The sequence below is a fragment of the Gouania willdenowi genome, chromosome 7, assembly GCF_900634775.1.
Source record: "Gouania willdenowi chromosome 7, fGouWil2.1, whole genome shotgun sequence".
NCBI lineage: Eukaryota > Metazoa > Chordata > Actinopteri > Blenniiformes > Gobiesocidae > Gouania > Gouania willdenowi.
Window position 1 is genome coordinate 28204507 of NC_041050.1, and position 60948 is coordinate 28265454.

The 60948-nt window shown below is 37.2% G+C and overlaps 3 protein-coding genes across 4 annotated transcripts; 2 read left to right on the forward strand and 1 right to left on the reverse strand.

Annotated features, from left to right (window-relative positions):
* The first annotated feature begins 16816 nt into the window (after positions 1-16816).
* Positions 16817-18846, forward strand: LOC114467324 (uncharacterized). The gene is made up of 3 exons (XM_028453517.1): positions 16817-17426; positions 17511-17585; positions 17666-18846. The coding sequence occupies exons 1-3, from the start codon at positions 17123-17125 to the stop codon at positions 17944-17946; spliced, it is 660 nt and encodes a 219-aa protein (XP_028309318.1). The 5' UTR covers positions 16817-17122; the 3' UTR covers positions 17947-18846.
* A 777-nt stretch (positions 18847-19623) lies between these two features.
* On the forward strand, positions 19624-28205 carry znf740b (zinc finger protein 740b). 2 transcript variants are annotated; one of them, XM_028453846.1, is made up of 7 exons: positions 19624-19729; positions 21523-21685; positions 21807-22025; positions 23742-23876; positions 23955-24087; positions 24185-24303; positions 25032-28205. In XM_028453846.1, the coding sequence occupies exons 2-7, from the start codon at positions 21638-21640 to the stop codon at positions 25167-25169; spliced, it is 792 nt and encodes a 263-aa protein (XP_028309647.1). In that variant the 5' UTR covers positions 19624-19729; positions 21523-21637; the 3' UTR covers positions 25170-28205. The 2 variants fall into 2 exon arrangements, with proteins under 2 accessions (XP_028309647.1, XP_028309648.1); XM_028453847.1 differs by lacking the exon at positions 21523-21685 and having other exon boundaries at positions 19631-19729.
* A 20121-nt stretch (positions 28206-48326) lies between these two features.
* Positions 48327-55862, reverse strand: copz1 (COPI coat complex subunit zeta 1). The gene is made up of 9 exons (XM_028452944.1): positions 55739-55862; positions 54945-55013; positions 53300-53381; positions 53116-53207; positions 52498-52553; positions 52058-52135; positions 51910-51961; positions 51793-51831; positions 48327-48691 (listed from the first exon to the last, which is right to left on the reverse strand). Exons 1-9 carry the CDS (start codon positions 55754-55756, stop codon positions 48644-48646), a joined length of 534 nt encoding a protein of 177 aa, XP_028308745.1. The 5' UTR covers positions 55757-55862; the 3' UTR covers positions 48327-48643.
* Between the last annotated feature and the right edge of the window lie 5086 nt (positions 55863-60948).

The following is a 60948-nucleotide window of genomic DNA, read 5'->3' on the forward strand; positions in this document are numbered from 1 at the left end:
CATCTGCTGGATATCCAAAATCTTGAATTGCGTTCTGATTGGCTGGCCCAAAACGCCGTCAAAACAAGGTCACAATTCATCTGTGTATTTGGATTTGTTCTCACACGCACACATGCACAATCAATTTTGCCAACAAAAATGTCTTTTTCAAATACAAATAATTTTTTTTCACACAAAATCTTTATGACCCTAATTTGATCCCATAATAATGACAGGTGTCATGTCATAACAATGACAGCGTAATGTCAGCCTTTATGTACAAAACTTCAAATAAAGTGTTACCGAAGAGAGAAAGAAGCAAATAGCCTGTAAAAGCAAACAAAGATTAGCTTCATATGACTTCAGTTACTCTCTGGTAGACAGAACAAGCAAACACTATCTTCTACACTTTAGCTGAAGAGCATGGTGCCTGTGTAAAGGAGCATGGCGGGGCTGACCATTTTCTCCTCTTCATATTTTATATTTTTCTAACTTCATTAGAGAAATATAAAATGGCAGGCCATTAGGCCAAATGCATTCGCCAACCTCTTATTGAGAGATGCTTTTAGAGCAATCTAATTCAGCGCAAAGTGTATGACTCTGCAATGCCTAATGTACACACACCTGCGTGCACACACACACACACACACACACACTACCGAAGATGCATGTTTCCCAGTAGCTCAGCGAGCTAAAGCTGTAGGAGGTGGAAATGGGTGGCAATGTTTTTCCAAAGTGATGAAGTGGCACCTCAAACGTGGCTGTCCGCCCAACCAGGCCCCCTGCATTAAACATCAAAGAAAGTCTCTGAGAAAACAAGACAGCTTCAAGAATAGCAAAACACACACAGCACACACCTGTACAAGCTGAAGCTGACGTGTACATGTTTGCTTCCATTGCACTAGTTTCTCTTCTGTGCTGTTGAATATCCAGTATGAGAGAAAGCGTTGGGTTATTAGAGTTGATCCGAGTGCCATTTAACAAGCGTGTCCTGCTGATTTTCTTTCATTTGTGCTTTTTACTCCTTTCATACATCTTTCAATAGTTCCCTCACCACAGAAAGCAATTTCTCTCATCTCACTCACTGCTTACCTGAGAATGTTTTTTTTTTACATCGTATATTTTGTCTGCCCTGTCCAACAAACACGCACGCACACACAAACAGGATATTCGCTACAGATTTTCGCATGCATCTACAGATATTCGCTTGCATTTTTTTGTCAGGTATACAAGCCTGTTGCTAATGGCCTAAAGAACAGCTCCACTATGACGCTAAAGCCAAGTCTTTAAACCAATAAAGTTATACAGTATTACACCGGATTTCCACTGGATGCTGCATAATCCGCAGTCCGTCAATTCCCACCGTCTCCCTCTGTGATGTGAAACTGTTGCGGCAAGGGCTCAATAATTAACCCTTATAGCAAGTTGTAGTTAATATAAAGAGAACCACAAAGTCATACTAATAGTTCATTGGTCCTTCGAGAGGAGTAGAAAGAAATCAACTCAATCCTGCCATGTTGATCTGCTGCTTTTGTAGAGAGTATGTGATTCATCCATGCATATGTCCAGGGTGTACCCCCGCCTAGAGCATGAAGAAAGCTGGATAAAGGCACCAGCAGAGCCCCGTGACCCTGAAAAGGAGCGAGCGTGTTGTAAAATGGATGGAAATACGATCCGCCTTGAACACAGAGTATTTTATTTTGAAAATGTTTTATTCCATGTCTGTGCACTATACATCCTGTCCCGCAGGAGCTCATCTTTGCTGAATGTATGCGTCGTTGCTCCGGTGTCCAGCAAAAATACTCTGGCGATGAAAACATATAGTTACACATCCAGTGGAAACTGGGGGTTGGTATTCATGTTCTCCTGTGCTAGCATACATTTTCTCTGTGTACTGCTGCTTCCTCCCAAACAAAAATAAAGTATATACTGTAGGTTGATCTGAGCCTATTGCACCAATAGAGCCCTGTGACTCTGAACAGGAGTGGGCAGGTTGGAAGATGAAGGAATAATTATAAATGTGATATTTATGTTTAGCGACTAGAGTTAATGCAGCTAATGGAGGAGTGAATTATTATTATTCTTTGCTGTCTTGCGTACTTTGAGATGTGAAAAATCAGCGTATTTTCTCCGATCATTAATAGGACATTGAGCTGCACAGATTTAGGCAAGTAAATTATTTATGGGTTAATATTGGGTTTTATCGCCCACACACAACTATACACGAACTCAAGCACAGATTGGACATAGATTAACACAGATTAACAACTATTACCCGTAGGGTTTGTTCCTGTGCTCACTGTATCATCGGCTTACCTCCTTTTCCCCATGATAAGCAGCTGACATGGCAGTGTGACAATTTACTGTGCAAGCATCACTAAGCGCCGTCAGGTTCACCAGTGTCGATTCCAGTCTCTAACCCCAACCTTTAGCCATAACCTCAACTCTGACACCAGTCCAACGCTGTGTTCGCTTTAGTGTTTTAGTGCTATTGGCGTGTCCAACTGCCGTGACCGTGTCTATTAGTCTTTGCTAACCGAGCAGCAGCTTTCGGTAATGAAGACACAACACTTAGGTCCTAATAGCCTGTGGACAGAATCAAACCAAGGTCAAACGTAAAACCAAAACAACTCATGTCAATAGGTGAATAATACCAATGTAGCATTGCAGTTGGACATATCTCAGCTAACAGCAGCAAGCAAAAAAACAATGTTGAAACTTGATCCATGGGGTCATCATGAGACCACACGATGAAACAGTGTTACCCTTAGGGGTACGCAATGGCACTACAGGGGGTACTTGAGAGAGAGAGAGATAGAGAGAGAGAGAGGAAAAATAACAAAAATATTGGGTTTTATCGTGTTTATTTTTAGTTAAAAATAATAACCATACTAAATATTACCAGCAACCCACAAAACGACAACAAAAACACACAAAATACAAGAAAAATATACTAAATAATAAAAAGAACAGACAAAAAACAACAAGATGATACAAAATGACACCAAAACACACACCCACTAAGAGAGAAAAATACTTACTATTACCAGCAACACACAAAACGACAACAAAGACCCACTAACTGAGAGAAAAATACACAAGATCACAACAAAGTACACAAGAGAAACATACAAAACGACAAAAGAAACAACCAAGCGAGACCAAAAACACACACTGAGAGAGAATAATTACATTTTTTAATAATAATATCAACAACACACAACAATGGCAATAAAAACACACAAAATAAGAGAAAAATCTGCTGAATAATAAAAAGAGCAGACACACAACAACAGAATACCCAAAATGACACCAAATCACACAAAAAATACACAAAATTATGACGGAAATTATCTTGATTAGAATGTTCTAATGTTCTAGTCGGACAAAGGGAGCACTTGAACCAAAAGATAGTTTGAGAACCACCGCTTTAGAATATAGAGTCACACAGAGACTGATGTAAAACAAGCTGCTTTATTTAGGGGAGAAAAATAGAGCATGAAAAATGATTTGACTATTTGTGCATCAACCCTGGCAGCCTGTTGAATAAGGGCTCATCATGCTTCACTGAAGCTGTGCTTTGGATTGATGACACATCTGTATAAGAGCCTCTCGTTGCTGCTCACAGGTCCTTCCACAGTGAAACACTGTGTTGCATCCCTGTGTCTCATTTGTACTTATTACATCACACACACACACACACATACACACGCATACACACACCCTCTCAGCTCCTCTCAGTCTGATATTCAGGTGCACGGTAATCCGCCCTACATATTAATTACAGGCATCATTAACATTTAATAAATACTTCCCAGGTGGTCTTGCAGCTGAGTGAACTGAGAACCTTATCAAATATTAGGCCTTTAATTGGCCTTTCAATCCAATGAATGGATTTTTAATTAGCATGCAGTTATCACCCTTCTACCAACCACAGGGAAGGCCCGATCTGCACTCATAGATGTGCTGCTTTTGCTGACTGAGGCCGTAAGTCTATGGCAGTGGTTTAATTCCATTCCTGTGTCCCCTTCCCTTCTATCTTCCTCCAAGCTCGAGTCCTCTACCAGAGGCCTGGGAGCTTGAGGGTTCTGCGCAGTATCTTTGCTGTTCCTAGAACTTCCCTTTTCTGGACCGAGAAGTCTGATGTATTTCCTGGGATCTGCTGGAGCCACTCCTCCAGTTTGGGGGTCACTGCTCCGAGTGCCCCAATGACCACGGGCACCACTGATGCCTTCACCCTCCAGGTTTTCTCCAACTCTTCTCTGAGCCCCTGGTATTTCTCTAGTTTCTCGTGTTCCTTTTTCCTGATGTTGAAGTCGTTTGGTATTGCTATGTCGACCACAACGGCTTTCCTCTGCTCCTTGTCCACCACCACAATGTCTGGTTGGTTCGCCATTACCATTCTGTCCGTCTGTATCTGGAAGTCCCACAGGGTCTTGGCTCGGTCATTCTCTACCACCTTTGGAGGTGTTTCCCACTTTGACCTTGGGGTTTCCAGCCCATACTCTGCACAGATGTTCCTGTACACTATACCAGTGACTTGGTTATGGCGCTCCATGTAAGCTTTCTCTGCCAGCATCTTACACCCTGCAGCTATGTGCTGGATTGTCTCATTGGCCTCTTTGCACAGTCTACACCTGGGGTCTTGTCTGGTGTGGTAGATCTGGACCTCTATTGCTCTGGTGCTCAATATATATATATATATATAGTGAGCTTTTATGTTCCTGCCTTCTAATAACATTTTGATCCAAACCACACACGTTCCCATGTAAATGATTGCATAAAAGTCGCTTTAACAGATCATCAAGACACAGTTCTAATGATTTTCACCAGTCTCACACCTGTTCGTAATCAATTATAAAATGTGGGTATGTTTTTTAAAAATACAGCTCCTATAACACTATTCCACAGAGAATTGGTGGAATATATTCCTTGTACTTCCATTAGTCTTTTAATTTACAGAGATAGTTTTTCATGTCATTCACAAATGATGCCACTAATTAGTTCTCAGCCTTCTGCTACACACGCTTTAAACACTTATGTATCAAACACTTACAAGAAAAATACTCTTTTTTTAAGATTCTATTCAAATGTTCCCAGATGGAAAGAGTGGATTTCTTTATTTTCTTCATTCAGACACAGACGTCAAGCAATGACATACAGCCAAAAACTGTTCCGATTCATCTAAAGTATTGATGACATTTAATAATTGTTGTTATGATGATGTTATAATTCTGTGACATCATAACAAAATATCCAGCTTTGAAACAGGTCCTGAGATTTTCTTTTGATAGATAGAAAGACTATCAAATGTAAATAGTTTAAAAATATATATATATATTATTTTCAAACTGTATTAACCCTGATTATTTCTCCTTTACCTAAAAGTACATTTTTCATCTCTCTGGTCAGGACGATCATTGGGTGAAGTGAATATTTAAGGCCAACCGACTTAATGGGGTACAGAGCTACTTTTAGGGGAACTTGGGGATACTTCAGGGGTCTGTCAGAGTGTTAGAAAATATACGTATTCCAAAAGAGGTTTCATGCAAAAATGATATTTCTCTGTGGGTTTACATCAGTGGAGAATATGCTAAAATAAAAGAAACTCTGGCCTGGACATGGAGCCTTTAGTATGGTGTGAGCTCCCTCTAGAGGTTGACCCTGGGACTGTGCTATTTTGCCTGCCTTCCTTTATGACTGCATCTTTGCTACACTGATTTAGATTTGTGCACGTCTAGAGCAGTGGTTCTCAACCCCCAAAATAGGTGCCAGAAACCTGTACCTGAAGGTGGCTGAACACAGACATGAAAATTCAAGAACAGTCATGTGGAGACAGGACCATCTATAAGGGTGGATAAAGAGGAGAACATTTTGAGGCACAGCCACTAAGTCAGCAAAATGATGGTCTATTGTTCTATGAATCTGTGATAACCACATTTATTTATTTATCTGAATAATATCCACTGTTATCCAGGAATTTTATTATTATTCGCACCTTAGTATATAGTCATCTTAAAAATGTACATCCTTGTTTTAATCAGAAATAAAACCGGTTAAAAGTGACCAAAAATGGTGACTTTTTATAAAATGGGATTTTAAAAACCACAGAAATTGGTTAAAATTTGCAAATTTGAGTGGCCAAAATGGACGGTTGAGTAACGTAATTAAAAAAGTAGGGATGTTCCGATACAACTTTTTTCACTTCGATATTGCAGCCTTCCGTATCGGCCGATACCGATATTGATCCGATACGATATCAGCACTAATCATACATACTTTTATGACTTATTTTGTACTGTGGAATGTTAGAAAAGGCTTGATCAAGTGATGTTACTCAAACAGAGAACAATAGTCAGCAACAGTAGGTTACTTTGTTGGTGTGTGAACCACAGTCACCTATGGACAGAAGTGCTGGAGCGGAACATTTTATTGAAAAGCTTATATCGGTGATTTTAGATGCAGTCTGAAAAAATCCGATATTCGTTTTCTGGCTGATATTGGACCGATATCCGATATCAATATCGGATTGGGACACCCTTAGTGAAAAGTAGAACATTTTGTTAAAAGTGACAATAAATGGTTAACATATGCAACATTAGATAGTAAAATTGTCTTTAAAGTGGAAAAAATGTGCAGAAAAGGCAAAATGGGAGTAATGTAGCAAAAATGCAATAAACAGAGCAAAAATATGGCAAGAAAAAGTGATGAAAAGAGGATAAAACATAGAAAGTTTTTTGTACTTGCAGAAAAAGGGTGAAAATATGCAAAAATTGGCTGAAAATATTCCTAGTTTCTTAAAGGCCTCTGGCGACCCCCTCCCAGTGTCTCACGACCAAAAGGGGTCCTGACCCCAAAGTTGAGAACCACCTACTGTAGAGAATCCATGAATCCTGTAAACATAGAGCAATGACTGGTGGCGTCACTGAGCAGCTGACACGTCACCTTAGGGATTTTTCTGCTTTGATGATCTCACGTTACAGATGCCTCTGTGCACTGACCCCGTGTGTTGTTTTCAACTCCTCACAGTTCAAGACTTGTGTCTACATCATTCTAACCTTGCAGAGACCTTTCTACACCACACACACTTTGTTTTCCCTATTTACATCACAGCCACACAAGTATACACTCACAGCCTTACCGTCTCCTCTGCTCGGCCCTTTTTACGACTCTAATGCAGTCTGAGATTGTTTCTGATGTCAGTCTTGTTGTCTTTTTCCATTCATTATACTTAATGGGAGGAAAATATATTTGTGTTTCCCATTTTTCAGGAACTGGCTCAATAGGGAGTGCTGAGAAACACACACACAAACACATAAAAGTAAATTATTAACACTTCTATCAGTGTTAATGGACTTGTCAATTACACAACAGGCTCAATCTATAAGTCCTAACAGCCTTTCCCCATAATGAAAAAAAGCTTCATATATATTTGATCTTAGAGAATGCAGGTCACAAGACAAACTGCAATCATGTTCTAGTCTGAAATGAGCAACATTGGGTGTAAAATGTAATATCGGTGGACATCGGTATCGGTTTTTCCACCGATATTGAAAAACCAATATGTGCTGTTGTTTGAGACAAGAAAATAAAAACGAATATGGCCCTTTTCCCATTTTGTATATTGGCATATCGGTCATGCAAATAAGCTAATATCGAACATCCCTACTATAAACTACAGGTGGTTAATCAGTCCAATTTCCCAATTTGATTCTAATTGTGAATTCTTCAATTCGAATACAAATTTAATTTCGATTATTATTAATTATCTGTTTGATTTTATGTTACTGATCTCCCATTTAATATTCGTCAGCTGCTGAATAATGTGACTTCTCTTTTGAGTAAAGGGCGACCGTGGATCAGTGGTAGAGTGGGTTGCCCAATAGCCAAACGGTTGGAGGTTCAAATCCCACTCTAACCAAGTCATTGTTGTTGTGTCTTTGAGCAAGGCACTTTACCCGCATTTCCTCGTATGAATTGGTATGAGTTGTGCATGAATGTTGGTGGTGGTCAGAGGGGCCGTAGGCACGAAAGGGCATCTGTCAGTATGCCCCAGGGAAGCTGTGGCTACAATGTAGCTTACCACTACTGGAATGACTGATGTGAATGACTGGTAAATTAGTAATGGTTTCTATAGGCGCTTTCAGCCTCCTCAAAAAAAGCACTATATAAATCTAAACCATTATTAGTATTATAATAAAGTGCGTTCACACCGAACGCGACTTCAGCAACTATAGCTTAAATCGCCCGTGATGTGTCGCACTTTTAGCTTGCTTCGTCTACCCCCCGTGACGTAGGGAGAAACTCGTTGCTGATTCGATGTTGCGACACAGCGTCACTTGGAGTCACATGGAGTCACTTGAAAAGTTCAAATGTTCCAACTTTGACCGACTTCCAGCGACTCAGATGATGCGATTGAGCATCTGGAATTGCGTAAGACACGTCGCTTGAAGGGAAGTCGTTTCACTTTGCGTCATTTCCATTGATTTTGAATGTAATCTAGTCGCCAGAGTCACTGAAGTCGCTTTAGGCGTGAACGCACCTTTATGCCTTACAGCCACCTAAATATTGTATAGTGTAATTGACATATGCACGTTAGGAGGGCTCACCTGGTTTGTGTTACAATTTGAAAGGAAAGGAATCGATTCATAATTATGAAAAATAAAATTGCAATTAGTCGATTATTTTCACCTCCCCACCACTATGAACCATCTTTTTTCCCATACAAATGAGTTATAAAGTATTCATTTTAGTTTGAGGGCTAAATCCAGCTTTGTGTTGAAAAATGTGAGCTCACGTTTGGCCTCTTTTTGCCGTGCCCTCCTTGTGTCCTCCTGTTTAACTGTGTTACTCTGCTTCCCCTCTATCCTGCTGCCCCGCTGCCTTTGCTCTTTCCTCATTCACGCTGGTCATTCATATATAATGCATGTTAAACAAACAGACATGTCAGAGCCACTCAAATGCATGGCTGTCCCCGCGCTTACGCTCCATCCACCCTGTAAGGAAGGTCACGTCTCAGAGGCCTCCACATGGAGCATGGAAGAGGACTTAGACACACCCAATCTAACCTGGACTTCATGTGATTTTCATGCTATACGCCAGTGATTCTCAAACTTTTTCAGTTCAAGTACCCCCTTTGTCCCATAGAGCATAATGATCAAATGTATAAGTGTTAACACAGATTTTAAAGAATCCAATTTTGTAAATAAGTGGAATAAAGCTGTGTTTAATGCCTGGTGAATAGATTTATTTCTATAGTTTGTATAATTTCCGGTATTCTCCTACCTTGTATTTTCAGTTCATGTTTTAATCAAGGTCATTCCCATCATCATTATTAAGATTTGCATTTATAACTAAAATATTTAACTATGTAATAACTATAACTAATAATTTGATAACTATGTCATTATTTATGTCATTTGATAATTGTCCACTCTCTCTGTCTCAAGTACCCCCTGTAGTGCCATTGTGTACCCCTAGAGGTACACGTACCCCCATTTGAGAAACTCTGGTCTCGTAGACCACGTGAGTCAAATCCGCCCCTTCAGAGCATTGGCCCGCAGGAGAAAATAAAAATGTCAGAGAAAACATTCTTTATGTAAAATAAGTCAGTTGTACATGTCTCAGTCCCTCCACATTCACAAATTTCATGAAAATCCACAACATTTGCAGGGCTCAAAGTTTTCCCATGCTTATAACACATTCTGGCAGTCAAGTTTTTGCATGGACAAAACTCTGTATATTTTCTCAAATGAATTCACAAAATTTCCCAAATTAAATAACAATTAATCACAACATCTGGGAAATTATAAGTGAAGGTCTTGCAGCAAATAGGTGACACTTATTGCTTGGATATTAATGCTTCCTTATATACTTTACAAATCATTTATAATATGAAGTGCAAAATAGGGCACATTAATAATGAAATGGCTTGTGTTCCCACCTATAATCTGTATCATTTTTATTTTTACCTCAAACTGGTTTGTATGTGGCCCTTGAACTAAAAGGAGTTTGAAGCCCCTCGCCTAGACCCACTGATAACTGATAACACAATAATATTTCAAATATTGTTGGTGTTACGTGGTTGTTTCTTATGTCGTTTCTGTTGTTTTTGTGCGTTTTGTTGTGATCTTGTGTGTTTTTCTCTCATTTAGTGTGTCTTTGTTGTCGTTTTGTGTGTTGCCGGTAATTTTTTTTATGATTATATTTTTTCAACAAAAATAAAAATCACAAAACCCCATATTTTCAATGCATTCATTTGTAATTTTCTACACACTCTATCAAGTACCCCCTTTAGTGCTTTCGCGTACCCCTAGGGGTACATATACCCCTATTTGAGAAACACTGCCACAGTACAGAAATCTTAAGAATGAAGTCAGTCCAGACTCTCCAGGCTTTAAATGTATCTAACAATCAAACAAGCTGCCTGAATGACAGAAACAGTAGCATGAGGGGTTTTTGTGTCTCTTGGATCCACTAACATTTCTGTCAGCATCTTTGGATAAACACTGAGCTGCTGTCAAAACTGTACAAAGCACGGTTTGAACCATATAAATGAAGATCCAGCTTTGTTTTGTCCGTGTGGTTTAGAGCGAGAAAGACTGTCAGGCGGAGTGATTTCCCTTGTCAGGTACTTTACATGTAAATCTAATTTCACTGTTAAGGCATGGAGGGGATAAGCTGACACGCTGGCTCACTCATCAATTGTATAGATGCATAAATAAATACACACTCACACTCACACTCACACGTACACACCCACTTTGACAAAATCCCAATTTTCCAGGTGCAGAGGTCTGTAGAATAGAGGCAGAGCCACTCAAACAGAAACTGCATTATTCTCCATCAGCCGTGAGGAGAGTCATTATACCATCCAGCACTAGTATGCGCATACAAGTGTAGTTTACCACATGACAGAGAGCGTGATGGGGCTTGAAAAGAGCTAAAGTGGGAGTGGTAATGCAGCCAGGGAAGTTTATTGCAATTTTCCAGGCACAATGAGCTCCAACTATAAATGGCAGTGATACAAAGGACTGAGTATACACTTGAGTATAAGTAGTTAGACCAACAGCAAGTGCACATCCTCCAGAAACAAATGACTGCATCTCAGCAGTGGGTGCCAGTTATGTTTGGATATGTTCTCCTCTAAGGTCCATAAAATACCATGTGGTGTGTCTCACGGATCAATTTTAGGCCCTGATTTTTTTTTACCTGTATATGCTCCCTCTTGGTGATGTCATCAGGAGTCACAAAGTGAACTTTCACAGTTACTATACGCTGTGGATACTCAGCTGTATATGTCCGTGTCTCCTGATGACACCAGTCCAATGGGTGCTCTTTTTAACTGTATTTTAGATATCAAATCCTGGATCGCAGAAAACTTTCTCCAGCTCAAGTGGGACAAAACTGAAGTTTTACCTAAAGTTCAAACAGCATCTTAGATTCCCTGTACACAAGTTAAAAACCTGAGTGTTGGTTTAGACAGTGAACTCACTTTTATTCCTCATATTAAAAAATATAACAAAATTAGGTTTTTATCACTTGAAGAACATAATCAAAGTCCTTCCCATTCTCTCAGGCCAACACGGAGAGGCTAATGCATGCTTTTATCACTAGTCGAATTGACTACTGTAATACCCTGCTTTCTGGTCTTCCCAAAAAGAGTATTTTAGGTTTACAATTATTACAGAATTCAGCGGCACGTGTCCTGACAAAAACCAGGAAACAGGAAAACATTACACCAATTTTAGAATTGCTGCATTGCTTCCCATGTGTTTCGGGATTGATTTTAAGGTTCTCTTACTGGTTTTTAAATGTCTTGATGGTCTTGGGCCTCCGTATCTTTCAGAACTGCTTTCACTATATGAACCTCACCAAACCCTGAGATGAAAAATGGGAGCACTTTACCCATGTTGAAATGACATCAGGGCGCACGGTGGATTAGTGGTTAGCACGTCTGCCTCACAGCAAGAAGGTCCTGGGTTCAAGCCCTGGGGTGGACACTTGGGTCCTTTCTGTGTGGAGTTTGCATGTTCTCCCCGTGCTGCGTGGGTTTCCTCCGGGTACTCCGGCTTCCTCCCACAATCCAAAAACATGACTGTAAGGTTGATTGGAGTCTCTAAATTGCCCATAGGAGTGAATGAGAGAGTGAATGGTTGTCTGTGTCTCTGTTGCCCTGTGATGGACTGGCGCCCTGTCCAGGGTGTACCCCCGCCAAGCGCCCTATGAGAGCCGGAGATTGGCACCGGCAGACCCCCGCGACCCTGTTAAAAACGGGAATAAGCGGGTAAGAAAATGGATGGATGGAAATGACATCATTGATGAAGCAAAATCGCCCCTTTTAGTCCATTGAGTTCTAAGGGAGGTGATGCGTTCAGGACCATTTAGCAGCTTTTCAGTCAAAAAATGACAACTTGTGCTGCTTTGGGTTGCTCTAAAAATCAGTAAAAGTTAAAAAGTCAATGTAAACCTCTTTTATTTACCAAAATTTGATAAACAATATCCGTGAGCCGAAAAAAAAAATCTGTGACGCAGGGGGTGACAGTTCCAACAAGAAAAGAAGAAGAGCTCCGTGCATGTAAATACAGGCAACCAGGATCAAACTGCTGCATTTCAAACTTTACAGATTGTGACAAAATTTGAGTAATTCCAACAATATTTTTGAGGAGATCTGATCAATATACAGATTCTGGACCAGTTTCATTAACAAAATAATCCCTATATCGCTCATTATTGACTGACTTTCATCCAGATTGGATCCAGATTGCACATTTCATCGCAATAATAATAATAATAATAATTAATAATAATAATAATAATAATAATTTCATGCCATACATGTGGACCGATTGTATCGTTGTTAACGGGGATTTAAATTTCTTCCAAGCATTTAAAGTGTGAATGATCATGGTACCGTGACCAGCATCACTGATCCAGATAACTGCCAATATCTGACAAGGTGAGTGTTTGGTGCTTGGTGGAGGTTTGCACTCTCTGGGTGCTCTTATTTTCACATCATCCCAGGGGTGGATTGGCCATCTGGCATCGTCTCGGTGGGATGTGGACCCAAAGTGGGCCGGGACGGTCTGCTAGGTTGTTTATTTGTTTTTATAAAAGACTATTTCCATGATCCATCAGACAGCATAAGTGGGGGTGCAAAAATGGGTTAAAGTGGCAATAAAAAGATGGTCAAAATGCAGCAAAAATGAATGAAAAGCAGCATAAATGGGGAGGAAAGGGTAAACCAAATGTCAAAAAGTAGCAAAAATGGGTAAGAAGTGACCAAAAATGCTCCAAAAGTGGCAAAAACTTTGCAAGAACAGAGTAACAAGTGACTAAAATGGGCAAAAAGCTGTCATGAAAGGCAAAACATAGGCAAATAAAGAGGAAACAAGTGGTAAGTAATGGCAAAATGGTAGCTTAAATGAGCAAAATGTTGTAAACAATAGTGAAATGGGGCAAAAATGATGAGAAAAAAGGCAAAATCTTGGACGAAAAGGAAACAAATGGTATTTATTGGGCAAAAGGTATCATATTTGGATGAAAATAGGCACAAAAAAAGGTTAAAGAAAGGCAAAACATTAGATAAAAGTGTCAAAAAGAAATTGCAAACATGGTCAAAAAAGTTGAAAAGGAGCAAAAACGAGACAAAGGAAGTTGCAAAATGGCAAAAAAAAAAATTCATCCTCGCTTAAAGTTTGATTCTGAATATACAGTAAGTCAAACTTATGGCATCAATACATTATAGAAGTGCACAAAAGTTGGTGAGTTATGTATTTCCACTCTTATAATGCTCTTCTGTGGAGTTTTACTGATAAATAACAGAAATAAATGATGAGTCTATCCACCCACTAGGCAAAGAGAAAAGTGGATTAATTCAGACAGCTAGCGAGCGCACACAGTGAGTCACGGTGCATACTGTGTGTGGACAAAATGGGCTCCCGAGGCTGTTCCTCTAACACAAAGCAAATATCTATCCAGGAATAAGTTATTGATTCATCATTTCCCCCAAGCTCAGGCTAAACAGACATGTGACTTGGGGATCCTGATAATTGTTGTCAGGTAAACAGAAAACAGCTGAAATTCACTGTGAATCACAGTGTACATCATTCAGGTGACCTTACGGGTGCCTTTACTTAAACAGATAAAAACACATGCAACTTCTATTCTATTTAGTATTCACGCTCAACTAAAAACAATGAAATATTCATTGCTGTGTTTACAGTCTCTATTTTCCAGTCAGAACTACAACTTGTTTCTCAGTGTTTATATGAATGTTTTTGCTAGTTGTTTTGAATAAGAGCATTGAGGAAGTGCAGCCTTTTAGTCTACAGCTATACAGTTTCATAAATACACAAAGCAGAGATTGTTTGTTGATAACTTATGGAATTTCAGCTTGCTTTACACCAAAAGAGACACACATTCACACTGATGGGATTCTTGTTGCTTAGTCTGAATTGTGTCTTATGGGTTGTCTGAGTAATGTATTATAATGTTTTCATTTATTATCTTCTTTTGTTGTTCATTGTATTGATGTAGTCATCCCTGCCTCACTAATGGGACTATAAACAATTAAACATGATAGTGACCACCGAGATAGACTCACAAACTTACGTCAAAATTATTTAATTTTTTTATTTTATTAAAAAATACAATAATTACTACTGGGGCTCCGTAAATAATAAATAATTCTTCAGATTTTTCCATTAGGCTTTTGTATTAAAACAACAATATAAAACTATAACCGGTTTATTTCCTGAAATATAGCATTAGAATCCTATTGCTGTATAGGGTTTTTCAGTTTTCCATTCTATATCTATTCTTAGGTGTCACTATTTTTTTTTCTTGGAAAACGAAAAATAAATACAGACATATGGTCTTATTAGTAGCAGGTTTGTTTGTTTTTGTTTTTTTTTTGGTTTGTGTTTTTTCTTTTTAATTGGTTGTCATGGTGCCTGTCGTTTTAATTACAGGATCGTCAGACTTTGTAATGTGTGCTGCTGTCAACTTTATATACTCATTATATACAAGGATGTTTGAATCTCAATATTATCTAAGATAAGAAAGAAAGTTATAAATAAAAAATTCGGCTTTGTGTGGTAAAATGCCATGATTATAATCCATTTGCTGAGTAGAGTGACACTACACTAAAACTAAGTATGAAATAAAAATAACCATGTGATGTGTTTTAAACTTTAAAAACCAGGGATCTGCCCCAAATTTAGTATTTTTACCGCCTTTTAAATGTTCCTTTTACATACATTACCTTTGGGTCTACAATGCAGTGTGTCAGTACATCCACAAGATGGCATAAAATCCCCGTTGAAAACTCATTATGGTGCAAGTAAGCAACTATCCGCTAGGGGGCAGAAAACTAAAACAAATGGGGACTAAACACTACTTTATCTATAATGAAAAAGAGTGAAACTGAAATATCTAACACAATGAAAAACTACAGAAAATCAAGAGCATAATTGTTTTCAAGAGTAAAACATTTGCAATGGAAATTAATGTACTAAAGCAGCGTTTCTCAACTGGGGGTACATGTACCCTGAGGGGTACACGATGGCACTACGGGGGGTACTTGAGAGAGAAAGAGGAAAATTAACAAATGAAAGCATTAAAAATATGGGGTTTTATGATGTTTATTTTTAGTTTTTAAAAAAATATATATAATTATACTAGATATTAGCAGCAACTCACAAAACGACAACAAAAACTAGAAACATATACTGAATAATAAAAACAACAGACAAACTAGACAGAATGACACCAAAACCACAAACACAAAGAGAGAACAATAAACAATATTTACTACTACCAGCAACACACAAAACCACAACAAAGACACAATAAGTGAGCGAAAAATACACAATATCTCTACAAAATACACAAAAATAACAGAGGAACAACAAAACGACACCAAAAACATACACACACTGAGAGAGACTAATTTCAATAATACCAACAAGACACAAAAACACACAAAATAATTGAAATAAAATACTGAATAAATAAAAAAGAACAGACAAACAACAAAATACACAAAATGATGATAGAATATATCTTGATTAGAAGGGTAGATGAGCTGAAATTATAAAAACTATAGAAATAAATGCATTCAGGAAACACTAAATACTGTTTCATTCCACTAATTTACAAAAAGTGATTCTTTTAAGGTAAGATAAGACTTCATTGATCCTCCAATGTAGGAAATTTAGATGTTGCAGCAGCTCCAAAAAACAGGGAAACAGGAAATTTTACAGCATCAAACAATAATTAAATAAAGGAAGAGAAATATACAATATAATTAAATAATACAAGGCATAAGCACTATGCACACTTTCACTAGTGGATCACACGCATACTAGACAAACACTGTACACTTTCGCTCTATAGTTTGTTTGTTTTTCACAAAATTCTGTGCAAAATGTTCTAGTCGGACAAATGGGGTACTTGGATTCAAAAGTAAGAGAAAGAGGGTACTTGAGCTAAAAATAACAATAAATAAAATAAAAAGTTTGACAACGACTGATCTAAAGAACAATTAAACTCTGTGAATCAGACAGGCAGTGGAGCATCTAAAGGCTGCTGGGAACAGACGGAGAGGAAAAAGCACTTTAACACGTTTATAAGGAGTACAAAAGCCTGTAAAATCCCAGATATAATAACAATATTTATGTGTACAACAGAATGTGAGCAAGTGCTACTGACGCGGTTACATGGTCGTGTACAGTCGGTGGCGCTATACACCTAAAAGTTGCGTGTAGCCTCCAAAAAACAAGAAAAGAAGAAGAAAGAGGAAGAGGAGAAGCAGGAGAAAAACAAAAAACAGACGAAGAAGAAAACGCAGCGTCACAACAGGAAGAATTACAATTTGTGTAAGAGCGCGAAATGGCTGTTAAAACACACCGGTTTGTAATTACAATGATTAATTAGTGCAGTGTAGATATATTTATTTGGATAAAATTATGTTTCTGAATATTCGTGCTTTTAAAATGACATTTTTACCCAGCCAGTCGATAAAGTAAACGGGTGTTATACTGAGCATATTGTGTAGTTATTACGCCATGCAGTTTTCTGTATTTTGTTTTGCATAGAGCTCCTCCTGTCCTGCACAATATTTTTTGGGACTTTTTCAATAATGGCTGCTGAGGTCCAGCTGCTCAGAGCCCACAAAGCAAAGCTCATAGACATCCTGAGTGCTGATGCTGACTTTGTGCTGCAGCATGCAGACTCTCGCTGTCTGCTCTCCTCTCACGGCTACCAGCAGGTGAAATCATGCCGTGTTCCCAGTGAAAAGGTGACAGACCTTTTGGACCACATCATCCAAAGAGGAGCAGAGGCAACACGAGGGTTCTTGGAGCTCCTGAAAGAGGAGAGCCTGCAAGAAACCTTCCCACAGCTTTGTTTTATGAAAGACCTGCAAGTCAACTCTGTGCTTTCAGGTATTAAAAAATATAAGAGTCTTAGTCTAAATGTTAAAGCTTTTAATTTAATAAATGTTTTTTTGTTTTGTTTTTGTTTATAAGAACGTAAAAACAGTTCAACTAAAAGAATCGCAACTCCTGGATTACAGGATATTGTTCCAGCTAAAAGCAGCAAAAGTGAGCAATGCAAATGTGAGATGAGGACAGTTTTTGCACCATCACTTACTTGCATCACTGGCCTCTGTGTTGTTCTGCAGGCTCTGTCTTGGTGGGGGAAAAGCAGCTGATGTCTGTGGCTCGTACTATCGGCAGATCCTGGAAGGAGATTGGGAGGCTGGCTCTGGACATCTCATCAGTGAAGCTGGAGCAGATTGAAGAAGACCATTCCATCCACGTGGAGCGGGTCTTTGCCATGCTGCGTTACTGGCGCACCCGTCAAAGGGATAAGGCCACAGCTGCTCAGCTGCACTACCTTCTCAGTCGGGATGACTGGGCTCTGCCTCCCGAAAGCATCGACTTCCTGTTTGATTCGGACTGAGGCCTTCCTGTTCTCATTTAAAGACTATAATCTCTCAAAATGGAAATATTGTTATATCGTTCATTTGGGAGAGCAAGAGACATTTACTTCAAACAACAAAAAAAAAGGTTTTGTTATTGTAAAAAAAAAATGTTTTTAAGATATTTTTTCTACTTTTGTTACGAGTGGCGATTTGATTTGTTGACAAATTCCATCTGTGGATAGTCCTGTGGTTTATTCCCTATTTAGATAAAATTAGGTGTGTAATGAATTATTTGAGCCTGTTTTTTCTAAAGTGAGTCCTTGACTGATTGTGCAGAGTCTAATTCATACATGGCTTCATATTTTATTGTGTCTTCACAGAGATACACATGCATATTATTGACAGATGGGTGGAAATTATTGTCGAGTACACATACTAATTTTATTATATGTTTATAACTTGTTTGGATAAATTACCAATAAATTAAATCTAAATGTCTTGATTGACAATTATGGATTTCTACCCTCGCATATTTAATTAAGGGACAGTAGCAATCTAGGTTACTTTTAACCTGAATTCATGCACACTCCAGATAAAGCTTTTCTGAATGAATGATAAACCACAATGTCGCGCTAGCATCACACAATTTCTAATATTTAGAAAACAGGCACATCATTAAGTTTTTTAATTTTTATTTACCTGCTCTGCAGACTTTTTTTTTTTTACATTTCGCTACTCCTTCACAGGCTCAACACATGGACACTACTTTTTAAAATTATTATCAAATAACAAGCAAATTAACAAAAACGGATTCAAACACATTAAACAACACTATCAAGAACTAGACAGAAAATAAACTAAACCAAAATAAATTAAAGGTCACTCAGAATTTTTTATTTTTTTTCCCAATAATTTGGGAAATCTTAACAGGTTTAGAAGGCACAAACAACATTATTTACTTTGAGCAATTTAATACAAACAGAAAAAGCTTTAGTAGGATGTGTACATGTTTTGTTTTTTTCATTTGTAGCCTACATGGCTAATGACATGTATTATCATATATAATGTAGATAACAAATAAATAGACTACTCGAATAGGAGTGGGATGAAGTGGCACATTCCCACCCCCATTATTCATTCAGTTTTCAAAACTTATGTTTTGCATTTTCAACATTACATACATCAATTAATATTATATACATTCATACTTCCACAATATCTTTGATGACAATAAAAATGTTGGATCTTATCACTCTCCTTTTGCCCTATAGTTTGAAAAAATAGATTGTTTGTACATTGATTTAAATATATGAAAACTTTTGCATTCCTTGTATTCATTCACACCACACACAGACACGCAAAAAATATTTTTAAAAAAATTTATTTAAAAAATGTGGAAAAACGTGGCATTGTTTTTAAAATATCTGTATTTTGGAAAAATTAGTAGAAGAAAAAAATTGAGTTGTACAAATAAAATATTTTTTACTTTTATCCTATTTTTTATTTATTTATTTTTAATCAAACACAAGTAATGGAAAACTAAAATCCTAACATGTATAAAGTAAATGCTCAACAGTTTACTAGGCTTATTAAATACTTGAATCAATCTAAACACGAGCTCACACCGACGAAAACACGCCCTCACCATCATGGCTGCACAAGTAGGTCGATCCAGGATGGTCACGTGTTTTCTTCCCTAACCAATCCGGCGCTTTCCTGGCATGCACTTCCGGTGTTGTTTCCTGTTAGTGTTTGTAAACTGAGGGAAAAAAACTGGAAGTGCGACACGAATAAACACTCACAGGGCCTGAAAACTGAAAGGTAAGAGGTGAGGATGGCTGTAGGTTTAACCCGCGGCTCTGATGGAGCGTCTTCAGGCGGTGCTGAGGCGGAGCAGCCCGCTATCAGACTGTTACTGTGCGGGTCGCTCAGTTCTGCTATGGGATACGGTGGAAGGTTTCCACAACGTGCACTACTCTGAATAAAAAGCTGCTCCGATAGTTCATTTCACCAAAGATGTGTCGTCTTGTATTTACACATTGTAACAAAGCTTTCCACACCAAGCTGAGCTCAAAACTATTAAACCCCGACGTGTTGGTTGGTTATCCGTTGTTTTATAATGCGAGGTTGTTTTTATTGAACCCATATTGGCGCACAGCTGTGGTTGGTGATGTTTGAGAGACGAAAAAATGGGCGGCTTTTAAAGTGCACCGCAACCCATTCCCATCCACTACTACAGCCTCCTAATTCTACCAGAAAACGGATAAATGATTGGAGAAAAACAAAGTGTTACAGGATTAATGCAACAGCAGATAATGTATGTTTGTAGCTGTATCAAACATGGATAGATGGCCTGCTTCAATTACAAAAAAATAAAATGTCTTCAATAAAACATTTATTTTGTGCGATGTTAACTCCTAAAAGTGATTACTGGGTTTCAAAGTCAATTGTGCAAGCGTTCAAACAAACAGTGCAATCAAACGTTGAATGGCAGCAGGGAATAAATAAGGTAGTCGCTATCCGTACTGTTGCCGTATCAATATAACAACATTCTATCCGTACGCAGCGCCCCTATTTGGCCAGTTTAGGTCACGTGATTGGTCAGTCATTGGTCAGTTTAGGTCGCGTGACTAAGACTAAACCCAAACCCTAAAAATTGTTGCGATATTGGGTTATAACACACGTGTACTTCGGTAACAGTATAGCACATGGGGTTGTCCATACGACAACTGTACAAATAGATGCTTTCAATAAATAAATGCCACTGTGCTTAACATGATCTAGGCCTGCCAGAATTTTGAAGGAATTTGTCTGATTACTTAAAATTTTTATTAAAATGCTCTCGATGCAATACAAGCGTACAGTTTACTAGAAAAAGGCCGGTAACTTGAGTGTATATAAGCTTTGTAAGTAAAAATCTCTTAAACGAATGGCTTATTTGACCACAAAACATTTAGTTAAACAAAGCATGGAGGGGTAATATACAGCGGGGCTTAACCGACCAAATTTTCCAATTCGATTCCCATGATTTAAGTCTCGATTTGATCACAAACCGATTTTCAGATATGAATTATATATCAATTTTATTTTTAATTATTACTGATTATTGATCTTCCATTCAACCACTGCTGTAATAACCTCACAGCACTTTCATTATGTAGTGTAATTGGAAAAAAGACCCCTGAGGGCCAGCTCCGGCTTGAGGTTCCTAAGACAAACTGTAAAACCAGGGGGACAGAACGTTCTCTGTTGTCGGTCCTAAGCTGTGGAAGCTCTGCCCCTCCACGATCGAACAGCCCCCACCATGGAGTGTTTTAACTCTCGTTTTAAGACCCACTTTTATTGCCTGGCTTTTAGCACCGCGTAGTTGTGTGGTCCCCTGTGTCTTTTTATTTATTTTATTCTTATTTATTTCATTTTTTAATCAATTAATTCAATTTTTTTTACTTTCTTGTGTCGTCAATCCTAATTATTAGTGCGCTCGCTGTCTTGCCTGCACTTCATTCTGTCTGTTTCCAATCTGTCAATCCAACCTTTGGGTTTTCCTGACTGAGATGTAACGTGTTGGATGTCTGTTGGTGGTCATCCATCCCTCCATATGCCTCTACTTTCAGACGTTGACCCCTGATGATTTGGCTTTGCGTGGTTTCTGCTCTCACCTGTCATCCTGAGTGAAGCCCCCCCCCCTGTATCCCCCCAACCCCCACCCCCACACGCATTCAATCCTCGATGATGACACACCATTCCAGCAATTCCGCTCGAGACAATGTAAAGTGGGTCAGTGATAGCTCTTCATCTCCAAATCACCCTCCCTCTGTCAGCCCTCACTCCCTCCATCCCACTGGAAGCAGTGATGTGGATCAGTCGTCCTGCTCTGACTTGTGCTTTGTGTTGCCAGGCTGGATTGCTTGGGTGCGAGGCGGTGCTGTCCAGCATGGCCCTTATGCAGGCCAACAACATCCCGGGTCAGAAGAAGATGATGTCACCCCTGGGTCAGGGGCCCAGGGCCAGTCCTGAGAGTCACCACAGCCACAATCACCACGGGCACCAGGTTCTTCATGGACAAGGCCACCACAGCCACGTAGGCCATCCTTCAACCGGGAGCTGCCCTTCAGGCGTAAGAAACGGGCTGGGAGAGCCTTTTTTTATTGTGAATGCAGGAAAACAAGTTGGCAACATAGGGGGTATTTCAGGAAGCAGGTATATTCAAACTCTGAGTATGTTTGGGTTCAAATAAGGGAAACGCTGAGTTTTAGGTTCTAGAAAGCGAGGAGTATGTCACCATGGTAACATTTTCTTTAAAATGAATATACTCGCTGGTAGGTTTTGTATAAAAAACCCTGGGTTTCTACCTGGCTCCGCCCACCTGAACGCCAGTCAGTCATGGACTGTCTGTTCATTCCAAATCCGATTGATGTTGAGGCTCAAATAACTAGAGATGCTCTTTGTTGTAAGAGGTGTTTCTGTCCAAGACTGGATATTCTTTCTTTTCCAACATTGGAATGCAGAGCCTTTAGGGAAAGACAGTATGTAGAACAATCAGAAAACTTGCTCTGCTTTAAAACACCTACTGACGTATTTTTTAAAGTTCTGTGGATCACTTTTTTTTTAAATTATATGTCAATTTAAAGGAATACACATATATACCCTTCAATATGATACCGCAATTTAAAAAGTCAAATTAAAATCTAACTGGTGAGATGATGACCCAAATATGCATTACTGTTCTGAATTAGGTTTTTATTTCATTTTTAGATGCTGAAAAGTGCGCTTTTCTACTGTCAGATTGATCCTAAATGAACTTAAAAAATGTAACCAATTATTTATACATGTTTGATAGGATCTTAAGTACGGTTAAAGCTGATATTCGGAGTTTCTGAGAAACATCTCGATGTCCCGCCCTAAACAGCCTCACTTCCTCCCACTGCCTCTCCCAATCTACCAGAAGCCACGCCTCTACTTTTCTGCACGCGCATTGCGGAACATAACAAGGTCGCATCGGGTCACATTGATATAGGTCTATGGGTCAGGTAACATCCAAAATCATATTTACCTGTTTGCTGTTGTTTCCATGCACAGTTCCACATTCACTTTGATTGACAGTCTCAAAATTATGAAGTCGAAGCCTATTGGCTGGGCGCACTTGGCGATCGTTTCCATTTGTATAGGGTTCTATAGGACAAATGAGGGACTTACAGTATATACATTAATGTATATGAATTAGGGCTGCTCAACTATAGAAAAATAATAATCACGATTATTTTAGTCATAATTGAAATCATGATTATTCAAACGATTATTTGTCAACCAAAAAGTTATTTATTTTTTGTACAAAAAAACATTTTGTGCACGTGAGAAACTCAAGGTTTACATACTCAGAGTTGATTGACCCACTGTGTACCAGCTGTAATGGAACTGGATACTCAATTTATTATCATGGCTTATCTTAACTTAGAGTTTATGGATAGACTCAGTTTGTTGAACCTCTTTTCTGAAATACCCCCATGGTCTGCTGAAGCTGTGATTACACAACAAGCCAATCGTCAACCACTTGATATTGTAATTTAGAGATTTAGCTTTTTTTAAAGGCAGTTATTGGCACATCTGAACTATAAAGTGAATGAGGTGGATAACAACACATAGCAATGTAATTTTATGAGCTCCAGAGGAGTAGTTCTGCTCATAACTGCACCATAGTGGGTTACAAAGTAGATGAATAGATCACACCCTGTGTGTGATTTTTCCTAAACCAGCAAACAGTATTTAGCACAAATAATCTCTGTGATAATCGGTGAATTAGAACTCACTCAATATTTCTCCTTTTCTCCAATAGCTGATGCAAAAGGACGGAGATTATCACTCAGCGAGCATGATGGATAACAAAGACGTTCAGGCCAACCAAAATCTGCAGCCGAGAAAGAAACACAAAAAGTCGTCATCATCCCTGAAAATCAAACAAGAGGTGGAGGTAATGGTTCTCGTAGATTTGAGTCCAAATATGTTTTGGGGGGGGGGTTTTGAACTTTTGGATCTTTTATGTTGACAGCATTTACTTCAATCAGTTGATTCTGATGAAGACGACGACTCCTTGAAGATCCAAAAGAACTTCATCTGCGACTATTGCTATGGTGCTTTCCGGAGCAGCTACCATCTCAAGAGACACATTCTGACACATACGGGTAAGTGAACAGAAATTAAACCTGTATCGTTTGATATGGGCTAGTACAACAAAGCTAAAAACTGATGCTGGGTCGTTGTGCGTGTGCTGTTTTTTAGGGGAAAAGCCATTTGCTTGTGACGCGTGTGATATGAGGTTCATTCAGCGTTACCACCTGGACAGACACAAGAGGGTGCACAGTGGAGAAAAGCCCTACCAGTGTGATCGCTGTCATCAGGTTACTCAGCCATTATATCTGTGCAATGAAAACACGCTTCCTAAAGTGATTTCTTCTGTTTTTCACAAAAACTCTGTCATCACAGACTAACACAAAATCCTTTGCTTGAAAGAAAAGGCGTAAAAAGGTTGAAATTGCCGCTCAAAGGTTTGTTTTGATTTACACTCTTAACACTGAGGTTATTGACATTGTCGGAAAAGTTTTGGGCATTGCATTGTGAGAAATGCATTGAAGCGTTTTTACTTCATTTACACCATTGAAGTTCTAGTTTGTTCCTATTATTCCCTGTGATACTGTTTTGCCCCAACTTTCAGTCTGTGAAAAAACAACAGATATGTGTTGACAGTCACTTTGGAAGAGTTTTTAAAGGCCAACACAAGCTGAGTGTTATCATCTGTGATCAAAACAAACTCAAGAGTGGAAATTTCAAAAAACGTATTGCTCCTAATATAGTATCTAACCATCTTACAACAGAGAGGGGGTTCATAGTTTTTCACTGGTGATGCTATTTTTTTAAATCCAAATTTAGATATTTGTATTAGTATATTCAAAAATATATTTATTGCCTTAGACTTATCACTCCATATGCATAATTTATTCCATGCATGTAATTATAAATATTATTTGCATGGATAAATTGAGCTCTGATGTATTTCCTGCAATTACCTTAAGCTCTGATGTATTTCCTGCAATTACCTTAAAACATATCCTTCTGTGCATTTCTGCAGAACTTCTCACGGACAGACCGGCTGCTTCGACACAGACGACTCTGCACAGCTGGCATGAGCAAAGAAGAAAACCAGTACTCCCAGGACTCGACCTCCTGGAGCCCCTTACAGCCGTCCAACAACCGCCTAACAGTGTGACGTCAACCCGCAGCTCAGTGGTACCAAACACAGGAGTCAATATTAACCTCAGTTTCAGATTCACCTCCTTTTTTTTAAGTTAGGGCTACTTCTATAATACAGAGACCCCGTCACTTTGGGCAAAATGTCAGAACCCCTTGGGAAAAAGTTTGATGGCAATAATTGTAAGAATTGAACTGAAAATGCTCTTTTCAACTAAAAGGTTGTAGTATTTGTGTGTGTGTTGAAAGAGTTTGGAAAGTGTTAAATTGGAAGTGCAGCCCCTGTGATATTTTTCAAACCTTCTGATGGACTATGAACAATTTCATTATGAACAGTACACAAAGACAGTCGCCCTGACCAAAATGGATTAAGGTCGTAGAATTTCAATGTATTCAATTGTATAAAGGTTTTTAACTGGTGAATTAGGATAGCATTGATATCTACTGGTTGTTTTTCATCTTGAACTGAAGTTTCTGTCGATACACAGCAAAAGTTGGCTACAGAAACACTCAAAGTTAATCAACCGTGGCCTGTACTACGAAGCTGGGTTTGTCTATCCGGAATATCTCTGTCATCTGGTTTGATTTACCCAGAAAATCGCAACCTAGCTGCACTACAAAGCTGTTTAGTAACTCAGTAATTTTTCCCAGGGGTTTCCTGTTTGGATCAAGTGCACGTGCAAATAAGAGGCGGAGTTTGCGGCGTCTGGCCAATCACAAACATGGAGAAACGTGCAGAGCAGCGTACTTTACCATGGAGGAACGGAAAACTATTCTTAAAAAATTTGGAGATTTAGAATCTATAAACCAGGAAGGAATGCTGAAAGAAAAGTGCTGACTCTGTAAATGCGTAACTCGTAAGATTATCAATAATTAATTAGATAATAAACAGACACACTGGTCAGTTTCACTTTATAACGTCACAGATATAAAGCATTTTTAAGCGTTTAAGACCAATATAATGACACCTGCTATCGCATCAAACTCTTCGTCGATTGGATGAATGATCAGTTGACCAAAAAAACCACAAATACGTTAAGTAACTCAGTCTTTAGCTTATTGGTGCTCCTCATGATCTGCGCACCAACCATGATCTTCTATGAATGAGCAGGTCATTTCCCAAGACAACTGATTGCTCAGGAGGCGGTGCTTCTACTCTCCCTAATGTCTCATCGAGAACTTAACCTGCTCTGAGGCAGGTTACTCATTCAGCCTAAGTTACCATGGTGGTGAACCAGTGTCAAGCAGTGACAGGCTTAAAGCTGCAGTATGTAGAATTGTGAGAGTTGTATAGAAACAACCCCGCTCCACCCTCCCCTCCATGTTTTGAAATTTATCGTCTCATACTGGTATCCTCGTGAACGCGCACAACTGTGGAGCTCTTAGCGACTTTTTTCTCAATAGAGACTAGTAACAAATGTAGCAACTTTATTTTATGTTATTGTAGAGTTTTCTGATGTTTTAGAGACATGAAAGCACGTACCACTTGCTGCTGTGAGGACAGTAATAGGCTCACAGCTTCTCTTCCGCCTTTTGATCCCAGCTGCAGAGCAGACAGACAGACACTCCAAGTCCACACTGTAAATTAATTTCTCATGTTTTCTATACCTTGGATATGCTTCTCTTAGGTTTACAAGCGATTTATTGCATTTGTTCACACTCTCCCTCTGACTTGGTATGTGGGGCAGACTGCTAATGCTAACTCATGCTATTGCCTGTTCCTCCCAAGTATCTTTGAGGCTTTAGACTATTTCTTCTCCATGTCACTCTTACTTTTCCGCTTGTTTTGCCGTGTAATCGTTATGGTTTAAGCCGCGATGGGGACTTCTGCTGGAACGTCCGTCATTACACTTTTGCTATCAATGGTACGTGAGTGCAGCCAATTGTCGAGCAGCCAATTGTAACGCCCAAAACAGCTCATTGGGGCAATCTGTTTGTAGAAAGTTCTCTGATTGGCCAAAATTCTTGCATCATGCTTCTGGCTTTCTAAAGTCTAACTATAAAGCCAAGAGAAGGTCCAGAGATTCACTGTCCACTCAGAACACTTTGGATTACAATATGCTCAAATATGGTTATGTATTTTTGACCAAATGATGCCAAAATAATTGTAGATACTGCAGCTTTAATCTCTGAAATTAGCTTGATAAGAGGAAATCCATCTTTGTAGTATAGGGCCTAAATCTGAGCAGATTTCAATCAATCAATGTTTATTTATAATAAAAAAAAGTGCTTTTCATACATAGAGATGCAGCTCAAAGTGCTTTTACATAGTTAAAAATACACCCACCCCATACAAACCCCATCCACCACACACAGACACACAATTTCTGGCCTGCAGTGACTTTCACTTTCAGTGAAACCTCTGTTGTCTTTTCAATGCAGATGGTTGAAAATCTAAATACCGTCATCCACACACTTTGAGTGCTGTCGCCTGAATGTCATCAAAACATGATGCGGGGTCCTTTAAGCTTAGAGTATATCTTCAGTGAAGAATAAAAGTCCTACTGTAATAACAACATGGTTCAGACTCACGTGGTGTGTTGGTGCCTGACCTCCGGCCTGTTTGCAAACACTGGACTGATAACTTTGGGTCAGCTGTACAGCAACTTCTGTGTTGTAGCATTATGTAGATGTAAACATTTGGTAGAAGGCCTGTAGTTCAGCTGCCATCGATGGATGTGAGCAAAGTGGAGGGCCATTGCTTACCGTCTACTTTTCATGAAGTTATTAAATATCAAACTTGTATTAGGGGTAGAAATAGATATGTATGGGACCTAAACTTCTAATTAAAACCAACATTTTAGAAATATGCTGTATATACATTAGTGTGAGGGTTTTTCTATACAGCTATAAAGGTGAGGTGTATTTCCAGAGACATTTTAGGTCACCATCCAGGCTTGTTTTGGATTTTTATTTTTGCATGTTTTTGTTTGGTAGAAAAATATTTTTCATGTGAGTGCTGACAAGTTGTTTTGTCAGAAGTGGAGTTACTCAATTGTTCTGAAATGAATGGAGTTTCAGGGCCTAAAGCCACAATAAAATGTTTTGTTTTTAACAAGGCTTGTTGTTTATTACATTGCATGCAAAGGGCAAAAATATCCTGTAGGTTACTGTGATCAGGTGAAAGCCACACCCAGAATCATAGTAGTTGAATAAACAATTAATAATATTAAAACTTCAGAAAACGTATCACGTATCTCATCATTTTTGAATGTGGTATTCCATAAAACAATATACGCTGTGAAACCTCTCTCTGCTGTTGTAGCAATAAGTACAAGATGTGCCACCAGGTGGCAGTCATGAGCCAATAGCTACACTGCTTTACTGAAGATGACAAAAGGAAAATCACTGAATGAATAAATGCACAAAATGGTCACAGTTATCCAGGCGGGAATGTCCCTTCTAATACATATAAAAGAACAATGACGAGATGTATGATTTGTAACCAAATCCTGAACTTTGAGCAGGTAGTGGTATTCCACTGTGAACACACCCAAACAGGAAATATAGGTGTTCATTTATAATATTTAAAGATATATTCACACCAAAGAGGTCAATTTTTTCTTCTTTTTTTTTGCAACAATAAAAAACATTTGATAATAATAAAATGCCACGTATTTAAAGTCAAAGTGTAACTAAGCACTGAGGTTTTGGTGGTTTTGGCCATCTAGGCTGGATATAAAAAAAAAAGCCTTATTTGTGGGTGGGGCTCCTGGAGCAGTTAAGACACGCCCAGTCTATGATGCAAGATCTCTAAAGATAAATCTATGCTATGCTAACTCGCTACTCAATACACACTATACCTCTCTATTCGCAATTCTCTCAATCCAACCTACTCATCACAGAGGCAACAGGTGCTTGTTTTTATAGAAAGGCGGAGCCAACAATGGTGGTTCGTGATATCAGAAGGCCCCAAAACAACACAAACCACCATTCTCAGCCTTCGTAATAACCGGGTTTCAACCCATAGAGGGCAGTCACTCTTACATTTTTACAACAAAATTTGCCAAATTTAAGTACATTGACTAAAATGTCGCAAGTTGGAAAAGATTCAACCAACAACACTAATTTACACCCAAATATATTTGTTTTGAACATAAAGTGTTTTTTGGGTTTAGTAACTCTTTAAAGCACGTGTCATACTCAATGCCTGGGAGTGAAATCTGGCCCTTTAGGAATCCAATGTAGTCCGCAGGATAAAATATTATATATTATATTAATATTCTAATAATATTATATACTAATAGGTTATTATATTAAAAACCTATTAGTGTCTTTGAAGCCATTTTTTTGCTTTAGGGACACCTCAACATTAGTTTCCTTCTAAAAAACTACAAAAACAACACAGACAGGGCTTTTGATGGCAACATTATTATTATTATTATTATTATGCTATGTGGGTCAGAGTTGAATGGATTACTTACTGTATTTTGGCATTCCTCCAAGTCTCTCCCCCCCGTCATTCTCCAAACACGCAACTTCCTCCTCCTCCTCCCGGACATGTCGAGTGTCAGCGCTTGTCCTGTTTTTGTTTTTTTTGTTTTTTTTTATCGTTTTATCTCACCATTGCCACACTCTACACATGCTCTGGTCGAGTGTGAGCTGGTGGGAACTTCAACATCAACTCTCGTAGCGCCGAAAAACGTGGCACTCCACATTACTAAACCAATTCACATCTATAGACGTGAATGGCACTCAATGAGTTAAAAAAAAGATCGATAATCTTGCAAAATTGCCCTGAATTACACAAAGATTTGTCACAATATCAAAGAATGTTGTATTCATGTTACTCACCGCTCCAACGTGCCTGAATCTAATGAAGGGGTGATCAGCCAAGCTGTACTAACGAGCTACTCATTTCATTCAGGTGTGTCACAGCCTTCACAAACAGGTAAAACCAAACTGATTCATTCAACACATATTGTGAAAGTTAGTGTACAGATGTGAGGTGATGTCTGAAACCCTTGTTCTTCTGAGCTGAAAATATCCTCCCTTGTTATTTTTCCTGCATGAGTATTGTCTCTACAGTCGTACTCCAGGAGGTTCAGATGGTACCCTTTAGCACCTTCCTCTTTGCTATTGACCAGTTCTTTAATTACTGCATTAGGATTAGGCAGGATGAGATCAGCCTGAAGGCTGCTCGGAGTGTGCGCCCTCCCCCTGGGGAGACATCCCCACCCGCTGCAGTCTGATTTACAACACCCACAGGCCCGCTGCACTTAACAATGGACCTCCTTAAGTGAGGTAGATTGGGAGGAGATCAGAAAAGGGGAGACACTCAATCTTCAAGCATAAAGTGCTGAAATCGTCTTGGTTCAAAATCATGTCAGTAAGACCAAGTCTGATCATGGCGTGAGTCCAGAGGTAAAGTGTAGCAGTGCTGCCTCACTCCATCACAGCTCTCTTATTAGACTGATTACCACAGCTCTGCACACAGTGCCTCTCTATCAGTGGGACAGAAATAATAGATCCTTAAAACAGAAAATCTCCCACTAACACTCATTTTGAGCTAAAAGTGGATGCTGTGGTTCTGCAATCGTGTAGATCAGTGTTTCTCAAATGGAGGGTACGTGATGGCACTACAGGGGGTACTTAAGAGAGAGAGAGGGGAAAATTAACAAATTAAAGCCTTCAAAATATAGGGTTTATAATGTTTGTTTTCAGTTAAAAATGATAATCATACTAAATAATACCAGCAACTCACAAAACGACAACAAAAACACACAAAATAAGCGAAAAAAATATACTGAATAATACAAAGAACAGACAAACAACAAAATACACAAAAAATAACAGTGAAACATACAAAACGACTTAAGAAACAACTACACGACACCAAAAATGCACACAGAGAGAATAATTTAAATAATATCAACAACACACAAAATGACAACAAAAACACACAAAATAAGAGAAAAATATGCTGAATAAGAATAACAGACAAAAAACAGCAAAATACCCCAAAATAACAGTAAAACATACAAAACAACAACCAAATGAGACCAAAAGCACACACTTAGAGAGAATAATTTAAATAATATCAACAACGCACAAAAATGACAACATAAAAGAAAAAAATATATACTGACTAATAAAAAGAACCGACAAACAACAAAATACACCAAAATAACAACAGAATGACATAAGAAACAACCAAACGACACCAAAAACACACTGAGAGAATAATTTAAATAATATCAACAACACACAAAATGACAAAAAAACACATAAAATAAGAGAAAAATATACTGAATAATAATAAGAACAGACAAAAAAAATGACAAACGAATAACAAACAGACTTAAAACAACCCACACCACACGACCCAAGCTCCCCCAAACATTAAGAAAAAAACCAAAACCACACAACGCAAAACACACACTGAGGAGATTAATTTCAATAATATCAACAACCCACAAAAATGACAACGAAAACACAAAAGTAGAGAAAATAATACAAAGGTCAGTTTTGGTCCCACACCAGGAGGGAGTGACAGGAAATGATAAAAACTATAGAAATAAATCTATTCATGAGACACCAAATACAGTTTCATTCAACTTATTTACAAAATTAGATTCTTTAAAATGTGTTATCACTCATTCATACGTCATTATGCTTTATAGTTCAATAGTCAAATGTTGTATTTGGAAATAGGGGGTACTTGAATTCTGGAATAAGAGAAACGGGGGTACTTGATCCACAAAAGTTTGGGAACCACTGGTGTAGATGGTACATCGTAGGTACATTCTGCCTCCGACAATGTTCAGCAGGTCCTCTGATCAAACAAATCACAAGCTGAATGCAAAAGATGGAAACCCTCCCAACAATAGCTGCAGCTATCTCCCACTCCCCGAGGTGTGGGAGAGGCTTTTCATCCCAGGCTTTGATTAATAGAAGAATCGCTGGTTGGTTGAGAGCGACAATGTGCCCCCTTCCAGCATCCATCACGCCTGTGACAGCTCACCTCTCTGTGTTAATTAGCAGTGATATTTAAGCTGTCTGAGGTCGTTCCATGGCCGTCAGCCTAGTGCTGCTGCTCATCATTAAAATTTCAATTCATCCGTCACCCGTTACTCCCACTTTCCTCAACATCCCAGTGAACACGTCCTTAAACAGACGATCAGAGGCCAAACCGTGGGTGCAGAAAAGTTAGAGTGTCACCAAAAAGGAAGCCAGGAGTCAGTGCGTTATCTGTGAGCAGAACTCTGCATGTGAACTTTTACTCATTTTTATGCCTTTGAAACCAACGTTGTTAGCATTGATGTGAAAACATTCATTTCAGTTATGACACGAGTTCAATAAGTCATGTTAGACGGAAGAATTTGCAATGAATTGTAGGTTCCAATCTAACACGGAACTAGGGTTATGTGAACGCATTCATTTTTAATGATTACTAAATATTATAATATCCTCAAATCCTGGGGGCTATTATTCAGAAATAAATTATTCAAGCATTTATGACCAAGAGGCACCAGACAGCAAGATGAACATTAGAGCCAGACCAATATGAGATTTTTAGGGCCGATATCAAAGATTTCCAATATCCCACGTATCTGTCCATAATCGATATTGTAGCTGTTAGACGAAATAAGAAGAACATTGGTATACAATTCTCATAATAAAAGCTGAACATTGCTAAATTAAAATACATTATTGGAATTAGTAACACTGATAAATAAGAAAAGAGAAACCTGTGCAAACTGTATTTCTGGAATAAAATGTAATGTATATACAGTATATATATCCTTCAAAGATTAAGTTGTTTAAATCTCAAACAGAATAAACATGAATAAACCAAATATAACCAGTAACATGTAAACCAGTGGTTCATTGAGCACGAAAAATGGTTTTAAAAAATGTATTTTTTTGCACTCAAACACCTTTATTATTACTGTTTTAAAATATGTGTTTCCACAGTTTTGAAGACATTTTGACCTCTCTCAATAAAGATTACATTTGTTTCCCATTTTTGTTGAAATGTTATTGCGATGGTGGGTCCCTGAAATATATTTATTCTTCAAAAGGGGACGCAAAACCAAAAGCTTGGGTACCACTGCTGTAAACAATGAACTAGTGCACTTCTCCCAGTGTTGTCATTTTTGACATAATCAGCCGCACCAATTAATCTGGTTTTGATGAACATGTGTATGTAGGATGTTTAGAATTGGTGCACATACTAGTCAAAGGTAGCCGTTGTTTTTTAAATGGCATCACAATTATAGTCAGATTTTTGAATAACAGTGTATGGCATGACTCAAAATGTAAATGTACCATTGGGAGAAGGCTTTCCAGCCCCCCCGCCTCACTATAAATGTGTCATATGGGAATGTTGTGTCATGTCAAAGTGTCCCATATTTACATGTCAGATGCCTCGTTTCTAATTAGTGTAACTCAGAAAGATTAATTAGCCCCAGCACTTCATTCCCAGACCCCAGCATAGAACGCAAACAAGAGGACAAACAAAATCTTTCACCCAACACAAAGCTAACAAGGGACAAGATTGACTTTGACCTACATTTAACAATGATGTTCCCAAATCATAAATATTCATGCACCAAAATGAGCCCCCAGTGAAAACAAAGTTCCTAAAGTGATACTTGCTCAACAAACTTTGACAACTTGAATATAAGTTTAATCAAGAGACAAATAAATGTCTTGAATTAAATCAAGTTTTGAATGTAAATCGTCTCACCCTGTAAACCTGCTTATCCTGTAAAGGAAGGAGTTGCTAGAAACGACCCCAAATCTATTCAAATAACTTGTAATCTAATTAGCTAATCAGTAGTCAGATTACTTTTTCAAGGTAACTGTGGTTACACTACCCGTTGACCACATGGCTTTCGGTCTAATTTTGTGCGAACGCAAACACACAAATGAGAAAGACACACAAAATGTCTCAAAAACATCCATGATTTCAACAAAACACACAAAATCACAGAGAAATACACAAAACAGACTGACATCAGACATCATACGAAATCTCAACAAAAAGAACTTTAAATATCAACGTAAACAAATAAATTGATAAATAGACAGAATTAGTCTAAAAACACGCAAATTCACAACAAAAACATCTTGTGATGCACAAGCAAACACAAAATGACAGAAAAATACACAAAATGACTCCAAAAACATCCATAAGTTCAACAAAAATGCACAAAATCACAAAGAAATACACAAAAATGGCTCTAAAATCACACAAAATGCTCAAAACGAAGCCAAACACAAAAAATGTCAACATAAACAAACAAAATGCCAGAAAAATAGCTAAAATGAGTCCAAAAACTAGAACAAAACAACACAGAATTACTCGACAACATACAAAATGTCAACAAAAGCAACCACAGAATACTACTAATGCTCAGATTGGTTATTTATCTAAATGCTAACATGAATGTTGATCATGTTGGCCTCGGATCAAACAATCACGTATTGTTGCCCACGACTGCTTTAGCTGCCTTTAAGGTAATGAATAAAAATACTGAATACATGGATAGTAAACCAATATGTTGCTTGATATGAGACTTTGAGATTGGTCTAAAATATTTATCAATGTGATCACAGGATAAACACACAGAGGAAAAGACTTATGTTTTAACCAGAGTACAGTTTTATGAAATAATTCATGAACGGTATCATTGCAGTCCAAACAAATCCTACTTGCACACCCTTGAACAAGCAGCAGCCATGTTGAAAGAGTCTCAGCTCTGTCTGTCCCTGAATCGCTGAGATATTTGAGCCACAGACAAACAGACAGAAGTTCCTTGCTCTATAGATAAAATTTTACTTTTCTAGTTTGTTTTTTTTTTTAATCCTGGCGGAAATGGGCTTAGATTATTGTTAGCGTAATGCACCTCTTGGAAGGTTGGTTAGCATTAGCATTAGTGCCGGTTAACATTTTTTGAGATTTTTGATGTTGTAGATGTAGTATCTACTTTTTAGTACCTGTGGATGACCAGTGACACTACAGCAGTGATACAGGGTTATGAACTGACGCTACATCAAGTGACCCCTAAAAACACAACAAACTGTTTCACACTCAGTTTTGTTTTGTCCAAATTGTGTTATTTAAGATACTAGTACAGTGCCCCGTCGGAAGTATGTATTCATATGAGAGCTTAAGTAGAGTTGTCAGTTATGGCCAAACAAGTATGTGTTTGAAGGTTGGATGTACAAAGAGGTGTACACACTCTGTAGTGTTATAAAGGGGTATATTTGCAGGTGCAAAGTAAAAATAGCGTGTGCAATTTCCCTGATTTAATTCTATCTGATAAAAGACATACATTCGTACAAATAAAAGTATTTATTTAGCATTTAACATTCACACACACACACGCAGAACTTCCTTGCTTTCATAGAGCGATAGGTGTTAAATGGCGAAGAAATGTTACATTAACTCACAATAAATCATTCAAGTGTTTGCTCAAATGCATTTTAAAGATATTTGGCACTAATTTAAATATTTTTTTTCAACATTACTGTAGTAAGAAAACAGTTTGTTTGTTTGTGTATTTTGTAAAGCCAGACATGAACAATGACAGTTGTTGAATTACAAAAAAAAAAATATTTGTAATATTAATTTGCTTTCAGATGTTTATAACAGATAGAGGAGGTTTTATGTGCTTCTACTTTGGATACACGCAGAACCATAGGCTACCAGATGTAGCACACCTCTAAAGGTAAAAATGACAGACTTTTTTCAACATTGTGGAAGAGTTTTAAATACAACCATTTTGTTCTCGGCTGCTAAGTCCAAACATGTCCTCTGAAAGTGTTTTTTTTTTACCATGCATTCCCTCCCAAAATAGTTCAGTTAAGAAGCAAATGTCTAGTCATTTTGCCAGTCACAGCAGCACATCCTGAAGGACAAAAGTTCAAAACAGCCACGATCTGACTCACTGTGATAGTTTAGCCTACACAGGTATATTTATCCCAGCCGCTTCTAACACACCGCCAAACCATCCATCACAGCTGTGACTTCAGAGGGATCATGTCTCTTTAAGACGTAAAACCTGCTTTCTTTCTCTCACATGGCCCGTTGTCAGAGGGCATGCCTGTTATTCCAAGTTATCAAGTTCAAGAGAAGGTCTTTTATGGAATTATGCAATCCCACTTGACAAGACAAGTCCCGGGCTTTCTCCAGTCTCTTTATTTTCAAACAATTTTCCACATGAGCAGACAACCTCAAGTGTGAAGTGAGAGAGTAAAGAGGGAAGGATTTGATATCCAAGGGAAACGGAGCATGAATTCACTGGAGGTTGATAGACAGAGCAGGGGCAGCCATGCTATTTACCCTCAGAGATCTCCATGGGTCAAGGCTGTTACAGGGCCACATTCCCCTTCTTCTTGATCTTGTCAAGAAAGACTGTCAGGCTGATGAAGAGATAGGGTGTAGATAGATGATTGCATCGCACGAACACTGGCTCTGCAGCCAGTCAGACAGCGAAGTGACTTTGGCTGTTTATACCTGCTACTGATTGATAAAGAGAGAAGAAGAAGGATGGATGGATGGAAGGATGGATGAACACTGTTGTACCAACATAACATACAAGTGCTGTCTTGAAATGTTTTGGTTTGATGCTGTCGTTTGCTATAATTGTTCCAAACAAGGGAAAAACCAAAATGGCATTAATCAATGCTTGTCTTATCTCCATTTTTTCTTTCAGTTTGCAGTATCTGGAAGGTGGTGTCATGGGTATGTGTATAAGGTTGGTGGAAACATCTCGTTTTTTGTTTGTTTTTTAACTATCTAAAAAAAACTGCTTCTTAGTTCAAGCTGAAAAGCTGATTAAATAGTCAAATCCACTCATAAACTTGCTCTTTTTTGTATTTGATTTGATTGATTGATTTATTTGTTTGTTTTAAAAAGCAACATGTAAATATTTGAAAATATTTTTACATTCAATAAAAATATTTAGTTGTTTCATATGGAAGCCCATTTCCACCAGTAAAAAAAAACAACAAAAAACTACTAGGAATAGTAAAACTAAAAAAAAATCTTAAGTCAGAATTATGACATACTATCACATTAATTACATAATTAATATACTATCTTATTTGAGACAATATCTCATCATTATGAGATACTAAGTCATAATTAGTATCTTAACACACAGTAACACTAAGATACTGTGATACTAAGTCATAATTATGAGATACTAAATCATAATAAAACACAAAAAATAGGAATAGTAAAATAAAAAAAATTCTTAAGTCAGAATTACGAGATACTATTGCATTAATTACATACATATTATACCTGTCAACATTGAGCTGTTCTAACTTATCCTGGGTTACCATGACTATCTGTCAACAATGAGCTGTTTTGCAAAGCTTCATTTAAGACAATTTTCTGAAATAATTCATGAACAGTAACATTGCAGTGCAAACAAATCTAACGTTGCACACCCTTGAACCAAGCAGCAGCCATGTTGAAATTCTCAGCTCTGTCTGTCCCTGAATTGCTGAGATATTTGACAGACAGAGGTTCCTTGCTCTAATGATAAGATTTAACATTTCTAGTTTGTTTTTTTTTACTGGCGGAAATGGGCTTCCATTATTGTTAGCGTAATGCACCTTTTGGAATGTTGGTTAGCATTAGCATTAGTGCCTGTTAACATTTATTGAGATATTTGATGGTTGTAGATGTATCTTACTTTTTCAGAGATTCTTCTGACATTTTGCAGCCAGCGAATGTGTTGTGGATTTACTTGTTCTCCCTGAGTGTGTTTTCCTTTGTTTCTGTCACAGTTTAATATTAAGTAATTGGTTTTGTGAATCCAGACCTAGCCAGTTTAGCGGAGCTACGATGGCAGCTTTGTCCTCTCTCTTCCACTACATTTTGGTCGCAAAAACATCTTTTGATTAGTTTTTGCTCTGCCTATTTTACCGTTCTGAAAAAGCAAGGCACACATGGTACACCAACTAGCACTTCTAACCTCAAAGTCTTCAGCTCTTGTTTACTTTTATTTCTTTATGAAGAAGATACATTCAAATATAATAGGGGCATTTTCTGTAGAAAGAATCACTGATTATTTTGATGTTTCACCGTCAAAAAGGAAGTTAATCCCCATTTGTTGATTTTGGGTTGATTGAAATAATAAATACCATTGTTTGGCTTTGTTTTGGGTGTTTTTTTTTTGGGTTTTTTTTTGTCAGTTTTAACAATGACGAACAAAAACATTCACCAGATGTAAGGACTATAATATTCCGATGCCACTATCCCTTCAGGGATGAGATTTTACGTTTGCAACCTGACACCGTTTCTGTGTCCTATAAGCGAAAGAGCTGTAACTCACTTCAAAGGCAGCAGGCATCAAATCACGGAGCGCCCATAAATTCACCTGTCACATCTCGGCCAATGGGAATGCGGCGTTAAATCTCTGCTGTCAGGCTGGCGGCCAATGGAAAGACGAAGGCAGTAAATCTGTCAGGGTTGGTCTGTTAACGGTGTTGTGGGGTGGTTGGGGGAATCCACAGGGAAGGAGGGAGAAAGTGAAAAAGAGTGCATGGCAGAGGGATGGGTGGGGTGGGGGTGGGGGGGGAGGGGGTAGCACGAATGCTACTGAAAATGTTTATTCTTTACATTCTTTTGATTTACAAAGGCGTCCCCAAAACACACACACTGTGTTGATCATTTTGTGGGAATGCGAAGAATTAAAAAAAAAAATTCAGGATAAAGACAAGACTAAACATGAAAGGAGGCTGCCCCCCCCCCCTTATGAGTACAGATGGAGGTGGAAAACACCAGCAGAAACACCCATAAAGGTTTACTGGGAGCACCTCTGTGTCTGATGCTGGCTGTCTACACTGAAAATGACTGATGGCCTTCTTTAGTGCCCTTCTGCATCATCGTGCACCAAACCTGAACGTTGACTGCTTGATAATAGCAGTAACCCAGTAACCTCTGTCAGTCCTCCCATAGCAGCATCACCACACCAGTCCATCCTGAACCAGATGTCCACTCCTCCTGTAATGCAGCCAAGCCAAACAGCTACGCTTGTAAAAGGTTTTTTTTTTTGTTTTTCTTTTACAGTCATAAAAAAACACAGCTGGATCCAAATACTGGCAGCTGTGGGTATTTCCACATCCAAAAGCGTGCAATCCTTGAAAACTAATTCACTTGCCCTGCTGCAGGAAAAGAGTAAGCAGAGAGGAAAACATCAGGCAGAATATTTCCCTATTAACAATACCCTTGGTGGTGTGCTTTCATTATCCTATCAAATTTGAACATTTTCATGTCGTAAATCTTTTCGCGATTATAAAAGGGAATTTGTCCTGCTAAGGCAATGCTATTTCTTCACCAACCAAAAAAAAAAAAAAAAAAAAAAACTTTCGCTTTACAAATCCCCACAATTTCTTCACCAGCACATAACGACGTTCAATAAACTAGACGCGTTAGTGTTGACAGTTTTATCCCGCATCAACAAAAAAATTAAGCATCAGCATCACAATTTATAGTCATCTTATGTCATTACTATGAAAACTTTTTTCTTTTCTTTTTTTTTTTTTTTTTATATCTCCAGCAACAATAAATAGACATGTGAGTTATAGCCAAAGGCTGGCTTGGTGCAATGGCGGAGGTGTTGTTTTTGGATGGCTTTCCTTGAAGTGGCCATGATTCTCACATTCTATGGGAATCCATAAACAGTCCCAGCATGGGCAACTGGGCTCATAAAGCACGTCAGGCTGCCACAATGCTGCTAAAGCAAAGGGGAGGACCAAGTCCAGGCCTGAGGACTCCTCTTTTCAGCTTCAGCCAAAGGCAGCTTTTCAACACATCATTTTCAAGGCTTTGATTTTTGTAGTTTAGTTTGTTTAATCAAATTAACTATAATGGAGCAACTATAATGAAACCAGGGTTGTGGTCAATTAAAATTTTCAATTGAAATTATGTTTTTAACTATCCATGTTCAATTACAATTCAGTTATGATTATGGTTACTGATAATTTCCGAATTACAAATAAATGACTATTAGGGGAGTGGTGGCCTATTGGTTAAGGAAGCGGGCTTGTAATTGGAAAATCACTAGTTCGAGTCTCACCCTGGCCATCACTGTGGGATGTAGAGCAAGTCCCTTAACCCTAACTTATCTGCTCCCTGGACGCCACCGCTAACCCTTGGGGAAAATGGGTAAAAATGCAGAGAAGAATTTCACTACAGTGATCAATAAAGGTTACAGTATTATTTGTCCCCTGAAAGTCAGTTACAATTACATTCTCAATTACTAACGTTAAATTCTAATTTCCAACTTGTACTCATATAGCGTTGTGATGATTGTATGTGGTTTTGTATGTGTGTGTGTACAATGTTGTTTTAGCATCTTGACATTTTTGTGCATTGATTATAAAGTCTTATGTAAAAGCCCAACTATCAGTTACATTTACATTTACATATTTATATTGTTACTCTGTAAAATGGTATAGTCCTTATTGAGAAAAAAAAAAAAAAAATATATATATATATATATATATATATATATATTCTAACCCACTAACCCTTACCACCTGTATGGGTGTAAAGATTCACTGACACGTAGTGGGAAAACGTGATATGAAACATATTTTAAGACTTGTTAACTTCATATGTGTTAGCCATAGAACAGTTTTTGGTTTAATCAAAATATAATTGACAATTTATATAAAATATCCATGGTAATTACAATTACAAAGAGGGTGCAGGTGCTGGCCCACGTCACACTGCAATAGCTTAGCATTAGCATTAGTTAGCATTAGCAAGAATTTGCATGAATTTGCACTAGGATTAGCTAACATTAGCATTATTTAGCATTAGCTAGCATTAACATTTGCATTAGCATTAACCTAGCAATAACATTAACCTAGTAGTAGCATTAACAAGCATTAGCACTAACGTAACATTAGCATTAGCCTAACATAGCACTAATCTAACGTTGGCATTTTCCTAGCATTAGCATTAACCTAGCATTAGCACTAACCTAACATTAACATTAGCTTAACATTAGTACTAATCTAACATTAGCCTAGCATTAGCCTAGCAATAGCACTAACCTAGCAATAACATTAACCTAGCATTAGCATTAACCGAGCATTAGCATTAACCTAACATTAGCATTAGCCTAACATTAGCACTAATCTAATATTAGCATTAGCCTTGTGTTAGCATTAACCTAGCAATAGCAAACATTAACAGCAATAGCTGAACATTGGCAATAAGGTTTAAAATGTTGACATTTCCAATAGAAATACATAGGAAAGAAAAAATGTAATAAGTCAAAAGTTTAAAAGTTACAAATTATAAAAGTACAATCATAAATCTCAGGAACATTCTGAATTTTTTTTTAGCTTATTTGTCAAAATCGGACAAACGGTGTAGGAGGAGTTAACAGAGACGGAAGAAAAAACAGATAATCTGAATCTAATTATCTGAACTCAATTACAATCCAAATACGATTACAGCAGCAATAGATTTTTTTTAATTACAATTACGACTACATAATTGTAATTAATTATCAATGATGCTATTACAATTATAACTGAACCCAACCCTGAATGAAACACAGAAGAGGAAGATGTTTCCCAAACTTAGTCACTCATTGTTTGCACTATTTTGATTCTCTTTAATGTGCGTGGGGTGAAAATATGAGGGCAGGAGAAGTAAAACAGTGTGGTTAGTTTTATTACAGTGAGCCATTAAACAATACGCGGGTCGTGGCCTTTGCCCTGCTCAGACAACATAATGGCAGCTCCTTTAATATGTTTACTGTACTGGATCCAACCCGCTGTCATTGTTTTCCCCTCTGTTGTTTCTGTTTAGCAGGACAAGTCATTGGATGGCTGCTCGGGCCCCATCGACTGTGACATCAAGATTGTGTAAGCCAACAGATGATGATAATTTATTGACTCTAATTCACAAAGTCCACTCACACACAAACACACAACGAGGAGAGCGACTCTTTCCCCGAACGCATCGATCAATAACAGGGCCCTCGCCCCACACGTCTCTGACAATTTTACTGCATGTTCCGTACAGCATGTCAAGCCATGGCGTTTCAAACTGTTATACTCATTCCTGTATAATTAATATAAATTACCTCGCAGCTTTTTATGATGGTGCAACTGTAATTAGTGGATGAAAGCCCATCACTGAGCTGCCAATGGCGCTGCAGGGCGATCCAGATGAAAAGTGAGGCTCTAAACACACGCATCCTTGGATAGGATCACTTTTAACCCTTTCCCTTCCCTGCAGTGCCCTCGCTAGGATTTCACCTAATTACATTTACTGCCATATACTTCTGCAAACCTCATCCTCTTTAACCTTCAGCCACCCACAATCACCACAAGCACACACTCGAACATTAGCAGTCGCCGTTATGTCCCAGCAAACTGGTGCGATAACAGTAAACTGGTGCCATAATGAAGTCCATTTATAATTATCTTTGCCTTTCTTTCTGCTTTTTCTCCAGTAAAATGCTTAATAAGAAGCATCCACACAGTCTCTACTTGTTCCATCATTGCTTTCATGAAGAGACACTGATTCAGGAGCTGAAATGAACTGGAGCAAAGCCAAGACAGGGATGGGCAACTCTATCACAGCGGGGGGCCACAAACATGTGATTGTATCTGATCCGAGGGCCACATGATCAATATTCATGTCAGCATTTAAAATAATGACCAATCAGAGCATTAACACAAGGGGAAACATTAATTGTTGTTGTTTTTTTGGTGTAATTGTGCATATTTTTCTGCCATTTCCTGCATTTTTGTTGTTGATTTGTGCATTTTCGGGTTCACTTTCTCTATTTATGTTGTTGTTTTCTGTATTTTCCTGTCATTTGATGTAATTTTGGAGCTATTCTGTAATGTGTTGTTGTTTTGTGTGATTTTGTAGTCATTTTGTTTATTTAAGTGGTTGTTGCGTCTGTCTTTTTTGTCATTTCATGAGTCATTTTGTGTACTTTGTGTATTATGTTGGGATTCATATTCCTTCCAGTTTCTTGAATTTCAATTTTTGGAGATTCACTTTGTGGGCCGCAAAAAATTAAAATGCGGGCCACATGTGGCCCCCGGGCCGCCAGTTGCCAATCGCTGCTGTAGGACTTTCGACTACCACCCACTGGTAATTTTGTTGGCTAAAATTTTTAGACAACAATGAGACTATGACTGATTAAAAAATACATGTGAACGAAAACTATGTGAAAATATATTGTTTTTTTTTATAACATTACACGAAGTTGCATTTTTAGAACTAAAACTAACATTATTCACACTGTGTCATAGTATTTGTCAGCTACAATTTCTTCAAGTGACAATAAAGAGACTGACTGATTTTAAAAAATGGATGAAAGGTATAAAAATATATTGATATTTTCATTAACTAATAAAAACAAAACGATAATTTTGTCTCATGGGACGAAATCCAATCAGAACGTATTGACCACATCAAATCTGTGTATTTACGAACATTAACACTATGCTAAGGTTACATTTATTCATATATTTTGGTTAATCCGCAACAGATTTATTCAACTTAATTTTTAATGTTACTAAATGGCATTTTTAGAACTAAAACTAACATGTATTCACACTATGTTTGTAATAAAACTATGCTTGGATTCTTTTATTTTGAAAATCTTTTCCATAATGAGGCACTCGTGACTTTATATCCAAGCATTAAGGTATTAAAACTATTTTAATCTGCAATATCAACATTGTTGAGTTAACTGTATTGAACACGTGAATGAAAACTATATAAAAGAAATATATATTGATTTTTTTATCAACTAATAAAAATTATAATTTCGTCACATCCAATTAGAACTCATGTGATCAAATCAGTTTGTGTGTATATAAAAAATATTAATACCACCCATAACGGAATAATAAATTGTGATTTTTTTTTAAATGCATACACTCATGTATATTTTAATTGACTATACTGTATATGTAACAGATTTAGTTGACAAACATCTTGGCATAACTGATTTGACTAAAACCTTGACTATTACTGAAATTGCATTTTGACTAAATCTAAATTGCATTTTAGTGAGAAGATTGTAACATTTCCTGTTAAAATGAACAGTGCCGCCACCATCTTGTAAGTAAAACCAACACACAAACACTTTTTGCACTTGTTTTTTTAAAGGTTTTTCCACTTGAGCTCACAAAGCAAACAGTAAGCATAGAAACCTGATTAAAGCATCACCTAATTCACATATATAAGCCTCCTATAACCATTTTCTCTTCAGATTTAACTGGTTGTTATCAGGGGAAAAGAGGTATGAAATTTCCCAAAGGGTATATAAAACACAAGGCCCACTAATTTACTTTCTGCATTCCAACATTATACCACTCGTGTGTGATCTTTTTTTTTTGAGCTAAAGCCCTTTAGGCCACAGACGGCTCTGCAACAACGGCTTTGCTTGATGGTTTCGCACTTTGAAATTGGAGCCAAATCTTCCACAAAACCTGCACATTTAACATGATCTGGAGCTGAATGGCTTTTAACAGACACCAGCAGCTGTAAGATTAAATCAGTGGGTGACATAAAGAGTCACGAGCCCTGTTGCGGGTTCTGTGGGGATGAGGAGGAGGACCTGAGGCATTTCTTTTATTTTTGTCCACATGTGGCTAATTTTTTGGTCAGTGTACAGTCATGGTTAAGGTTTATGGATATTGATTTGCGAATCACACCACAGAAACTGTGTCTTTGAGGGTAAATGTACACACTTTTTGAATATGATTATTCTGCTGGGTAAAATGTGTATTTTTAAAGCTGAAACTATATCAAATGTATGTATAAAACACATTAAGAATAGAGTTTATCATCACTATATGCTAGAAACAATTATAGCAACAAATAATAACAGAATAACTGAACATGAAAAGAAATGGACTGTCTGCTTACTTATGTTAGACATATAGTTATTAGTAGAGGTGTGTATTGTCTGGCATCTGGTGATACGATTCATATCCCCATACATACAGTAGGTCATAATACAATACAATATGATAAATATCCCGATATTAAAATATAAGGCGATTATTGTGATTTTTTTGTTTTTCATATATGACAAGAAACAACTAATCTGTAAATGTGTACACCTTCATGAGAACATTATGTATGAAATATATTTTATTGGCATATTTTACACTCAAAACTTTGGCTTTAACATGTCATGTGCCAACAACTTAAAATAAAAAATAGCATACAATCTGCCTGTGGCTTTTAAACCAACTTTGACTTTAGTGCAACATGACTTTAGTGCAACATGACTTTAGTGCAACATGAATTTAGTGCAACATGACTTTAGTGCAACATGACTTTAGTGCAACATGACTTTAGTGCAAAATGAATTTAGTGCAACATGACTTTAGTGCAACATGAATTTAGTGCAACATGAATTTAGTGCAACATGACTTTAGTGCAAAATGAATTTAGTGCAACATGACTTTAGTGCAACATGAATTTAGTGCAACATGAATTTAGTGCAAAATGACTTTAGTGCAACATGGCTTTAGTGCAAAATGAATTTAGTGCAACATGACTTTAGTGCAACATGAATTTAGTGCAACATGAATTTAGTGCAACATGACTTTAGTGAAACATGAATTTAGTGAAACATATTGAAAAAACACAAGCTGGTCAACATGCCCAGGTTTCAGCACACGTCTTTGTGCAGGTACAATGTCTCCTGTAGTGACTTTCCTGGTTAAATAAAAGTTTAAAAAAAAAATCAATCAATATGGATGTATTTTGAATCGATCCGAGAATCGCGAGACGTAATATCATGATATATCACCAAATCGATTTTTTTTCACCAACACCCCTAGTTATTAGTTGTACTTTCTTAAACGTTTGCCATTTGAATGGTGCAAATGTTTTGCCAATTGTGTCGTATTTTGTTTATTGATTATTATTTTTTTTTCATTAGTATTTTTGATGTGATTTTTCCATTCTGTTTTGTTATTATTTTTTTGTTTGCTTTGTGCTCCTTTTCTATTCATATTTCACTTTCCTGTCACAACACTATGAATGTGTGGATGATTGTGGAATGAATGTATGGGGGAGTGGATGGGGGTTGGAAGTCTGTTTTGTTATTTTATTCTGTAAAAAAAAACAAAATTGAAGAAGAAAAAAAAAGTCACATGCCTGTATCTGAAGATCACTATGCACTGAATAATCACAAACATATACAAGAGAAAGAATACATTTGAGTGATCAGAAAAGGAACAATCGGGGATACCTAAGACGGAACATCGTAAATAGATCATTTCTGCTCCCGTTGTATGCATCAGAAACCAGCATGATGTAGTGTTCTATTCTCCACAGAAAGGTTTCCTTCATTTGCATTCAAATGAGTGTAGGTGGTTAGTGAGCAGAGGTGTGTGTGTGTGTGTGGGGGGGGGTGCATACATGGACGCACACAGTTCACCATCTAACACAGTAGCTCTCTCTCTCTCTACATAAAGGAAATGAATCAAGTCTGACTCCATAAAACTTATCTCCATGTCACAGCACACAGAGCCATGTATAAGCCCCACATCATAGCTGCATGAATGAGTCTCCTCCTCTTTGTTTTCTCCATGGCCATGTTTATGGCCCTCAGCCTTGCACTGTGGCACTCACACCAGAAGATGGAGCTCTTATACTCTGACTCTATACTCATTGATCTCAACTCTGTGGACCTCAAGAACAAAGAAAACAGGTTAAAAAAAATAAATAAATAAATAAAATCAACTCAAAAATGTTGATATTGCAGATTAAAATACTTTCAACGACTTTGATGCTGGGATATGAAGTCACGAGTGCCTCATTATGGGAAAGATTTTCAAAATAAAAGAATTCAAGCATAGTTTTATTATAAACAGTGTGAATACGTGTTAGTTTTAGTTCTAAAAATGCAATTTAGTGACATTAAAATTTTAGTTGACTAAATCTGTAGCAAATTGACTAAAATATATGTATAAATTTAACCTTATCATAGTATTAATGTTCGAAAATACACAGATACAGTAGATTTGATGAGGTCAATGCGTTCTGATTGGATTTGGTCCCATGAGACAAAATTATAGTTTTATTTTTATTAGTTAATGAAAATATCAATGCATTTTTATAGCTTTCGTTCATATTTTAAATCAGTCAGTCCCTTTATTATCACTTAAAAAAATTGTAGCTGACGAATACTATGACACAGTGTGAATACATGTTAGTTTTAGTTCTAAAAATTCAATTTAGTGATATTAAGATTTTAGTTGACTAAATCTGTAGCAAATTGACTAAAATATATAGTATTAGTTTTTCAGCAAGTTCATTTTGTATTATTTTCTAATATGTTAAGGTCTCATTTGTTAGACTATCACACGAAAGTCAAGGACACCTAAAAGTTATCAGCAGATGCCTCTGAAAAAGACTTGCAGTTGACAGTCGAAACATGTCAGGGGATCAAAGTAAATTTCTGAAAAAATTTAACCATAGCACAGTCTCGTTATTGTCACTTATAAGAAATTGCAGCTGATGAATGCTGACACAAATTTTTAGTGGAAAAAATGTGACACTTTAAGATAACATAAGTTGTGTTCATCAGGGTCCCCATGGTCATGAAATTCCTGGAAAAGTTATGGAATTTGAAAAAAAAAAAAAAAGATTTTACAGTCTTGAAAAGTCATAGGTAATTTTACTGCTTTGGAAAAATTTTGGAAATATAGCCTATTTTATTTTAATGTTTAAAATCCAACCTTCGCTATTTACTATGGGATCTAATTCTTTAACTCTAACACCTTGTGTTGTACATCGCTTTAAATAAATGTGTCTGCAAATTGAAATTGTAATCTTATAATTAAACATGGTAACAGTTGTTTGTTACATTCAATAGCTGATGCATCGTGATTTATAAATATTGCAAAATGGGCGTCAAAGGCGATTGTGCTATTATATGATGCTCTATGATGGATGATGTGACACATTTTTGCTACTAAACATGGCACACTGTCAGACTTCTTTTACATTAGTACAGTTGAAAGGCCCACTCTTTTTTGCGCTCTAATGTTCTTGAATAGATCTTAACAGTTAAGAACTAAGTCATGGAAATTTGGTAAAATATTTTTTGAAAAGTTTTGAAAAATCATTGTGAAAAAAAGTGTGGCAACCGTGATTCATCTTCTTTTTCTGAGACACGTGAAAGAATACCACAGGCGATGACGGTGGTTAGCATTTGTTTTACTTCAGGTCATTGAACATCAACCACAAAACAGAACAAAAAACAGCCAGCCATCACTGGAATGTGTATTATTTTATCCTCACATTGATTAATGCATACGAAGCAATCAGTGCAAGACCAAAAGAAGAGGAAAGAAATGAAAAAGACAGGTACGTAGTCCCAAGAATGTGACTGGATCTTCCATAGCTACTTCCCATGATTGCTTTTGAAGGAAGTAGAAATCACAGTAAGACGAAGTATGAAGATCCATGAGGTCAACTGTGGCTCATGGGGGAGATGTGGTGCTGATGGAACTCTATCGGAGGAGTGACCACTTGATCTGTTCTTTGGCAGACTGGAGCACCTGTAGGAGATACGCAGTGATGAGCACAAGGATTATGGCTGCAACTAACGACTATTTTAATAATTGACTACTCATCAATTATTGACACGATTAATCGACTAATCAGATGATAAATAGTAGAATTTTTTGCTCTATGTTGCTACAATCTTTTAAGTAAGCTTTTTTTTATTGTGTCAAGGGTGAGATGCTCCCAGAATAGGGGTGAGCAAAACAGACAAAAAAATGTATCCTGATAAATTTCTGGTATTTATCACGGGAACGATAACAATTACGACAAATAAAAACAAATGAATAAAACAAATCCCAAGCTAAAGTTTAAACAGCTTCCTTACAAACACAAAATACACTGAATAAATCAACACTAGAATCTGTTTCAGTAATAGTATTTACAAATTAAAACTCCATTAGTGTTATTCTATGCAATTCATTTTTTCCTCTTTTATAATGAAATTCTTTTCTCAAAAACAATAAAAAATAATAATAACTCCAATAGGATTTTTACTGCTGCTGGATCTTGTTTCTTTTATATCTGATAATGAGTTACAGTACATGAAGGTATGATTGATAAAGATCTCTCTGATTACCTATAATTAAACCAGATCAGGCTGAGGATTTAATCGTTAATCTGAGAGCAGTACTAATAGTATAATTTGGGGTAATAATCAGAAAAGTTAAATTACTGTCTCATGGGACCAGCTTTGTCTGTGAACTTTATACTTGGTTTCTTCCTGTAACGAAGTTGTTAGCGTTAGCTTTTGGAAGTATCTATTGATACGAAAACGTATCAATAGACCCTGGGATTATGGGTATGTTTTCCAGACCTTTTCTACATACGCATATTGTGCCTGTATTTTCACCATGTGAATGTGCCTGACTCAAGAATTCTTACTTCCGCTGCCGTGGGTTCGAATCCCGCTTTTGCCATTTATGTTTTTTCATTTAAACATATTTAACACGGCAAATTCCCCCTTTAAAAATACATGTACGAAACAAAAGAAACATTTAAGGGTATTTCCTGGGTTAGGGCTAAAATAAAAGGATTAGTGGGGTAGCTAAAAATAAATGAGTTATTTTAAAAGGGGACATATCATGGTTTTAAATCCTTCCTTTTTACATATAAATCATACAGTTGTGGTCTATATAAAGCGGAACTGCAATGCTTGGGTCTGAATTCCTCATTATTATAGCTCCACCCCTTTTCTACCCCTTTTCTGATGTGCATCTGAGAGCAACTCGTTTTAGGGCGGTCTCTTTAAATGCAAATGAGACACTCCATACCCCGCCCCCTCTTCAGGTGACACTCGGTTCAACTACACCCTGCTCGGCCATTTTTGTAGTTTGATAGAAGAGATACGGCTATGTAGCGGTGCATGAACTTTTTATTCAGAGGTTATTTACAAAATGTCAACAACAGAAGACTTGTCCATCCAGCCTTACATGTTAAAGCCAGAGTCGGACCCGGCAGAGCGAGATGAAAATGAAGATGATGAACCTGCAGAACCCTAACAAGTGAGCTAACACAAGCACCGAGCTAACGCTAGCGCCAAGCTAATGTCACGAAATGCATTTTAATACAGTCTTTTCAAAGACAAAAACGGCAAAATGAAATGACTAATGAAAACTTTAGACTTAAATTAAATCACGTAGGCCATATCATCAAGGATCTAAAACGAGCACACAACGCTAACATATGAAGTCTGAAGATGGTGCAACTGCTAATGCTAACAAAACAATGACAGGGACGTCTTATCATCACACGTTTTAGCGTTATTTACAGCTTACTGAAGTGCTCTGTTCGTCGTCTCCAAAGATAGAAGGAATTGAACCCTCAATCAGACAAAGTCTTTCAGCAAATCCTTCTCTATACTGGCGGAGGTTGCTGAAGCAATCATCCTTGAAGTGCTTCGCGCACACAAAAATGACCTTACCCACAGATGTGGGTACATTTCCGTGAAAAATAAAACTCGGGAGACGGTGTAATGAAGCGTGTGGGTTACTACATCCAACAACCCAACATTTTGACTTATCCTCTCGTAACTTCGGCATCCTTGAGCTTGGACTACAAAATAAAAGCGAGAAATAAAAATGGCGGATTGCTCGAAGTGTTGGACCTGGAGTGATGTACTAATTTGGCAGTTCCGCTGCAAATACTGTGATGTAATAGTTCAAAAAACGTAATAGAGAATAGAAAATTCGAAACAGATTGAAAAATATGAGCAAAACAGAATATAAAGATATCTACGGAGCACCTGAAGAGACTAATTTGATTTTTTCTGTACTTCTAAGCACTCTAAATATACAACAAAATGCATTTAAGGGCTAAAAAAGTGGATTTGTCATGATATGTCCCCTTTAAGTAGCGTGGTGCACCCATCACGTCACCTAAACTAGCCAATGAGGGGCGCTGCAGATGCATAGTGTGTGTCTGTGTGCCGTAACATGCATACAGCTCTGAACAAAGATATATACAAGGTGAGATGAGCCACTCCTCATGAAAAACAATGTTCAGAGCTTGAAAAAGACGGTTATGACGTAACCAACAATTGTCAACAATTGCATTTGTTGGTGACTAATTCTGTTATCGATGTTTGTCGACTAAACGTTGCACCCCTAACACGGATCAACCTAAGAAAAGCTTTAACTGTGGTTTATACAAAAAGTAGAGCACCAATCAATAAATTGGAAGTACCATTTTTTTTAAAAACTGAAAACTAATGAATAATCCTAATTCATTAGATGAGGACTGAATCATAACCATAAAGCAGGAGAACTGAGCACAGCTATTCATCACGACCAGAGAATGATGGTGGTCGCCACTCTCAGATCTTTTAAACTACAAAATTAATCAAACAGACACATGTGGGAACAAAAGGACAGAAACCATTGTTAGCTACCTACCACCTCAACGCTTTATAATAGGTAATCACACACAACACAATGTGAGATCTGACGGCCTAGAAGTGAGTGACAACCCAGCATTAGAGGAGAATGACGCAAGAAAGATGTCCTTGTGATGTCAGATTGGGTTTTAACAGTCAATAAACTAATGGATCTTGTAAAGTGAAGAGCAGAGAGTGGATGGAGGGAAGGAGATGTCTCACCTGGGTGACAGTCTGCTCTGTCAAAGGCACATCATCTCCCTGCAAAAGCAATCAGATCAGAATTTACAGCTGAAAACAACAGGAGACTTTCTGACAGAAAGGAGAAGAAGCACTTACTCTGAGAGCCACTCGATGCACAACCTGCTGTGGGTCACTCTCCAGAATCACCCTGCAGGACGTTAAAAACAGACTATTAGTTAATAATCAGTTAATTAGACAAACTCAGCAGATGATTTTAGCTGCATATTGTGAATATATTGTGTACCCTCCATCTACGATCTCATCCACTGCCAGGAACAGCCCCTCCATGTTCTCCAACAGAGCCCTCCGCTCCACATTTTTTCTGCAGAGTAACAAGCAAACTTGGAACGCACTGTTTCTCAAATGGGGGTACGCAATGGCACTACATGGGGTACTTCAGTGAGAGTGAAAGATAAAAATATGAGGTTTTATGATGTTTATTTTTAGTAGGCCTGAACGATTTGGGAAAATAATCTAATATGATTTTTTTTCCTCAATATTGCGATTGAGATTTAATATGCAATTATTTTTTCAAGGGCCTTTTGTCATGTATTTTTCAATGAACATAAGGAAATACTTGGATTCAGAAATAAGAGAAAGGCGGTACTTGAGCCAAAATAATTTGAGAACCACTCGTTCTTCAAAACATTTCTGTTCAAATGAGAAACAGATGCTGAAACTTACCTCAACATCTGGCTGAGCGAATCAAAGAGACAGTTTAGAACAGCCATAAGCATAAGCTGTGGAAGAAAATACAACATTAATTTGAAATATTGATTAGCAATAATAACTGTCAGGATTCAACAAATAATCACTCTATTTTTTTTTTTTAAATGTATTAAATTATTTAACCTGTTGCTCTTGCTTCAAAGTCAATTCTTTCTTTCAGTTTTAACACCTCTGTTAGATCACCAATTTGTATTCTTTAATAAAAAATAAAAAGCTATTGCGGAGTTAATTACAACTTTATTACAATGTCTCGTACATACATGAGATCATTTCATTATATACATTTTTTAGGGTCACTGATGCAACCAAAAATGATCATGAGCCCCTGTTTGGTATAATTAGTGGATCAAAACACAAGACTGATTTTTGATCAATTGTTCTTTGACAATTATTGACGCATCATTCGTCTACATAATTTCATGCCGCACTATAGCGTTTGCAAAAAGTGTTGCCTTTTCACAGATGATAAATAACACAAATCATTATTCTGTATACTACTGTAGGTGTGCTGTTCCTCTTGTGTTTTAGCTTTTATCTGAGTATCTATTTATTTATTCCTGAATTCTAACTTACCTCATTTTCATGTGAGCTTCCAATTACATAAAAAAAGAGGTCAATGTTGCTCTTGTAGACAACAGTCAGGCCCTCGAGTAACGCAATTTCACCTAAAGGGGGAACAACAGAAAATGAAATTACCTGCACAAACAGCAGCACAATGACTGTCTTTGTTTTTACCGTTACTGTTACTGTTACTTACTGTCAGTCCTGTGTGTTTTATTGAATATGTTCTTCTCAAACGCCTTCTGCTCCTTCACGGTTGGGTAGGTGTCATCATAATACTACAAAAAAATAATACAGTAAATGGTATTTTAAATGCACATTTATGGCTCCTAAAAAATAAATGAAATAAACATGTAACATCAGTTAATTTTTTTTACTTTTGGCCAGTTTGGTTCTGCAAACCAGAGTAAGTTTGTTAGACAATTCTCAGTTTTTCTCGTATTTTGCTGCATAGTATGTGTATGTTTTAGATGTGTCTTGAAGATATCTTTATCCTTTATGGTGTTTTATTTTGCAAGTCAGTTTATACTACTGTTTGTTATATACTAGATTGTCTTGTTTGTGTAATTTTAATCTTGTTCTTAACCACTTTCCTTCAAAAGGCCTTGCTTTTTGCCATGCCGCAGTTGTAAATAAGAACTGTGTAAAAAAAAAAGGTTAAATAAAACAAACAAACAAATAAATAAATAACACAACTAGATACACATTTTCATACGTTTATGGGGAGTGCTTTTTCTAATCATTATGATTATTATTATTACTACTGTCAGGTAGAGACCTGAGGGTGCATGGAATATTTACATCAAACACATGAAGAACCCAAAATGTGGTAAAACTTAAAAAGCAATTTTTCTCATTGATAAACATTTAGATAAATGAACAACAAACTCTGTAAGGGATTTAATATATATATATATATATAAATATATAAACATTTGTGGCTCAGTATGACTGAAAGGCTAAGATTAACAGGCTCCTGATCCAATATTGATATGAGCAAAAAAACAACAATAAGATAATTAGATTATATCAGCCTCCATCTAAAATCACTGATCTAATATATACAAAGTGTCTATAGTGACGGACCCGGACATCAGACAAACCTGACTATAGTTCCGGCACTTCCTGTGCACATGTTCAGTTCCGTCACTGTTGGACCTTTTCTAAATAAGCGTAATTTTAGGGTATTTCCTGGGTTAGGGCTAAAATAAAACTGACAGAACTTTAGCTAGAAGGACACGGGTCCGGCAGTGACAGAACTACCAGCATTTGGCTTACTGTGCATGCGAACACGTGCAGAGGAAGTGCCGGAACTATAGTCAGGTTTGTCTAAGGTCCGGGTCCCAACCAATAGCAACAGCCTAATATATATTGAGGTTCTTTTTTTTTTTTATTGAGATTGTTTTTCAAGATCTTGTAATTTATTCATTTATTTTATTCAATTGTAGAATATTCTTCAGCTGAGGTTAAAATGTAATGTAGAAGCAGAATCTGTTGTAAAACGTACTGTATGTAAATGTAACCAACTGGTTAATAATAAATAAGTCAGTTTTTCTCCTACCTACTATTGGTGACTATTGTTCTCTGTTTGAGTAACATCACTTGATCAAGCATTTTCTAGCATTCCACATTACAAAATGAGTAATAAAAGTATGTATGATTCGCATTGATATCACATTAGATCGATATCGCACAATATGCAAGGCTGCAATATCTGCATCGTATCAGAACTCAGAAGTGAAAACGTTGTATGGGCACACCCCTGGCTCAGATGGTAAAAGTAAAAAATATATTAATAACTTATAAGAGACTGATGTAGTATACAGGGAATAAAATGGTACCTTGGCATAGAGTCGATCTCCATCATTGTCCAGTATCAGGACTGCTTTGACGGTGTACAGGGACGGCTCCTGTGAAGGAAGTAAATGAGTTGAGTCAATGGAAAAAAATAAATAAATAAATGTATTGATTAATTTATAATTACATCCAACTACTCTCTTTGTGTGCCATAGTACATGCTATTTGATAATGATAATATTTCATGAGGTATGTGTTTATTACAAAACCTATTCATAAAGAATGAGACGCAATTTTATTAACATTGCACAAAAATTTTCAAATTAAACTAGTACAATGGTTTACTAGTGATCTGTCCTTAACTATCAGCCAAAAACGTATCATTACCATCTGAATCAACTTATAAATGTTAACGTAACTATGTTATTACTGATTATTTGGTGAATTTATGACTGTGCATTTGGTTGTGCTGGAATTTGGTGTAAATAAATTCATAAAACTTGTATTTAGCATTAGTTGAGTCGCAAATAAATGAAAGAGGAAAAAAAAAATCAGCTGTTAATATTTCATGGAGTATTTCAGAGACACGTCAGCACAGAATGAATGAAACAATACTGAATGTTGACCCGGGCTGATGGTTCACTTCCACATCACCGGTAGAGAGTGTGGGAACTACCGTATGTGGAGGCTAACAGGTTAGCACTAGTGCCAAATCGCTCATTAGCATGTGAACAAGTAAAACCGCAGTCCCAACACATTTCGAAAAAACAATATCTAGTCGTAATTAACACCTCGATTACAATATTCTGAGCGGAAGTAATGCGAGAGTTATAATTACCAGTATGGGAGAATCCATCTTCTACCTTGTTAGCAAAATAACTAATGCTGGTAGCAACGCCTTACGTCATGCGTAAAAAAAATGGCGCTCTCTCCCATTGACTGACATGTGACTGACGTCAGCCCGTACGTTGCGTAAGGGAGGAGTTTATTTCTTGGGTAATAAATGAAAGAATAAATTCATTGGTCAGGCATTAAACGACATTTTTTTTTCTCTCTTCCTGCAAAAATAGGCTATATTTTAAAGATATTTTTTACTTGATTCTGTTAAAACTATTCGGACACTTCATGTTTTTGGCTGTTAGCGCTAAAGGATAAATAAATTAATTTAAAAATGTTAGATAATATCTAAATATGTAATGTTTTTTTCTATATCAAAAGTTTAATATTGATTTGGGTAAATTTTACTTTTGTGGTATTTATTGTGAGACCGCTGAGCATTTATTTTTTACATGTGAGCACACAATATTTTTTTGATTTTATTACAGGATGGAATTTCTGGTCAGGATTCTGGTATTCCCTCACTGCAGTTCGGTTAAAAAATAAAAGATCGTAGTACAGTTATTTTGTACAGACCAATTTTAATTTCTGGCAAGATTTTTCATTCATAAATGTAGATGTGTAGAAACAGAGCCATGTTTTTCCTAATTTTTTGACTGAGTTAAAATATTTTTAAACAATGTTAGGTTTTTCCATTCAAAACCTGCAGTTGAGATTTCCCAAAATGTTGAAATTGGTTTTTTGAGTGATCACTGCCTTATTTAGTTTTAATTTTCTCTTTATTTCTTGATTGTCCATGTTGTGAATTGTGTTTTTATCAGTCTATGTATATTTTTTTAATATGACTTTTTTTGTTATTTGTATTTGTTGTTATTTTTTTATCGTAATTTGTACCACTATGTCACATCCTCTGTTACAGTTTTTTCGTGACGCCCTCTAGCGTCTCTTTCAGTGTGCAGTGCAATCAAAAGTACAATAAAATATAAAAGTTTCAGTATGAGAAAAATTCGACTTTCCTGTTTGCTTTTACTAATCAGTAACACAAATCTTAAAAAGAACACAAATGTGCAAATGTGCAAACAACACAATACAATCATATAGAATAGAACAAGAATTAAAATAAAAATATATAAAACTGGGAAGAAGCCGCCTGTGTTGCCTGTCGGGAAAACCGGCCCTGAACACGTGTTACAGCAAAAATAGCTAAAATTGAAGATTTAATTTTAACATTATTACACTTCTAAACACTACAGCTGATATAGGCACCCGGCAGACCCCTGCAACCCTGAAAAAGGACCAAGCAAGTCAGAAAATGGATGGACAAAGAAAAAAGTAAAGTTTTTTGATTAATAATGTGATTTTGCAGGTGAATATGCTCCTGTGATCCATAGGTGACTGGTAGCAGCTGGTAACATTTAGGCACCTTTTGCAGCAGTAAAAAAAGCAGTCTGTGAATTCATATTTAATCATATTTGTTTCATTAATGCACAGTATAAAGAGGCCACTACGATATACTGTGTATCTGTGTCCCTTTCTGATAGTTTAGCTCACATGTCGGCTATCTCAGAACCTAAAAGGCTCCTTATTTAAATATATTCTTACACGAGGTGTTTATCTGATAACTTTACACATTATCCATGTTTTGTGAACATTTTGTAACAAATATGTATAAAGTCAAGAAGAAACATTCCCTCTTTGGGCATTTCATCAAATTGTCATGAACTGTAACTTTTCTTCTCTTTCCCTGCAAGAAGTACTACAACCTTAAAGACAAAACTGTTTTGAATCAAGACCTTTGTTTTCTGAAATTGGGGTTGTCACGGCAAATTTGCAGTTGACCTCATTTGGAGACATGATTTATTGCTCTGGTTGAATGATGGAGTCCAGGCGAGGCATTGATGATTTTATAAAAAAGATTTATTATAAAATTAAAGAAAAAAGGAGTAAAAAAGAAGCTTCCATCCTGAAAGAATGAAAGGCAAAAGGCTCGTGGCAGAGCAAAAAGGCAAGACCCACTCTAACTAACAGTTTCACAGCTTCAGCTTTTATACAGATAACAGAAAAAGTTCCACCCTGAGGTGAGGAGAAGGAGGGAGTCAGATGCCCAACAGTGGAAACATTTGAGGATGATGAAGACGTGTATATTATGAGGAAGATTGGGCGCCACTCTTATCTATCCTTGATAGTGTGTGTGTGCGTGCATATCTGCACGTGAGTTTGAGTTTTGGCCTTCAGCAGAGACTCTGTGTTGCACTGAGTACAATACGATCTGTACTGTTTAATCTAACATGATTCAGCTGTTCAAAAGTGTGAAGAGTAAAGGAGTCATCATGTATTAAAACATGACAAATTGTACACATGAACACACATTTGACGATATTATGATGAATATAAAAATTGCCATAACAGGGTGTATGCCTGTTTTTCAACCAAAGCCTTGAGTTAAGAGCCTTTAAAACAGAAGGACTCAGTAAATTGTAAGTACTGGTAGTTTACTTCTGTGAACCTCTATTGTTAAATCTAATGAGCTCGTGTGTGTGTGTGTGTGTGTGTGTGTGTGCGTGTGTGCGTGTGTGCGTGTGTGTGTGTGTGTGTGTGTGTGTGTGTGTGTGTGTGTGTGTGTGTGCGTGTTCGTTTTACAAACCTTTTCTTGAACTCATCAGCATCTTTTTACAGGATCCTCCTACATTTAACCAACCTCAATTATCTTAGTTCCTGCTTCTGGGAAGCATTTGGAAATCCAGTCTGATGGGGAATTCCATCTATCTCACTCCATAAATTACATCATTGCTCAGCCTTACTGTAGGATTATTTTGGGCAGAGGTTTTGAATCATACTGGAAACCAAATTTTGTTGTGGCTATTATTTACTGTACAACATGAGTGGACAAGTGAGTAAATACTTTAATGTGTGTTCTTTTAGAGCAGTGGTCGCCAACAACAACCAAACCATTGACTGGTAAAGGTCCACGCAAAGGAAAATATAAGGTTTTAAAATATAGTTTTATTTTAATGTATCTAAAATTTGCCACTTCCGCATTCACATCTTCATTTAAATGTGCTTGATTGAACTCAAACAAGGGCGTGTAGAAGCTGTTGTAAAACGTATGTTAAGGTTTTGTTTACTCAGGCAAGGTTTTTCAGGAATTTTTTCATCTTTTGACATTTTTTGACTGTCAACTGACAGTTTTCCTCAGAGGTGAAGGGCAGTTGACAGTCGAAACATGTGAGGAGATAATAATTTCCTGAAAAACCTTGTCTGAGTAAATTAAACCTAAACATATATATTTTTTTTTTTAAAAAAAAGACAAAACAAACTTGCTGGAATTGTTGCAAAACGTATTTAGTGTTGCATGCTTTTGAGGAGTGGAGTTAGGCATTTGAAACTTTGAAAGTACCGGATTAACGATGTCCTGTGGAGTTCCTCAGGGCTCTGTTCTCGGACCCTTTCTTTTTAGCCTCTATATGCTTCCTTCAGGCCTAAATCTACAGAGCTTTAAGGTTGAATATCAGAGGCTCATAGTTGAATATCAGGGGCTCATAGTTTTCCTGCACGATTGCAATCATTTTTAATGTTAAACTGTTGAAAAAACTGCAAATTCTTACAAAATCCTTCAATTTTCCTCAAATTATTTTTGTTTGTATGGTTTATATGGACCCCGGGTCTGAAATAAAGGTATAAAAGCAAAATATTTCCCCTAATTAAATAGAAATTGGTCACAAATTTTAGGACATTTAAAGTGAAGATCCTGTTGGGACTGATCTATCACTTATTGCTTGGATATAGTCGGTTTCTTACATATTTAGTATTTGATATATAAGTAGAAGTGCAAACTAGGGCACAATAATGTTGAAATTACTTGTTTATATCACATAAAATTCGTGGGCCACTTGAGGTTAACATTACAAAAAAGTAAAGTAAAAGAAAGAAAAACTGAAAATACTCCAGGAACACTCAAAACTATTACAAAATTGAACAAAATGACAACAGAAATACACAAAAACTCCAAATAACACAAAACGACAACAAAAATACACAATATGAGCCAAAAACCTACAAAAATGCAGAAAATGACAACAGAAGTCCATAAAAAAAAAAAACCAAATGATTACATAATTTGTGATTTCGTGTTTGTTTATAGGGTTTTTATGGACCCCGAGTCTGAAATAAAGATATAGAAAAAATAATATTTCCCTTAATTAAATAGAAATTGGAAAATACATTTAAAGTGAAGATCCTGCTGAGACTGATATCTGTTAATTTGACACCTCTGTCTTAGATCTATGGACACGGGTCAGAAAAAGATAGTGGAGCCCAGAATCCACAGCAAACTTATTGACGCAGCTTTTGGTTGTTATGCTGCAAATAAGTAGAACAAACTGCCAGCAGAGCTGAAATCAGCATCTATTGGGAAATTTTTCAAATCCAAGTTAAAGGCACTCTTTTTCTCTTCTGCGTATGACTTAGAGGGAGATTTTTTTTTATTGTTGTCAAAATGTTTAACTTTTAATCATGTAAGGCACATTGAATTGCCTTGTGTTTGCCTTTCCTTGCCTTGGGAAGAAAGTAAATGTATTAAAATTCAAGACACCTCTGCATAGCAAATGAAGCTGTTTCTCACTTCTGCAAAAGAAAGTCACACGTTTTAAGTGTGTGTTCCTGTGAGACCTGTCTCTGATGTTTAGCGCTTTGCTTTACCGATGTTCACACACAGGTGCACATTGGTAAGGTTTAAAAAACTGAAACATGTAGCGTGTCCAGGAAAATTCTGTTCATATTCACTTGCATAAACACGCATTCAATCAGAACCAATCTGATGAGTGCATTGGTTTGTGAGGGATTATTACGGTACATTTTACTATCTTTTTATAGTAAAACCAGATTTTGATTTCATATGAAAGCAACACATTTTTAGATTTTCTTTGTTCCCGTGTTTATCTCTTTCAAATCCTGAGACACAGGCTTTATTCACAAGGCTCCTGATTAAAAGGGCTCAGATAAAAGAAGAAGTGGCCGTTGCTATAGTTTTAGTCAAAGTGCTCAGTCAAAGCGTTTCACCTTGTACAAAGCAAATATCACCTCTGTGTCAGTTGTGAGCGAACAAGTTCTACTGAACTATGGCCTGCGCCGAATAGCACGTACCACGTTCCCGAGAATTCAGTGAAATGACTCTGTTCCATCAAGTAAAACAAATTAAATTGTGCAATTTAA

Bases quoted from the DNA above. Each gene is read 5' to 3' on its own strand.
- copz1 (XM_028452944.1), bottom strand. The intron at 51,832-51,909 runs GTAAGTGCTTCT...TTGCTTTTGCAG, and splicing joins TGCATCGAGTGGCTCTCAGA to GGAGATGATGTGCCTTTGAC. The intron at 48,692-51,792 runs GTGAGACATCTC...TATCTCCTACAG, and splicing joins CAGAGCAGACTGTCACCCAG to GTGCTCCAGTCTGCCAAAGA.
- znf740b (XM_028453846.1), top strand. From the start codon at position 21,638: ATGATGACACACCATTCCAGCAATTCCGCTCGAGACAATGTAAAGTGG. The intron at 24,088-24,184 runs GTAAGTGAACAG...GCTGTTTTTTAG, and splicing joins ACACATTCTGACACATACGG to GGGAAAAGCCATTTGCTTGT. The intron at 24,304-25,031 runs GTTACTCAGCCA...GCATTTCTGCAG, and splicing joins AGTGTGATCGCTGTCATCAG to AACTTCTCACGGACAGACCG.
- LOC114467324 (XM_028453517.1), top strand. From the start codon at position 17,123: ATGGCTGCTGAGGTCCAGCTGCTCAGAGCCCACAAAGCAAAGCTCATA. The intron at 17,427-17,510 runs GTATTAAAAAAT...TTTGTTTATAAG, and splicing joins AGTCAACTCTGTGCTTTCAG to AACGTAAAAACAGTTCAACT. The intron at 17,586-17,665 runs GTGAGCAATGCA...GTTGTTCTGCAG, and splicing joins TCCAGCTAAAAGCAGCAAAA to GCTCTGTCTTGGTGGGGGAA.